Source organism: Hemibagrus wyckioides, linkage group LG29 (assembly GCF_019097595.1).
Source record: "Hemibagrus wyckioides isolate EC202008001 linkage group LG29, SWU_Hwy_1.0, whole genome shotgun sequence".
Taxonomy (NCBI): domain Eukaryota; kingdom Metazoa; phylum Chordata; class Actinopteri; order Siluriformes; family Bagridae; genus Hemibagrus; species Hemibagrus wyckioides.
The window spans coordinates 8,887,947-8,947,854 of NC_080738.1; the positions used below are offsets into that span (position 1 = coordinate 8,887,947).

General features: G+C 37.9%; 3 protein-coding genes across 4 annotated transcripts; 2 read left to right on the forward strand and 1 right to left on the reverse strand.

The window, feature by feature from the left end:
• Positions 1–348: 348 nt before the first annotated feature.
• On the reverse strand, positions 349–15,374 carry haspin (histone H3 associated protein kinase). Its single transcript, XM_058384464.1, has 18 exons — positions 15,199–15,374; positions 14,505–14,698; positions 13,805–13,939; positions 12,991–13,194; positions 12,620–12,719; positions 9,408–9,937; positions 7,413–8,217; positions 7,148–7,316; positions 6,920–7,062; positions 6,613–6,798; positions 5,021–5,106; positions 4,683–4,745; positions 4,470–4,561; positions 4,261–4,340; positions 3,359–3,447; positions 2,919–3,061; positions 1,648–1,750; positions 349–1,102 (listed from the first exon to the last, which is right to left on the reverse strand). The coding sequence occupies exons 2-18, from the start codon at positions 14,666–14,668 to the stop codon at positions 898–900; spliced, it is 3,297 nt and encodes a 1,098-aa protein (XP_058240447.1). The 5' UTR covers positions 14,669–14,698; positions 15,199–15,374; the 3' UTR covers positions 349–897.
• Positions 15,375–16,273: 899 nt separating this feature from the next.
• tarbp1 (TAR (HIV-1) RNA binding protein 1) lies at positions 16,274–52,035 on the forward strand. Of its 2 annotated transcripts, none has more exons than XM_058384462.1 (29): positions 16,274–17,681; positions 17,778–17,872; positions 25,354–25,423; positions 25,518–25,666; positions 30,071–30,123; positions 30,319–30,416; positions 30,555–30,690; positions 31,127–31,223; positions 31,487–31,576; positions 31,763–31,895; positions 32,177–32,443; positions 32,546–32,643; positions 32,744–32,902; positions 33,207–33,430; positions 36,049–36,256; positions 36,978–37,163; positions 37,315–37,508; positions 37,644–37,715; positions 37,855–37,975; positions 38,121–38,231; positions 38,366–38,518; positions 39,052–39,138; positions 40,714–40,934; positions 41,157–41,238; positions 41,385–41,556; positions 43,392–43,571; positions 44,760–44,884; positions 50,652–50,788; positions 51,730–52,035. In XM_058384462.1, the coding sequence occupies exons 1-29, from the start codon at positions 16,757–16,759 to the stop codon at positions 51,890–51,892; spliced, it is 4,806 nt and encodes a 1,601-aa protein (XP_058240445.1). In that variant the 5' UTR covers positions 16,274–16,756; the 3' UTR covers positions 51,893–52,035. The 2 variants fall into 2 exon arrangements, with proteins under 2 accessions (XP_058240445.1, XP_058240446.1); XM_058384463.1 differs by lacking the exon at positions 16,274–17,681 and adding an exon at positions 21,753–21,842.
• Positions 52,036–52,201: 166 nt separating this feature from the next.
• Positions 52,202–56,098, forward strand: LOC131349103 (G-protein coupled receptor 161). The gene is made up of 3 exons (XM_058384465.1): positions 52,202–52,770; positions 53,623–53,783; positions 54,504–56,098. Exons 1-3 carry the CDS (start codon positions 52,617–52,619, stop codon positions 55,860–55,862), a joined length of 1,674 nt encoding a protein of 557 aa, XP_058240448.1. The 5' UTR covers positions 52,202–52,616; the 3' UTR covers positions 55,863–56,098.
• Positions 56,099–59,908: the final 3,810 nt, after the last annotated feature.

Genomic DNA, 59,908 nt, shown 5'->3' on the forward strand with positions numbered 1-59,908 from the left:
GAACCCAGCGCATGAGCTGATTCATTTCAAGTTTGTCCATAAATTTTATATCTCCCCATACAGACATTTTAAAATGGGCCTTTCGGATAACCCGAATTGCGTAAAATGTAACCAAAACATTGTTGGTACTTACTTACATATCTTCTGGGATTGCCCAGATGTCTCAAATCTTTGGTCCCAAGTGGCAACGTCTCTAGAGAATATTCTGGAGATCCCAGTTACTCACTATATAGCTTTCCTAATGGTTAAATTACTGTTGGGGCATATTGATGAATCATCATTAAATAAAAACACAGTGAGTACCACTGGTAAACCTCAAGTCAAGCTTTTTCCATTTTATTGACAGTGAGAGAGATTGTTGTATCATTCTGCAAGGTTCTCTTGCTCATCCCTGTATGCTAACTCATTGATCATTGTTGCTAATGAGGCTTACTACTGTAGTGTTGCAAGCAAATCTGATGTTTTGAACAGCTAATCAAAATCTATTCTATGACATTATACAACAATCAGATGAATGTATACCTGAAAGGAAACACTTTTTACTTGTCACACTGCTTTCTTTTTTGTACACACTTGAATAAAATGATAGAGTTTACAGGTTACATTTGGGTACACTGGTTTGGTTGTCCTATTTATTTAGTGTACATTTTGCGCTCATCTTATGCTTAAATATTTACACTTTATGTAGTCCTCCATTTCTTGCTACTGCATTGAACCATATTCTTGAGGAATGACAACACACTTGACTATCCTTTTACTCTAAGGGAAAAAAAAACTTTTATTATTTGCTATGAATTCTTTTTTGCAAAGGGTTAAGCATGTTTAAGCAGTTTACATGTGCTTTGCAATTTAAACAGGCCTGATAGCACTGATTAAAAACAAATCAACAGGAGCAGATCATTGAAATAGAGTGGAATGTAAGAGGACATCTTTAGCTGAATGGTAGTTGAGTATCTCTGAGTGAAAAGACTTGAGGCTGCTCTTTAATGCCTTCTGCTGGCTGGTCTGTGATTTGTTCCTGTACTTCATCGTCAAAAGCTTATCCGCCAGATAGTGTAGCCACAGCACGTTGGAATGAGGGTTATAGTCCGTCCAGCAGTTACTACAAGATAAGACAATTCAAATCAGTACTTAAAATGAACTAAAACTTAGCAAATATCTACCCATTCATCCCTCATCAAACATTTGAACTAAAACTGACTCATAGTTAGGAATGGGCAATCTGGGAAATTTATAATTTTTTGTTTTTGCATTGTTTGTACAGCTGATGAATGGTGGTGGAACTCTTATCACAAGGATTAATTATTTTTACAAGTCATGTAAAATCCTTGTTTTCAATCATTTTGATGGTATTACATCCTTTGCCAGTTAAAATGTCATGGCATCAGTGCTTTCCAGTGCTTACTCATTTCCAATTACAGACTGCCTTTTTCAATCAGGTGTGTACTTTGTGTGTGCTTTATCCCAGTTTCTATTTACGGTCCTGCTCCATATCTGTTAAGTAAAATCCACCAGTTCCATTTAACTGATTAAAAAGTCTCTGCCATCAGCTTTCACATGCTTTGTCAATCATTTGCAATCTAAAACAGTCATTACACCCACAACTATTACTAGTGTTACTCAGTTTGCTTAAGCAGAGATGCTTACTTGTTCTCTTTCTTCATCAGGCGGTAGATTTCAAATTGATAGTCACCCTGGCCCATGAACAACTCCTCTTCATTTGCTATATCACACGACACTGTTAGGCCATCTAAGATCAAGAAAGATGGGAAGGTAAAACATTTTAAACTGATGATTGATTTACACTGAAATAACAATCTATTTATATATTTATTAATAATAATCTTTTTCTTAAAGATATTGAACCATTCTGGTGTATCTTGTCTTACACAGCTGAATCATTTTAAGGACTCCTCTTTTAAAAGGATTAGTAAAAATTCTATCCATACCCTGCCCATTGACAGACAGGACCAGTGGGTATACTTTACATCAATCAGCACCTGTTTGTGCATGGGGCACAATGCTGACTACTTATGTTTTCCTTACAGTCATGGTGCAGTGTTGGAATGCTTGGTTAAAATGCCATTTCTTGATTGTGTATTTTTAGATGATATTATTATGGCAAAATAGGAAAATTATAATCTCTGTGACTTTGTGACATGGATGTTAATAGAAGGGCTGATTTGCATATGCATTAAAGTGCTGATCTCCTGAGAATTTCACAAACAAAAACAAAATGGTGCGAAAACAAAATAACTCCTATGAGATGATCTGCAGTCTGAACCACCTTACTGATAGAGAAATTAGAGGAGAATGACAATACCTGGTCTGGGCTGCCAGAAACGCTAAAGAAATAGGCACTCCACAAAACTGGTGAGCAAAAAGCATCTCAGAATGCACAACACATTGAACCGTAAGGTAGATGGGCTACAAGAGCAAGAGCCCACTGTGGGTTCCACTCCTGTCAGACAAGAACAGGAATCTGAGGCATAGCCTCACCCAAACTGCAAAAATGAGGATTGGCTTGATATTCTCAGATTCCAGTACTTGGCTGACAGGAGTGAAGTAAAATGTGGTCTCCTGCTGTTGTAGCTAATGTGCAGGCTGAGATTTTCTTTCTCACCACAGTTGAAAAGTATCTGCATGATTTTTTGCATTGCACCCTACCACATGATTGGCTGATTAGATAAGTCCATTAACAAGCACTTGTTTTTATTAAAGTGGATAATCAATGTATGAAGTCATGTAGTTAAAACTACTAAAATAAGGGCATTATCAGGTTTTTTGTTTCCTTTTAAGTTCAGAGATATTTTTGTCCACGATAACTGCCAACATATCCATTAAATAGTGAAAAAACATCCACACGGAAAGCATAAAACGAATTATCAGTTTTGTGCCAGAGAAAGTTTTTAACTCACCAATCTCAAGACGTGAAAGTGAATAGTCTATAATGTTCACATGAACTCCTCGTGTCTCTATGGAGTGTACTGAGCCATTCAGAATAAACTGATTATGCTTCTCTTTTGTATTTTTAACCAGAATATTTCCCCAATGCAGGTCTCTATAGAAACAATAAACACACAATAAATAATGGGTATTATTTGTCAGGTTACTATAGACAGAATTAATAAATCATTTCACTTTAGTACATCTTATTTATGATCATTTGAAAACAGTTGGAGACTAAGAAAACACAAGGTATTTCTTTATACTTGCATGTTAAGAGATAATTTCAAAAGCTATAGTAATGGTCTCTTTCATAGATACTAGAACCCATTATAATTTACTCCTGCCCCAGACAAAATGTCTGCCAGGAAGTGTAATGTTGGCACATGCAATCCGGTGTGTTCAGTTCTACCTGTGTTCAAAGCAAAGTGCCTCTTCAGCAACAGCTAATGCAGCAGCAACCTGGTGCAGCAAACTTTTAGCTTGGGCCATGGATGTGAGCTACACAGAGACAAACACACACACACACAGTTTACAATGCATTTCTCCTCAGTTCTAATGGTGGAGTATTGAAATTGTTTCTGCAAGTAATATCAAAATCATTCTTATTAAAGATCAAGTTTAAGACAATTTAAAAGAATTTAAGGCCAAATCTGCAGTGATGAAACACATACAAAATAGACAATAAATAAATAATGTAAAAAAATAAAAAGATTTCCAGGTATTAAAAAATGAATGAAATATCCACTGTGACCTTGTGTATGAAGATAAATTAGGATAAATTCCTCTTAATATTAACAAGACCATAAACAAAAGGAAGTAACTGCTCCCATGTACTAAAGCTTTGTAAAAACTTATAACAAAGAATCTACTGTGACATATGCAATACTTAATGTGTAGACCCTTTCATCCTATCTTTTTACCATATCCAGCACAAGCACTGAAACACTTGCACTTACAATATAAACAAAATGTAAACAATATTTTTAAAATGTTAATCTTTTAAATATTAAAACTAGTGAAATTGTATTAAATCTTAAATACTGTAACAATTTATCATAGTACTAGAGGAGTGTGTGCATCTGTTAAAAGTAAACTCACCTGATTAACAACCATTATATAATAATATGCAGGATGGAAAACATGATAAATGTGGTGTAAATGTTTGTTATATAAGTGGTGCAGCATAAAATTTATATTCAAATTTAAGGTAAATACACTTTGAGGCCTTAAAGAGACAAAATATTTCCTAAAATAAATGAAGACTTTCTTTTTAAGGACCCAACATCCTGATGTAAATGAAGCTGCATATACCTTTCCATTCATATTCTCCAAATCACTGCCGCCAAACTCAAACTCCAGGATCAGAAAGAGCTGCTCCTTACCAAAGAAATCTGTTTACATACATAAACATAACCAATAAATTCATTAGTTCTTAAATCTGAGCATTTATTTTGAAATTGTCCCCAAGGATATGAATGTATTTATGAAGGTGAGGTTGTTTTCTAGAAATATGGTTTTACCAGGTCTGTCATTCTCAGATCCCTTTTCTTGGTCAAACTTGTCCCAAGCTTTGAGCAGAGCACTGGGATAGCATCCACGAACACAGTGAAGACTAAAATAATATTGTAAACATTGGATTAATTGGAATCATTGTATCCATTACACACAGGAACACACACTCTAAACTGGTTTCAAGGATAAAAAAAATAATCAAAGACAAACATGCATCATACTTAATGAGGCCGATGAAACCATTTGTTTTGTTGTGGTCCTTGGAGTTAAGTGCACTTAGTTCCCTATGAGAAAACACATTGGGACAAGGTAAAATTAGCAGGCCAAGATAGATAAACATTACCACCCAGATGATCACATTTTTCCCAAAAATAAAATTACAGTAACTGCAGTATAGGCCAGAACATCTAACCCATTTACACAATACTGGAAAACAATTCCTGTGATAAAGTTGGGTATAATTCCAGTTATAACTGACAATTAAGTGTTAACTTCACATACAATTTTACCCACAGAAAATGAAACAAAAGCTTGAGGGCTTACTATTATAAAAACATACTTAGAAATAATAATTTCATGAAGAATTTCTCCGAAATTTTTCTGTGGTTCACCATTGACTTTCTGATGGCCTTCCACTGGAATAATCTGGAAAAAAAAAAAGAAAATAATTACCTTTTTACTACATAAATATAATATCAAAATCAGTTTGTTAGAATTAAATATTTATCAACAACAATCCAATTTACAGTTTCAAAAACATATTTTATTAAAATATCTATTTCTATAGAACAAATTATTAAGTACTTCGGTTTTATTCAGGCTTTATAAATAAACTACTTAACTGATAACATTTTATAAATACCTGAGCAAAAACAGTCACTAACATTAATAGTATTGAAAGTACCATAGTAATGACTGGCGCTTTTTACCCCAACCAAATTTAATCAATTTTGTCTGATTTACAGGTCACCAGTTTGAAATGATGTAAAGCGGCTAAAATAAGTATTCAACACATCACCATTTCACCACCTTCACTCCGAAGGTGCTATTGACCTGATGTAGTTTCAGCAGATGTTAACAACCCATGCAATCTACACCTGCAAAGAAATCAAACCACAGATGTCCATAAATTAAATTATGTTTAATAATGTGAAATGACGGAGGGAAAAAGTACTAAACACATGAGGAAAGGGAGGAGCAAAAAGGCATGGAAAGCCAAGACACCAGCTGAAATCAATCAGTAATAGGAAATCAATCCTGCCCCTGGTCAGTGCAAATTAATATCAGCTGTTTCAGTCCCAACCGATGGCCTATAAAAAGGTGCCTCATAAGAAACATCTCATGATGGGTAAAAGCAAAGATCTCTCTCAAGACTTTCACAACAGATGGATTTCAAAACTTCTGACTGTTCCAGTGAGCAATGTTGGGGCCATAATCCGGAAGTGAAAAGAATGTCATTTCATTATAAACTGGCCACAACCAGGTGCTCCTCGCAAGATTTCTGATTGAGGAGTGAAAAGAATAAATCAGAAGAATTGTTTGAGGCAAGGACCACTTGTGGAGAGCTTCAGAAACACTTGGAATTAGCAGGTACAATTGTTTCAAAGAAAACAATAAGTAATGCACTTAACCACCATGGTCTGTAAGCACACTCACCACTCAATACTCCATTGCTGAAGAAAAACGATGTTAAAGGTTGTTTAAAGTTTGCTGCACAACATTTGGACAAGCCTGTGAAATACTGTGAGAACATAGTCTGGTCAGCTGAGACCAAAGGTGAACTCTTTGGATGCCAAAATACAACTGGAGGACAAATGGCACTGCACATCACCCCAAAAACACCAAACCAAAGATGAAGTTTGGAAATGGGAACATCATGATATGGCCAAAATCACACCTTAGCATGCATTAAACTAGTTTCTCCATACAGGAGGTGTCTTGAAGCTGTCATTACCAACAAAGGCTTTTGTACGAAGTATTAAAGAAATTTTAGTACGTGTGTTCAATAGAAAAAAGGAGGATGACGTGTTCAATACCTATTTTACCAGCTTCATAAACGAGACTCACTACTTGTTCAGTGGTAGGACATCACTCACATCAATGTCATTAGGTTACAAAATCTAATAATATATAAACAAAATGTTTGCACACTTTAAGAGCAACGGTCTGAAAGGCCTTGTTGACCATGGAGAACACTTCTCCAAACGTGCCCTCTCCAATCTTGATGCAGTGTTCCATGCTTTCTGGGGGAATGCAATCCTCAAAGCAAACAGGTCCTTCCTGATGACACTCCTGATACACCTTCTCAGCATCACTGATGTCTTCATTGAAAGAAAGCTACATCCAATAGAGGGGAAAAAAAATGGAGAAAACGTATCACTCAAAAAACAAAAAAAAGCAAAGCATTAAGATAATATACTTGTAAACATGAGATCAAATGTACTAGTAAAGACCTAACCATGGAGGTACTGGCTATGCTGGACTGACGTGGGTGAGAGGAAACATGATTAGATGCTTGTGTGCCAAACAGATCTAGACTGATGTCTGCTAGATCTGGACACTTGAGATTGGATAGTGCCAGCTTTCGGGGGGTTGGAAATGCTGCAAAACAGGTGAATATTTAAGAACACAGTTTAGGATGGCTTTTAGAGGAGGAAACATAAGTGTGCATGTGTCTCAGACAAACCTGTCTTCTTCTTGTGTATGGACAGTGCAGCTTTGAGACGTCCCCAGGTCTGTGTTGTGAGCGAGTCTGGGGTGAAGGTGGTCAGAAAGGAGGAAAGGTTCAGCAGTTCTACACGGAGGGGGGTCTTAGGCAATTCAATCACTTTGCTGCTCTGCAGCCAAGCAGATTCCTATGTTTAAAAAATAGACCAATATGAAGCATAAAATAACAAATAATCCACGTTCTGATTATCCCAACAAATTCAACAAAGGATGTAGTGCATTACCCCCATGTATGAATCAACTCCAGTGTGTAGAAGGTCATTGGATGAGCAGTCTCCTGGTTTAGTCCTAGTTTCATTCTGCCTCTGCCTTTTGTTACGCTCACTCACACCTCTCCTTGACCACCGGCTAGAATTCAGTCCGCTCACACATACTTTACGGCTGGTACAAAGACCACTATTTTCTTTTGCCAGTGGCATTTTACTGGAAGCTTTAATAGGTGCAGGTGAGGTGGCAGTTAGCATGAAGGAGGCAGACATCTGTTTAACTAGTCCTTCAGTCTGAAATTCACTGACAGATGATTGTTCTCCTGATTCAGTGTCCCTCAAGCAAGGAAAATTCAAGTTCCTGGAATTTGGGCCTTTTTTGCTTTCTGAAGAAAGTGAATGAGCAATCTGAGCCTTATGGATTTCTATTGTCTCTTGATGGATCTGGCAGATGGGGCTCAGATCCAGACGCTGGAGGCAGACAGTGAGACAAGAGGACAGGCACTCTACCTTAAGGCGATCAATTTGTGTTTGGAGTGAACTGCTGACTTCATAAATTGGAGGTGCAGACAGAGAAGAAACAGTTAAAGCAGAAGATGGGCTGACTGAGGAGGATAACCGGGGAGCTTGGGTACTAGAATCAGACATGGCATAATCTGAAGACATGTGACAAGTTTCCTTGGCATGGCAGCTTGGCATAACAATCTCTGAAGTGACAGACCCCGCCTCCAATCTGGGTGAAAATCTTTTTTCTACCTCCTGTTTCTCATTATCACTTGAATGCATGTCCAAAACATCTGGCTCCTCCAGCATGATGACACGCCTAAATAAGCACAGGATATGAAAGAATATATATATATTTAAAAAAAAAAAAATCTGGTTTTAATTTAATAGTAGGGCTCACATTTTACCATTTTCAGTAGCTGTATAATTAACATATCACTCCCTATAAATCTCTCTCTCCTTACAATGACACCTGTCAATAGGTGACATTAATTAGGCAGTAAGTCAACACTCAGTTCTTGAAGTCGATGTACTGGAAGCAGGGAAATGGGTAATGGGGTAGGGAACTAGGCCAAACTGTTATGGCTAGGCTATTAGGTCAGAACATCTCTAAAATGGCAGGTCCTGTGGGGTGTTCCCTGTATGGAAAAGTGGTCCAAGAAAGACAACTGCTGCTGACCACACAGTCATGGGAACCCAAGGCTCATTGATGCACAACGGGAGCAAAGGCTAGCCCATCTGATCCTATCTTAGAGAACTGCCTTTCCACTTTTCATCCTCGTCAAAGCCTTCCTGACTTCATCCATTCTAATATATTTTCTGCTCCACAGAGTTCACCCCTTCTACTCTTATTTCCCCTCTCATTTTCCTCATTCATCTTCAAAGTACTCCTTCCATCTCCTCTGTACATTCTCCTCACTTGTGAGCACCTTTCCATCTCCATCCTTAATAACTCTGACTTGCTGCACATCCTTCCTTTCTCGAACCCTATGCGTAGCTAACCTGTACAAGTCCTCTAACCTGTACAAGTCTGTACATAGCTAATGAAGCTATATATGTTTATTCTTTATAAAATATGTTTATCCTGGATCATAATGTGCTTCAAGTCTTTCAACACCCAAGCGACCCTGCAGGGAGAAAATCAAGTCCAACCTACTCCTCTTTCAGCCTTGCCCAAATGTGTAACACAACCAGAAGCATACATACCTACCCAGTGACTAAGGCTGTAGCAAGCACACATAAATGCACACTCAGTGCAATAGATTCTAACATGGACAGTCAACTGTCCACTAAATGAATTTGGCACAGGTGAAGAATATTTTTTATATATATATATAAAAATGTAAATATTCAGATCTGTTTTGTAGTCTGAATACTTAATCACTACTATTGTGTGATAACTGTTTTTACAATTTTAATGAATATGACTAAAAATAAGCTACACATTTTAATCTTAAACATTGTGTATTCAAATATAGATTCACAAACATGTATAATAAAACAACTTACCTCTTCTTCAACTGCTTTATGTATGGCTGAGTAGACACAAACTCAGTACTTGAGCATGTGTGATCTACGTCCAGTTTCAGCTTAGATTGTGTATTTACATACTCTGTATACTCTTCTTTCTGGTGCACTGTCTTAGCTTTTGGGGTGTGCTTTGCACGTCGTTTGCTCTCCTGCAGTGTGCCATGTTTCCTTGGTTTCCTCATTAGATCATTGGCCATGCTTTCTTTTAGTGGAGGAGGCTTGTCCAACTCATCGCAGCTAAAGGATGAGATCTCACTAATAGAAGGCTCAAGACAGTGTAGGGTTCGTTTAGAAACCAGGGATGGGGTACTGGACAGCAGTGGGCGTTTACAGGACATCATCCGCTCCTCAATATCATTTAATGAGACTTCACGTAAAACTGAGCCTGAATGTCTATGTGACTCCTGCTGAGTGGTGGGCTGTCTGCAATTCGTCACATAATGAGAAAATGGAGGAACACCACTAATAGAGTCTTTTGATGTATTCAAGATGTTGCTGGAAATCTCAAGCTGAGAAGGATGGGGGGAAAAAAAGAAACAAAAGCCATGACAAAAACAATATATCAGAAACGCAGCAGAATTGCAAAACATTTCTATTGCCAGTTCTATACAATGTGTCTTTTTTCTAAAAGTCTTCTTTATTGTGCATTCATTTTAGCAACTTGCAGCAGCATTCTCTGTTTTAAATGTAATCGAATAAAAACATGTATTATTCATGTCTGCTATTTTGATACACAAACACTGCATCACTGTGTAAAGACTGCTTTGTGAGTAAAGAATGAGAAAGAATGTTGTGTAGTGAATATACCTTTTTGATTACCAAGCCTTTGCAGTCAACGGCATCACAATATTTATGCTTATATTTATGACAGAAATGTAACTTATCCAGGATGCTTTAAACTCCCAATCAATAAATACACTGTACTTCATCAGGTCAGGAACTAAGAGTACCAAGCAGTCTAATAACACTTTGGGAAAAATACGAAATGATAAATGCACAATTTATCTACTTGGAAAATTGGCTGAGACAGCTGTTCAGAAAAGCCAGTGACCCACACCAGACATCCTGTTCAGATAAGCTGCTCAATACTTAAGTACTTTGATGTGTTATTAGTCAGACTGTTTGTCTATAATTGTGTCACAGCTGAAGATCAGCCCACCTTTTAGGCATATCCAATAGAAAAACCCCGGTACCCCTACTGCACAAGGGTTCACAAATGTTTAATACAAGGCTTTTATTGCAGCTCCATTCAGTTGTTGCTTCGTTTGGGGGTATTTCGCCCTCAATTTTACCTTCAGTTGAAACGAATTCTGAATTTTATTTAGGTCTGGTGACTGACTTGGCCACTGTAGAACATGGAATTTTTGGGTTGTTTTCAAGTCATCGTGAAGCATCATGCAAAAGAGTTTTAAAACTGAGTAAATTATCCCAGCGTGCAACATCCTACCCAATATAAGGCAGGTGTTTTGATGTTATGGCTGAATGAAATTATGGAGTCAACAAAAGTGTTGAATGTTTTACATTTTCGATACTTCAAAGTAGCCACCTTTTGCTTTAATGAAAGCTTTGCACACTCTTGACATTCTCTCAGTCAGTCTCAGAAGGCAGTCACGTGGAATGCTTTTCCAAAAATCTTGAAGGAGTTCCAGAGGTGTTGAGTACTTGTTGCCTGTTTTTTTTTCCTCTTTCAACTCATCCCAATCCATCTCATGCAGTTTTAGAGCACTCCATCGCTCCCCTTCTTGGACAAATAGATCTTCCATAACATAGCAGTATAACTGTCCTGTTGGAAAACAAATGATGACCCCACAAAGTGCAAACCAGATGGGATGGCATGTCGCTGCAAATGCTAATGGTAGACATGCTGGTTAAGTATGTAAGCCCTCAATTTTGACCACCAACAGGGTCAATAGCAAAGCACCCCCACAGCATTACACCTCCTCCTCCATGCTTTAGGCTAATCAGAATAAAGGACAGTTTACCACTAATCTAATATCCTTGTCTTGTGTTTCTTGGCCAAGCAAGTCTCTTCTACCGGTTGCTCTCCCGAAGTAATGGTTTCTTTGCCACAAATCGACACCTGACTTACACAGTCTCCTCTGAACAGTGGATTTTGAAATACGTCTGCTACTTGAACCCTGAGAAGCATTTATTACAAGGCATACCTGTGAATTGAAAACCATTCCAGGTGACTACCTTGTGAATCTGATGAGAGAATGCCATGAGTGTGCCAAGCTGTCATCAAAGCTAAATAGCATGTGTGTCTTTTAACGGAGTAGGTGTATCCTGTAACGTTGGGTGAAACTTCATACTTCAAAACACACGCCAATCATCCATAGCATTAAAAATTAAAACCCCCTGCCTGATCGTCAGAAGGTTCCACTTGTGCTATCAAACTGTCAAAACAGCTCAGACCCATCAAGGCATGGACTCCACATGAACAAGACCTCTAGAGGTGTGCTGTGGAATCTGGCATCAATTCATTAACAGCAACTTTTTGTCCAGCACATGCCAAATTTGCACGATTGGATTGAGATCTGGAGAATTTGAAGTCCATGCCTTCATTCTGAAATCTTGGTAAGGTGCCTTAAATAATCTTTGCAGTGTAGTAGGTCATAAAAAGGTCCTGCATAAAAAGCCTATTGCCATGAGCAGTGCCCAGAGCAACATACTAAAAGGCATCAGGATGCACTTTGGAAAGAAGGCAAATCTGTGGCAGTGTGGTTCTCTGGGTAATGTTCTGCTGGGGAAACCTGGGTACTGGCATTCATGTGGATGTTACTTTGACATGTACCAACTACCTAAACATTACAGCAGACCCTTTCAAGTACACCCTTTCATTGTTATGGTATTCCCTAAAGAAAGTGGCCTCTTTCTGCAGGATAATGCTATCTACCACTCTGCAAAAACTGTTCAGGGATGGTTTAAGAAACATGACAAAGCGGTGAACCTTCATTGGCCTACAAATTCCCCAGAACTCAATCAGCATCTGTGCCATGTACTGAATCAGCATCTGTGCCATGTACTGAATCAGCATCTGTGCCATGTACTGAAGGACCCACCTCACATCCTAGCTTCAATCCTACACTCCAACCTATCCAAAATAAGGCAGGTGGTTTTAAAGGTTATGGCTGATCTCTCTGGCACACAAACACACACACAAAATTTATACACAGCAGCAGTTTACTTACACTTTGCTCAAAGGTGTGCTTTTCCGACTGCACACGGAGCACTCTCTTGCGATGTGTGACGAATCTGTCCACATGGGGCAGACCAACTGATTCTCTGTGCCTAATTTGAAACAAGGAACCACAATAAGTAAATATCATTGAAACACCCCGATTAAAAATAATAAAGTATAGGAAACATCAAGTGTGATAGGAGTTAAAGCTGATGCTTCCAAATTATCTTGTCTTATTAGTCTGCCCAACAAATCCTGACCAGAAAAGGACAAATAAGAAGCTTCAGTTACATCAACTAATGTCATCAGGATATACCCCATGTTCATTTCCAGGGCCATGCTTTAGATATAAGGTTTAAAATCTGATGAAGTGTTACTTACTTTATATGTTTGCCATTAGATGGTCTCTTCCTAAAGGTATTTGAATATTTATTCTTTGTGACAAAAGAGTCACTCTCATTCTCGCTGTTGCTGAGAAGTGGCTGTTTTTTCCTCATCCTCACTGGGTGCTGACGGACATGTTCCTCATTGCTGGACCTGCTTGTGACCACAGTCTTCTTAATTAGCTTGGTGCTTGGTTTCCTCCTGTGTATGAACATTAGTTAATTACAGTACTGTGGCCAAATATTAAAAAATATAAGAATATCTAGAAAAATAACTTCAAAGCTCAGTTTTATACACAAGTTTTTATCTACCAGGACTAAAAAGCAGGAATAACGTTCAACAGCATTAGAGCATCAAAAACAATAACCATCATATATACTCATCATCCACTTTATTAGGAACATTTGTGCATTCATTCAATCATTTACTCAGCCAATCATACAACAGCAGCATACTTCCTCCTCCACTAAAAGAAAACAAAGTTTTTGCACAATTCTGGTATAGACACTGCTGTGTGTGAATACAGTTCCAAAGTTTCTGAAAAACTCAAATCAGCCCTCATGTTACGAACATCCATGCCATAATGAAATATCACTTTCAATTCTGATGTTTGCTGTGGAAATTAACTGAAGCATTTTGACTTGTACGGTATCTGCATGACTGTATATACAGTGCTGTTGCCACCCGATTGGATAATTGGATAAATGGCTGATTAGCTAATTGCATAAATGAGCAGGTGTAAAGACAAAGTCACCATAGTCTAACAACCACTTCAAACATGAGTGAGAGAAAACACAATGATGACTATTACCTGCAAGCTGTTCCTGGAATAATAATGCTTTCCTCGTCACTTTCCAGCTCTTTTAAGGCTTCCATAGCTTTCTTTTTTGCCATCCGCAAAGTCCTGGAACTGGTTGAAGCTGTGCTTTTTTTGTTGGTGGTTTTTCTTTGGAGACAGAGAGAAGAACTGAATATGCTGCAAACTGTCATCTTGTCCAAATACATCTACCTATCTACAATAAATAGTTAATCGAGTCAAAGTAGCTTTGTCAGTTCAACCATATATAGCTGATGCAGTACACAGTGAAGTGAAACAACGTTCCTCCTGGACCAGAGGTGCTACGCAGAAAACAAAGTACAGGTGATGCGGACAAACATAGAACAAACTATTCCTACATAGGTTCATTAAACTATTAAACTAAACATAACACAACATAAGTGCACAAGACAGATGACAAGACAAGACAGTGCAGGCAGACAAGACATATAACGCCGACTCTTGTGTAAAAAAACAGTGTTAACAGTGGGTGCAAAGACGGCTAGAAACTGGTCAGGACAGTGAATATATTGGGAGAAGTAACAGAAGTAATTAAGTTAAAACACATACATTTAATTAATGTGACCAAGTGAACAGTTATAAATGTTTAAAGTATTTATAAAATATTTAAAGTGTAAACAAGATCAATCAGAGATTAAACAACACAGTTTCGCACACAGATACTTCACATTACCGTTTTTTGGAAGTGAGCTCTGGGATGGACTGGTCAGATGATGGTGTACTGGAGAAGGAGAATGCTTTCTTTCTCATGTCAGGAGAGAACCACTGTTCCACCCTGCGCTTCTGTTTGCCATAGGTCTTCAGATAGGCCGGTTTACCTTGACCAAACACACTCATCTTGTGTTTTCTGTTTATTCCCCAAGTAAACTGAAACGTATCATAACAAGACAAACATGGTCTCAATTTGAAAGATAGAAAAATAGAATATTACTAAATTCGACCCCGGTCCTTAATGACTTTTGAGGACAATTCATCATATTGTCTTAAAGGGGCTGTTGTTGAATAATTGCACTGTCAGTGAAGAGGAAGAAACACGGCTGATGGTCACCATAGTCTCCCTGCTACCAAAACATTCAGCCACAGTCCAGGGGCTTCACACGGACCACAAATAATATATTGACATTACTATTAGATATCAAAGCTTGATTGCAAGATAAACGGTAAGCCATGATGATGGTCTAACGGTCTCATACTTTACCGAGTGCATTACTAACAAAGTAATTAAGATTTTCATGACTAACGTAAGTGTATTAATACCAATACATTAACAATGGCTGAAACGACAGTTAATTATATATTACTACAAACTAGATAACGTTAGCTAAAACCCAGCCTATGTAAAATAAACCAGAATATTTTAAAATTACCTTAAATTGCCGTCCACCGATCACATTCAGTATATATATGTGTTTCTCTCAGTAACTCTACCATCTGAGTGTCAGGAACCGTGTTCAGAACAACAGCTCCAGCAGGAACCATGTTACAGAGGCGCTTCACGTTCAAACTGATGGACGATTCTGATTGGCTCACGTCTCAGACCAACCACCACGGCGGCAGTAGTCTTCTTTGTTGGTGTTTCTGGAGGCTGGCGAACCAGAATTTGGGGGAATTAGCGCCACCAACTGTCTGATAGATGGTTATGTTAATATGAATGTATCTTTCATTAAATATAATAATTGAAGTCGGTGTGATTTTACTGAGGTTTTCTGATTCTAACCATAGACCTGTGTTTAATCTGAACATCATTAGCAAGCTGTCACACAGTCCTGGGTCTAGCCATCATGATGTCCTGCAGGGGCTTTACCAGGCATACATTTCTAGGGCACAGGTCATCATCACTCAGAAGTGTCTTGAATGCCTAATGTACTCTGCATTCCACAAATATAGCTAATAACAGTATAAGGACAGGCTAAAGAACATTTATTTGACTCAACAATATCACACTAAGTATATAAGTAGAAAAACACTATACAGAAAGTTAACAAAGTATTCTCCTGTAGCCTGAGTGCCTCTCAAGTCCAACACTGAGTCCTAAAGTAGCTGGAGCATTTCTGGAGCATTAAACTGTACTGTCTGTTTAATTTTTTGCAGGACAGTCAGTCACTTTACTGTGACTCAATACACACACCCTTCTCAGCTGATAAAAGAGGGACAGTGTTCCTTCAATTAACTTTAATAATTATTATTGTTAAAATTAGGAAAGGAAATCTTTTTTTCAATCCCCATGTCGAAACGAACTTTCGTATACCCATTTACAGGAGTCACTAATAAAATATGAAATAGTTCGTCTTATTATTTTAAAACTTTGTCACCTATTACAACGACTCTTGTTTACTAACACACGCCGATGGAAGCGCTCCAGTTGTGACATGCGCAGTTCATATGCTCTGTCTCTGATAATTGGACCAGAACGAGCGCGCCGCAGAGCTCACTACACCTCCATTAAACTGGACTTTGTCCTTCTTTTTGTTATCGTTTTAGTCCAAGTAGATCAAATCCACACTCCAGGTCAGTGTGTGGCGGTAATGCACCCAGAGTAGCTTAACAACCACCGAGAAACAGCAAAGATTATGACGAAGAACAGTAACAACATCAAGGAAGAAGTAGTAGAAGAAGACGAGCATAAGGCAGCGTGGACAGTGTGAGGAGTTGTCCAGCCACGTTACAGTTCATAAGGCAGCGTGGACAGTGTGAGGAGTTGTCCAGCCACGTTACAGTTCATAAGGCAGCGTGGACAGTGTGAGGAGTTGTCCAGCCACGTTACAGTTCATAAGGCAGCGTGGACAGTGTGAGGAGTTGTCCAGCCACGTTACAGTTCATAAGGCAGTGTGGACAGTGTGAGGAGTTGTCCAGCCACGTTACAGTTCATAAGGCAGTGTGGACAGTGTGAGGAGTTGTCCAGCCACGTTACAGTTCTCCTTAACAATGTCTACTTTTTTGGTAAAAGCTTTGGCGTCACAATGCCATGATGTCGAGCACACGCTGGACATTTTATGCTGGCCGAGTTTTTCGTGGCCTGAGACAGAGAGAGTTGAAGCCCTAGGATTATTTATTAGAGAGCTTGTCTTTAAATCGCACTCCAGTCCAGAGGTTTTTAATGGGTTAATGTCCAAGGAACGTTTTATTTGTAAAGTGCAGTCAGTTATTTGGAACCATTGTGTACCTCTTCTGAAAATGATTTCGAGTGAAAGTATTACATCTCGGGAGGAAAGTGTTACCAAGAGTGGTAAGAGGAAGGAGATGCTCCATGCCACTTGTGCACTTCTTGTTATATGTGTAAGGGAGTGTCAGACCGACTCCCTAGAGAAAATAGCAGGTCTTGTTTTACCTGCGTTGTCAGAAAAGGGTGACAGAAATGCTGATACACAGCTCGATATAGAGGTGGCCATAGAGGTTCTGGCAGAATTGCTCTCAGGTGTTTCTTCTGAAAATAGTGACTTAATTAAGAACTCGCTGTCTTGTACCCTTTGTAGTGTTAAGGAGCTTTCGGACACTTGGGTCTCCAAAATCATTTTCCGTATTTGGTTCACATGTCTTAAATCATCAAACCAAGAAATGCAAGCAGACATTCTCTATAAACTTTGGGGGGATTTACTGGGATGGTGTGAACAGGAGGGCACAGAAGTGGTTACTGCACGTGTTCTGCTGTGCCTTACTGCTCTTTCTGACTTCCTCTTCTCGCTGGATCAAAGGGGTCCAAGGCCAGAAATGTCGCACACTTTCTTCACAGTGGTCCAAAATGGTCTTGTACACAAGGACAGCATGTCCCGCAAGAGGGCACTTTATCTGCTAAACAGATGTGTCTCACTGGCAGAGGCAGGCAATGCAGATATTAATATGTGTGAGACAGGTAAGGTGTTTATCTCTGTGTGTGTGTGTGTGTGTGTTTTGTTCCAGATTTTTCTGTGTAAACTGTAGGTAAGTTAACCTTGATTCTTTCCAATAGATTTTTTCTTCAAATGGACGGCAGAGCACAGATTAGTGCTTCGAGAATTTTGGGAAGCATTTGCCTTGGTCTTGGAAACTCTTGAGGAGTACCAGGTATGTAGAGTCATTTGTATACTCTTTCAATATTTTAGCATGTTGTTTTTCTTTACAGTTAAAACCATGAACATTTTATTTGTAGTAACGAGCAATAATATTTACCTGCAATAATAAGTACTGTCTAGTATTAATTTGTACTAGAAGGGTGGTCACAGACATGTACAGTACAGTATAAGAATTCTTTTTTAAAAATTCACTTTCTGAGGTGTTATGATTGTTCTACATTCAGATTTGGCATTTAGTTACATTTTTGATGTAATATATAGCCTATTAATTATTTGCTATGAGAAGTCTGTAAATCTGCATTGCTGTGTTTCATGCAAACACTGATTGGTTAATAATCTTTATTTATGTATCACTTTTATTTTTAATTTAAAAAAAATCTGTATACATTTTAAAAAAGGTTAAAGTTGTATTAATGAAAAACTCGAACAAAATAACGACTGTACAAATTAATTGGGTATACATTTTTGAATGACCATAAATTAGAAAAAGAATATTAAAAACGCATAAAGTCATAAGAACATAGAATATTCTAAGCAATAGATACAGTTGAAAAATATTCTAACAATTACAAAATATATATAAAAAAAAAAATAATAATTGTTTAATTCAGTGACCTCAGCTGAAATGTATTACCTCATATCAGCATGCAGTGTTGTGCACACATTCTCCCATGTTATCTCCCACGCTGGGATCCTGAAAGAGATGCTGACTGACCATGACACATGCTTTATGCATGTGCCCCCTTCATGAAATGTGTGAAATATTTTGATTTCTACCAGTCTTTACCATCCACAGATGGATGGGTTGGTCAATGGTTAAATCAAACATTAAAAAATATGAGTTAAAATTGCAAAGTATGATTTGAAAGTTTATTCATGTTCATGCTTAAAATTTGCGTAAGTGGCTCGAACTGGTGTTTGCAGAAAAAGACATCCTGTAAGCCTCCAAGGGATTTTCCCCATTTAGCTAAAAGAAAGTCTACAGTAACTCAGATAACCACTGTATACAATTCTATTGAGCCTAAAATCAATCTCAGAATGCACATCACACACACACACACACACACACAGGTGTTTGAGTATGTATCAAAAATTTTAGAACACAATTTTTCCACTTTTTGTTGAATTTTACTCATGCTGAATTTAACATGTATTTAATTTTTAATTTTCGACTCCTTAAAGTAGCCACCTTTTGCAAATATAACAGCTGACTCCACATGTGGCATTCTGTCTACAGCAGAAATCAAATATTATTCAGAATGTTCTTCCCAGCACGGTTACAGAAGTTCCCACAAAATGTGTTATGCTTGTAGGTTGCTTTGCTTCTGTCTTCTGTCCAGTTCATCCCAAATCAGCACAATGTGGTTTAAGTCTAGAGAAGCATGGCTGTGCTTAACATTGAAAGTAAATGTATTTCCATATGCATAGTGCAAAGAAAACTCAAGGGATTGGGATTAGACAGCTGGGTAGCCTTAAGAAAACCACTCATCAGTGAGAGTGATGGGCGCTTCAGGGTAAGAGGTTAGGCTGGCTACGCACTAGACAATTTTCAATCTTCAGTTTTAAAAATGTGGAGACCACAGACATGAGGACAGGCAGAGCACACACCTGATGTTTGTAGTTTCGATTTCATGTTGGCGAGTCCACAGATATGAGATTTCACAGAAACCCGTGTGATCAAATGTGATTTCAGAAGAAAAGCAAATATGGAGGACGACGTCAGTTGTCTCTCCTGGCATGCCTTCTTAACAAGCTTGTCTTGCAATTTAACAAGCTTGTCTTGTTTTTCAGTGCTGTGTTGTGATGTGCTGCCATATTTGTGAGCAACATCTGGTTGGTGGCACTTGAAACACATTCATGAACTGAGACAGAAAGAGCTATGAAGGAGCTTAACACTGGGTGAGGAACAGCCAAACTCTGCTACTAAGTTGAAGTTGTGAAAGATGTTACAGGTCATGCACCATTGCAAGAACGAGCACAGCAACAAGGCACAAGGTAGTTATAATGTATCAGCAAGGACTCTCCCAGGCAAAGATTTCAAAGCAGACTGAGGTTTCAAGATGTGCTGTTGAAGCTATTTTGAAGAAGCACAATGAAACAGATCGTAGACGCAGTGGTCACCCAAGGAAACTTGCAGCAGGTTAAAGACGCATCATGCTTACTTCCCTATAACACTGAAAGATGTCCAGCAGTGCCATCCGCAAAGAACTGTCAGAAACCAGTAGGACCCAGGTTCAACCATCTGCTGTTTGGAGAAGTTTGGCCAGAAGTGGTCTTCATGGAAGAATTGTGGCCAAAAAGCCATACCTCTGATGTGGGGAAAAAGGCTAAGCCACTCAATTATGCACAAACACAGGAACTGTGGTAAAGAAAAATGACGGAAGGTCCTCTGGGCTGTTGTCAAAATTTTAAATATTTGGCTGTACAGGAGGCAGATTGTTTTCCAAAGAGCTGGAGAGCGGTGCGATAATGAGTGCCTGCAGGCAACAGCATAGTGGAGGTTCCTTGCATGTTTGGGGCTGCATTTAGTTAGAGATTTGGTCAGAATTTATGGTCTCCTCAGTGCTGAGAAATACGGGCAGATATTTGTGCAGTACTATCAGGGAGGCACCTGACTGACCCCAAATTTATTCTGCTGCAAGACAATGACCACAAACACCCAGCCAATCTCATTAAGAATCTCATCTTCAGTATAGAGAAGAACAAGGAGTCCTGGAAATGATGGCTTGGCCCCCACAGAGCCCTGATCTCAACATCATCTGTCTGGGATTACATGAAGAGACAGAAGGATTTGAGGCAGCTTACATCCACAGGAGGTCCTAGATGTTTGAAACAACCTACCTGCTAAGTTCCTTCAAAAACTGTGTGCAAATGTACCTTGAAGAATTGATGCTGTTTTGCCAGCAAAGGGTAGTCACACCAAATATTGATTTGATTTGGATTCCCCTTCTCTTCAGTTACTTTCCTTTTTGTTAATTGATAAAAATAAACTATTAACACTTTCGTACTATTTAATGCATTCTATACAGAATTTTTGTACACCTGCCTAAAACTTTTGCACAGAACAGTATATAGACACTAAAATGTGGAATTAAGGAACTGGCTCATCTTCAGTTTGTAGATGTAAATGGCTCTTCTGGCTCTTCCTTTTAGTGTGATGTCATAATTAGTTTTACTGGAGTCTCTTCTTGCACTCTGTAGACAGTGTAAGTCTCAAACCACTGCCATACAAGATCATACCTAATAATCTGTTGCTCTCTTCCTTGTCTCTCTCTGTCTCTGTTACACCTGAGATAGCAGTGATCTCTGAAATGGCAGTGATCCTGACTTATTATGCCCTCTGGGCCTGTCTGATCCATACTGATGCCCCCTGAAAATGTCTCAGTGCTGCTGGAGTTGGTTTTTCTAAAGATGGGTTTACTGTGGATGGAATTACAAAGATGGTCAAAAGATGGCTGTGGATAGTCTTTCTTGAATGGCCTTAAGGCAGCAATTGCATAGAATACTTTACACAATTTAATAAAACAGTTTAATACAATGGCATGAAAAATTGTGTAAAAAACCCAAGGATTCTATACAATTCTTAAAAATTGTGGAGCATGGTTATGACTTACTGCATTGCAATTATTTTTTATCATCACCATTCCTCCCCTGTACAAAGAATGAAGAGAGAATTTGTTGAAGTTACTTTTTTCTGTGAAGTTTTGTTTCCGTGTAGAGCAATATTTTCATCTTTTTGACTTTTTTAATTGCTCTGTTCTTACAAAATAGTCTTAAAGACAAACATGAAAAATAATTGTGTCCATACTTTGAATCCTGAGCCAGCAAAAATAAAGAATTGATATTATTTTTGCCTTATGATCCATCCACAGCTGTAGAAAATGAGTCATAAGGTTCATTCAGGAAGGAGCCATGGCAATAGAAGTGTTGGGTCCAGGCAGCAGGAGCACGCATATTTAGAAGTGAGTTACTGTATTATAGGCAGTGAAGTGATTAATTTGCTTCTAGTATTTTCTTGAGTAAATAATATACTGATGAGGTATTGTTCTCTGCATAGCTAGTAGTGTTATAGTTAATACTCTGTTACTAATTACAGCTCATCAGTATATTGTTTACTCTGATGTATAATATTTTCCAGTTTGTTATGAAAAATATGATGCTACTGCAGGCGGTTGGTGTTTGTGCATTGGTGGTTTCCTAGCCAAGTCTGCTGCTGTAAAATAAGAATCCATGATTTCTATTAGTCTGGAGAAATGTGATGTTCCAGTAGCAGTAAGAACTAGAGCTCTTTAAGAAAGATTCCATGCAGTTTTGCTCTCAATAATCACTACACGTTTACATAAATTGTCTAGTGTAAAGCATGACTAAGAATTTGGTTACATGATCAAGTTCTGTGAGGTCGGAGGTTGAACCAGTCCAAGTCCATAAATCCCATCAAGATCAAAGTTGCTGACTGTGCAGCAATTTTCTAATGTTACTTAGACTGTTAGAACAAATGACTATAAATTTCTGAGAATTACTACACTTTTATTTATTTTTAGCTCTGTGAACAGACACAGCCTCAATATGATCAAACCTGAAAAGCCTTCAGTACACTTTTTTTTTTACACAAATGACTATGTCTGGAAACTCATCTGTCAGGATCCTGAAAGTTGCTGATCACTCCATTTATTGACCTCATCCAGCAAGGCAACAGGTAGTTTGCATACACGCAAGTGGTGGACCGTCTCTCTCTCTGGTGCAGACACAACCTGGTGCTTTAAGTGCTGGCAAGACTGAAGAGAATACTGTGGACTCCTCTGCCTCTATTCACGATCCACGATTGCATGTTTTCACACAGCAGTGAGCACAGAAGTTGCTTGGCACCAGCATCATTAAAACACAAGAAGGATGTACAATCTCCACCAACTGAGGAAGCACAACCTGTCCAAGCAGCTGCTGTGCCAATTCTACAGGGCTACCAGCGACATCATTTTGTGCTCATCAGTTACCATCTGGACACCCAAATAGACAAATGCACATTTCAAAGGGCATTAGTCTTGCCAGAGAGCATAATCAGGACTACCCTGCCCTCCCTCCAGGAGGTCAAACAGGACGCCTAGAAAGGGGCTGGGAGAATTATAAAGTGATTTCCTCACACCCTGCACATAGCCTGTTCAGACCATCTGGCAGAGGTACAGACTAATCAGGACTAGTACGTCCAGGCACCAGGGTATTTTTTTCATTCCCATGTGCAATAACAAAATCACATACAATATTTATTTACTGTTGCCATACATGAACAATTTAACAGACTGGGCAATCTAAAACCGCACTGTATTCACTTTACTGTTTTGCACCAAAATGTTACTTGTTCTTTGTGAGTGGTTTTTAAGAATGTCTTGTTTTGGTGGTCATTAGACCATGTTTGGTTTGAACTGCCATGTGGTTGCAGTAACTAATTTTCGTTTTACCCTCTGCTTTTGTTTGTGTACATGCAACAAATTCCTTGTATGCTCAGTCATCCTGGGCCAATAAAGTTGATTCTGATTCTGAACTTGCTCCTTCATCCCTCTGGAGAATTTGTGTGATTCCTGTTTTATATACTGCAGGTCTGCTTTTAAACATGTATATCCATGAGATGCTAAATGTGAAGCGCAGCCAGTTAAATATGCCAGTCTCCAATCTGTGAATGAATCCCTGACTTTCTATCAGAAAGCAAATGTGTGGTGTGTCTTTTATTGGGATGTTCAAGTTTTATTTTTGTAGTGTTTTTAATAATAGACATTGTCTCAAAGGAGCTTTACAGATATATAAAAATTCAGAATAAAAAGTTTAAAATGAAATTTATATTTATGCCTCATGATCAAATCTGAGGCAACAGTGGCAAGGAAATTAGGAAGAAACCTTGAGAGAAGCCAGATTTAAAAGGCAAACCATCCTCATCTGGATGACACTGGAGAGTGTGATTATAAATAATGTAGTGTCTACAACTATATATAGTCAAGTCAAATAGTGTCCAGGAGTTTTTGAGCAACTTGTGTGTAATTTCAGAAATCTGATTTAACACTAATTCCTTCTTGCCGTAGCCATCAAAGTGTCAATGATGGAGACCTGAGCCCAAAACCGACCACTATAACAGCAGTTCATAGCCAAAGCCATGGTCTTCAAGTTGTTCAATCCACAGCAGTTGCAAATATCTCCAGGTAGTCCATGTGGGGCTATCCTCACTAGCAGTGAGCGCCACAAAGTGAGGAGAATCCAACCAGACATGGGGCACCAGCATGAATCAGGCAGGTCTGGAGAGAAGAAGCAGTCAGGAACACTGGGAACGCAGGAGTAGCATGTGTAGCTTGACAGAGAGAGAAAGAGAATGTTGGGTATACAGGTATAGACAATGTACATGTCAGCGTAACTTAAAGGTGACAAACATTAGGACTTTGTGCCAGCCACTCCTCCATAAGCAAACCTGAGTGAACGCAAGAGGAGGGAGACAGCATTTAAAACATCCCAGTTAACCAACATTATGCCCATGAACCTACTAGATCTGCTCTTATGTAATAAAAACAATTCATAAAAAGCTGGACTAGACAAATGTGTTTTCAGCCTGCACTTAAACCCTGCAACTGTGTCCCAAACACTGGAAGGCTGTTCCATAACTTAACTATTAACATAATTTTATCATAAAATAACTTTACAAAAGATAATAAATGAAAGATTGGAGTCAAGGTCTTTTACTGCTGCACATGATGAAACAGAAAGACCTTCCAGAGTTACTCTAATCACAAAGCTTATAAAAGTACAAGGACTTGTCAGAATTAAGCTTTCTAATACACTGTCTATAAACTGTCTAATGTCTTTTACACATTCTTCAATCTTTTTAAATTGCTGCCTGTCATCTGGCTTTGCTAAAACAAATAACTGTGTGTCATCAACATCATTCCATGTTTAAGAATAATTGTACCAAAAAAGTAGCATATATAAGAAGAAAAGCAGCGGACCTAAAATAGAACCTTGTGGAACACTGAACATGGCCTTAGAATGCGTAGAGAGGTCACCATTTACAATAAGACCTGGGCCAGGAGAGGGCTGTTTTCTTAACATCAACATTTTCTAACCTATCGTTCACTCCTGTTACAGAAAAAGTCTCAGCAGACTTTATTGTGGCCGACCATTTTTTAGAGACTACCTGTTTGCAAATTCTTTCGAACTACTAAAGTAAAAACTGCATTCTGTATCATTTGTACTACCTTATCAGTTCTAATTGGACTGTCTTGCACTTGTGAGGCACATTTGTTTTGTTTTTCATGTACTTTATGTATTCTTTTAAATCACACTTTATTAACGTGTTGCACTTTTATGAAGCTTTTAATTATGTTTCTAATGAATATAATATAAAAACGAGTATAAACATTGTAATCGGAATGAATTGTAAGTGGATTTAATTATACTATATGAATCTTTTTTTGTTTTAATTTTACCTTTTGTTTTTAGATCCATGTGATTCGACCTGTACTAAGCCGAATTGACATACTTGTCAAAACAACTTCAACAGATGCTCAAGGTGAGTCACAATTATTATTATTATTGAGATCAGTCTGCTGATTCTTAGCAGTTTACTTCCTGGTAAACTTGGTTCCTTGGTACTCTCTGTGCAGGTGGTGGACTGATCCATCCATCCTGGTTACTGTGTGTCTATCAACGCATGTTCCACAGTGAGAACAAGACTGTAATAAAGGAGGGTGTCACTCATCTGTTGGGGCTAAAAATGCATCAGCATCCTGCTTTTGCGCTTGCTTTTTCCTCGGTAAGTCCTACTTTCTTAATGACTTATTAGTGGATGTCAAACTGATGCAGATTAATTGAAGGTTTTGGTAATGGTACATTTTATGTGACAAGTAGTTGAGAATGAGATTAACAAGAGATAAATTGTTATCAACTGGTTCAGGAACAAGGCTGTTTGGTTGGCATTATGAGCAAGTTTCATTGTCAGGAAGCTGTGGTGAAGCTAAATGGGGGTTCAGGCATTTTGGTTGGGTTCAATTAGACACACCAGGCTTGATTACTGCCAGTGGTTTTTAATCTAAACATTACAGAATTAGAACCTTTTCAGCAGTATGAAGAGGCTAAAAGGTTACAACAAGCTGGACACTATGCTGCGATCAAAATAAGTTCTGGAAATACCAAAAGTTATTGATATACAAAGCCATTTCTAAGGCTCCGTGACTCCAACAATGTAAAAACGCTAAGAAAACTTGGAATAATGGTGAATCTTCTCAGAAGTGGTCAGGCCACTAAAATATTTTGGTGGTCGACTGTCGTTCACATCAAGAAACCTAGAGCTTTTGACTCCATTTTTGTTCACTTTATGTACATTGGTGAGTGTCCTACTCAGGTCCTCCAGTTGACTTCTGTTTAGCCTTGTCAACATTAACAGATAAATTGTTGTCCACAACTGTAATATCTTTAGCAGACCTGATGTGATTTGAACTGTAATTTGCAGCACAGTCATGAGTCAGCAGAGTAAACAGCAGTGGACTGAGCATGTACAGTGAGGGAAAAAATTATTTGATCCCCTGCTGATTTTGTACGTTTGCCCACTGACAGAAATGATCAGTCTGTAATTTTAATGGTAGGTGTATTTGAACAGTGAGAGACAGAATAACATCAAAAAAATCCAGAAAAACGCATTTCAGAAAAGTTCTACATTGATTTGCATTTTAATGAGTGAAATAAGTATTTGATCCCCTATCAATCAGAAAGATTTCTGGCTCCCAGGTGTCTTTTATACAGGTAAGGAGCTGAGATTACAGTAGGAGCACTCTCGGGGACTGCTCTTAATCTCAGCTCATTACCTGTATGAAAGACACCTGTCCACAGAAGGAAGCAATCAATCAGATTCCAAACTTTCCATCATGGCCAAGACCAAAGAGCTGTCCATGGATGTCAGGGACAAGATTGTAGACCTACACAAGGCTGGAATGAGCTACAAGACCATCGCCAAGCAGCTTGGTGAGAAGGTGACAACAGTTGGTGCGATTATTCCCAAATGGAAGAAACACAAAAGGACTGTCAATCTTCCTCGGTCTGGGGCTCCATGCAAGATCTCACCTCATGGAGTTTCAATCATCATGAGAATGGCGAGGAATCAGCCCAGAATTACACTGGAGGATTTTGTCAATGATCTCAAGGCAGCTGGGACCACAGTCACCAAGAAAACAACTGGTAACACACTACGCCGTGAAAGACTGAAATCCAGTAGCGCCCGCAAGGTCCCCCTGCTAAAGAAAGCACATGTACAGGCTCATCTGAAGTTTGCCAGTGAACATCTGAATGATTCAGAGGAGAACTGGGTGAAAGTGTTGTGGTCAAATGAGACCAAAATCCAGCTCTTTGGCATCAACTGAACTCGCCGTGTTTGGAGGAGGAGGAATGCTGCCTATGACCCCAAGTACACCATCCCCAGGTGACAGGACAACTGCACCACATCAAAGGGACGATGGACAGGGCCATGTACCATTAAATCTTGGATGAGAACCCCCTTCCCTCAGCCAGGGCATTGAAAATGGGTCGTGGATGGATATTCCAGCCTGACAATGACCCAAAACACACAGCCAAGGCAACAAAAGAGTGGTTCAAAAAGAAGCACATTAAGGTCCTGTAGTGGCCTAGCCAGTCTCCAGACCTTAATCCCATAGAAAATCTGTGGAGGGAGCTGAAGGGTCAGCCACAAAACCTTAATGACTTGGAGAGGATCCTCAAAGAGGAGTGGGCCCAAATTCCTTGAGATGTGAGATGTGTGCAAACCTGGTGGCCAACTACAAGAAATGTCTGACGTCTGTGATTGCCAACAAGGGTTTGCCACCAAGTACTAAGTCATGTTTTGCAAAGGGGTCAAATACTTATTTCACTCAATAAAATGCAAATCAATGTATAACTTTTTTGAATTGTGTTTTTCTGGATTTTTTTGTGGTTATTCTGTCTCTCACTGTTCAGATAAACCGACCATTAAAATTACACACTGATCATTTCTTTGTGAGTGGGCAAACGTACAAAATCAGCAGGGGATCAAATATTTTTTTCCCTCACTGTAGCCCTGGTTTAGTGTTGCAGTGGTGCTGGAGGTGGTATTACCGATCCTGACTGGCTCCTGGTGAAAAAGTTTAGGATCCAGTTGGAGAGAGGGTGATCAGACGCATCAGGCTTAGCTTTCTTATTAGTTGTTGTGGGATGATTGTGTTGTTTGTTGAACTGATGTCCACAAACAGCATCCTTACAAATCTTTTTGGTCAAGTGAGTCAGAGTAAGGGGGTGGTAGTAGATGTGGCAACCTCTGTTGAGTGGTTGGGTGGGTAGGTGTACTGAAATGGGTCCAGTGTGGTGGGAAAACTTCTCTTTGTTTTTCATTACTAGTCACTGAAAGCACTTCATGATGATAGGTGTGAGAACAATGGGCTGGTAGTCATTTAGGCAGGTCACAGACAAGTTTTTTGGAGTTTTTTGATGGTGGTCCTTTTGAAGCACACAGGGATTGTCTACTTGGTTTAGGGAAATGTCTATCATTTCTTTTGGTCTTTGTTCTCCAATGTTCAGCAAAAATTTGTGATGATGGGCATGTTCTCATTGTTTTCGGCGGTTTCTGTGTTCCCAGGGTTTGAGCTTATATTTGTGTTTTGGGATAATTTTCTATTGACTGAAGAGTTGGAAGTGGAAGTTTTGGAAAGATATCTGGTATAAAGCTGGTACATCTGTTATAAAACTAAGAGGGCATTCCATAATATGAATATTATGCTATTGTGGTGGTGTGATGGTGTGGGGATGCTTAGCTGCTTCAGGGCCTCAGCAAATAGCCATAATTGATAGAATCTTGATCCCCATGGTCCATTATCAGTCCATGATCTTAAGCTCAAACAAATATAGGTTATGCTCAGAATTTTTATTTGGGAACTCAGGATGAATTAAATATTTATAAGAATATTTTTGATATGGGTGTCAATGATTTTGGAGCCAAGTGTATAGGTTTATTCAAATATTTCAAACTCAAAAAGGTTGGGTGCGTAGTTGTTGACCACTTAGCAGATGTTTTTGTGTGTACATGAAATGACATTCTCTTTCCCTGTAGTTCTTCAGTTCTAGTGTGTACAATAAATAATTAAATACATATGTGCTTGAACAAACTGAAACTTGCAGAAAAGACGAGCGGAAGAACTAAAAAGTGACAGATATTTTGTTAGAAGTGTAGAAAAACCTATTATAGGTAAGACATAACATCTTTTGAGACATGAACTGCTGTAATAGCACAGTGGCATCCTGGATTCTCCTAGACAGGATTTATGGAGAATTGAATAAAGCTAAGTCTTAACGCAGATGTCTCAAGTCAGCATTGGTTTTGCATCTAAGTACTAATTTTGGTCATTTGTGTTAGAATAATTTTTTTTCCCTGTCAGATAATTTAAACATCTCTTTTCCATAATTATTAATACATAACGTTTTATTCATATTTATAGTTAAAATGTATACACATCTCTGGAAAAAAAATAAGAGACCACTGCATGTTTTTTTCTTACAGGTTCATGTATTGGTGAGATGAACAGTTTTGTTTAATTTTTTTGTGAACTGCTGACAGTATTTCTCCTAAATTCAAAATATAACTATTGTTATTTAGAGTGTATATTTAGGAAATGACAACACATCAAAATAACCCAAGATCATGCAGTATTTGCAGAGCTTTAATAACTCAAATAAAACAAAATGCAAATAATTTCTAAACAAATTGTGTTAATGCTTTGGCTAAATAACATTAAGAAATCAGTATTTGGTGGAATAACCCCGATTTGCATGTGTTTTGGCTCCATGCTCTTCACCAGTTTTTCACATTGCTGTTGGGGAACTTTATACCACTCTTTTTGCAAAAAAGCAAACAGCTCAGCTTTGCTTGATGGTTTGTGACCATCCATCTTCCTCTTGATGACATTCCAGAGGTTTTCAATAAGGTTCAGATCTGGAGATTGGGCAGTGGTCTCTTTTTTTTTTTTTTTCCATAGCTATGTATATATATATATATATATATATATATATATATATATATATATATATATATATATATATATATATATCATATTTATAGTTAGGATTTGGAGTGGATATAGGCACTAGATGTATATTCAATAACAAAAGCTACAAATAAAATATCAACAGTTTTTATTTCCAGTTTGTTGTAGGTCCCTTCATGGATGTCCTCGCTGAGACCTCACTATACCACAGGTGCGTATTATTATATCTGGACTGGGTTTTTGGTTTTAATGATCTCCAAGAGGAATTATATTTCATTGTCTAGCCAGTGCTGTTGGCATTCTTTTAAACCATTTTCTACAATTAAAATTTCATAATAAAATGGTAGGAAGACTCATGAGGAAGAGACAATGTCTGTAACTAAGATTACATCTTATGTTTATAAAGGTCTCCTAAACAATCCATTGGAGAATGTCCAGAAATAGGTCTAAAACTGCAGAATTTCATGGTGACGTTCTTTAGCAGTTTGCCTGAGGACAGACAAGGTACTGGTTTAAGAGCATCCCTTCTATTGAATGTTCCACGTTAACATACAACCTCCATGTGTGTGAGCAGCTCCTGCATTTGTTGAATGTTTCCCAGTTTCATGTAGATTTTGATGTTCTTTAATGATCTCAATTCAGGATCAGTATTACTGCAGATGCTGAAGCATTTGAGCTCTCGACGGTGGTTTTCTGTCCCACTGCTATTCCTTTCTCAAGCCTTGTCCTGCTTGTCACCCTGCCCTCTTCTGAAATCAGAAGGTCTACAAGTACTCAGGTATATTTAGATTAGGTATTTACCTTCTATGTTTACCCTATGGTCCCACTAGAGAGACTTGGGCCATCTGAACAAATCTGAACTGTGTACATAAGCAAAACTATATAGAATTTTGAATGTGTAAAAGTAAAAAGTTAAAAATAAATCATCCAGAAATTAAAATGTGAAAACATTCATGTTGCAGGTGCAATTGTATATTTTAGGGCAAAAGTTTGCGTATGTTTAGGCAAAAGATATTTGATTTTATTTTTTCACAACTCCACATTATCATACATTACTTGTATAAAGTGAATTTGGGCATCTGCTTTGTTCACTCCAATAGTAATTTAATTCAAACCAGTCGATTAAAGATTATTCAGCTTTAATTCACTACATCAGATTTCCAGGAGGTCAAATGTTTATGTGGCCAGTGAAATTAATGTGTTCTGAATTTCAGAGAGGTGCTTGGCTGCACTATGGCCACCCACCACATTCTGCTAAGAGGGGCCATCCAGTGCTTTCTGCTCCACACTGTTCTCCACCTGTCTGATGTGGTAAGAACTCATAAATGGTCTTGAGTGCAGGGTCTTCTGACTTCAGCCAAATTACCTATTTTGTTTACAGATTTTCTTATAGAAAGCCTTTAATTAATTGAATATTGGTTTAGATTGGATATTTAATTGGATAATTTGGTTTGCTATATAATGTTTGTTTATATAATGTACTTAATTTTTTTTTTTTTCATATGATGAATTGTTAATTAATATTTTATTGAAAGTGTAGGTATTGGAATTGTTTGTTTTTCTTTTCTTGTTAGTCAGCAGTGTCCTTGGATGAAGTATTTGTTTTTCTAGCACATTTCCGAGCTGAGGAGTCCCTGTGCCCAGGCACAACAATTTGGGAAAAGGTAGGATGCCTGGCTGAACAAAGAGGAGATTTATTTGCTTTATGTTGCATATGTATGTACATATAGTAACTATATGCACAATCAAAAGAGCACAGTATAAATCTATATTCCAGTTCTTCTTAACCATCCCAGCAATTGTTCATAAACTATTCCCGTCAGATTAATTACATGTATGTCCTTTTTCAGCTCTGTGATTGGTTGCTGGCTAACGAGTGCAATTTTCGGCCTGCTGCAGCTTCCACCAATCTTTCCCCACAGAAAGTCTCAGAGCACAGCTACCACTCTTTAAAAACTTACCTGACCATACCTTCCAGCTCAGGTGACTCATTTCATCAGCTCTACAAATGTACTGCTATAAAGCCTAATCTATCTATCTATCTATCTATCTATCTATCTATCTATCTATCTATCTATCTATCTATCTATCTATCTATCTATCTATCTATCTATCTATCTATCTATCAAATTATTGTTCATTTTACAGTGATATATTTACTGTGTATATACACCTTTGTGCTTGCATGCCTTTATTTTATTCATACACTTGTTTAGTTTTTATTCATTTAATAACTAGGTGGCACTTATCATTGTTTTTAATAGATCAGACAGACAGGGTACCTGTAGTAGGTGAGGCTGAATTGCTAGCTCGCACCCTCCTGCTCTCTGCAAACCTGGACTGGAGGAGAAGAGAGAAGAAGGGTCCCGAGGAAATGAGACTGGAACAGCTTTTCTGCCCTCTGCTAGATGTCCTGCATCGACTAAACACCAGCGTTTACTTGCCACTGTGCAAGACGGATAAGAGCCTCGAGCTCATGTTAAGACTTTTGCAGCTTCTTGGCAAAAATGTAGAGACTGGGAGGAAGAATGGTGTGTGTTCTATGTGCTGATAAGAGAGAATGCAACCAAGATAAGACAGTGGCTGGATTTTTAAAACACTGGTTGTTAATATTTATTTCTGGTTTTTTTTAGAAGATAAGATGGCTGTTGCCCTGACACAGCTACTGTTGGGTGTGGCAGAACCAGTTCAAGAGTTTATACTAAGAAGGCTGAGTGGAGAACTACAGGAGGTGGATGCTACATACAAACACACACACACACACACTCAAGCACATTAGAAAAGCAGATAGATAGGTGCGTGTTGAACTGTATTTTTTTTTTTTTTTTTAGTTCTCTGATATAGGAAGGGCAAATCTGTATCTGTCTCTTCTACGGGAGCTGATAAGAACATACAGCAAAGTCCCATGCTACAGCTCTAACTTGCAAAAAAACTATGTATCCAGACTCACTGTAAACTGTGTGCGACTCCTCAATGAGCCATCTGAACAGGTACAATGGTTTTTGTACAATGGTTTGTCATAAGAAGTTTTACTTTTGAATAAAACAAAATAGGTAGTGACCTGATAAAGAAAATGTGATTTGCTAGTTTTGTATGTTACCATTGTCATTAAACAAGCTAATTTATTAAACTGCTTCTTGTAAATTCACCCTTTCTCAGCTTTGGCTAAACTAATAATATAGCATACTTGTATAATATTATTTAGCAAACGTAAGCTATATAAACATTTGTAATAGTTTCATTTAACATTAATTATGTTTCTTGTTTGTGTGTCTTTTGTGTACTGTTTTCCAGAATCCATCTATTGTTGCGGAGGTGCAAAAAGCAGTTAGCATGGCAACATTAGCCTTGCTATGTGAGCTAGCTGATCAATGTCTTTTTGACTCACAGACTGAGGCCATGAAATCTCTCTGTTCCCTCACCACCTATTTCTTTCCATCTTCATCGTCTTTATCCACCCCTCAGTTCTTTAACCGGACATTACTGAAGCCCTTCTCTACAGTGGACATCTCCAGCTGGTCTGTTTCAGATAAGAAATTAAATTTTTAGATTCTTTCTAACTAACCATTATTTAAATTGATTATAAATCTGGTGAACAGAAAAATACTTTCTACTGAAGAATATCACAGAAATCTGTTTTCTTTCTCTCATTTTTATTATTATTTTCTGCATTTTTCTTTGCATTTTTTCAGTTCATTCTGTCTGTCATATTTGTGTCAAAATGTGGTTGCTGCTGTCTCATAAACTTACCAGTCTATTTTCTATCTGTATCAAGGATTTGGAGAAGTATGGATTTATGAACATAAAGTTTTATACAGGATTGTACATTTGTCTAGACATACTGTGTTGGTATGCAGATTCTACCACCTGTAATTGTGTATGGATGTGGTTCTGTAGTTACTTAATAGACTAGCACTTAGATTATTGTGAATAGACATGGTTGCATAGTTAACGAGGAAGGTATGTAGGTACATTTTAGACCAAAATGTTTGATAGTTTGAAGAAACTGATGTCTGGTGTAACAAAAGCAAGACAGGAATAAGGCAGGAATCAAGGATATTTGTCAATATTTTTAATTTTGATTCAGTTTAATATGTATAACGCTTTTAACAATGGCCAATGTTGGGAAGCTTTACAGCAGTAGAAAAATTCATGATAAAATTTTTAAAGTTTAAAATTGATATTTATCCTTAATGAGCAGGCAGAAGTAAGTAAAAATGCTTTTTGTTAAGTGCCTTTTTGTTAGCACAGGTTAAATGTTAGGAAAACATAAAGCAGTATAAAATGTTGGTCAGTACACTTTAAACCTAACCTCATATGTGCAAGGTGTTAGCACCTTGATGAGTCTACTCAGTCTTAGAAAGATATGTACTGAGCAACAAGCACCGAACAGGTCGGCTAATGAAAACAGCAGCAGCTGACAGAAACTGTTAGTAAATAATGAGTAAAAATCAGTTATTGTGGAACTAATAAGAACCAAAATCACTCATTGATATCACCAACAACTGCCACAGGGCAGGTGTGGATTGGATTAAAAAAAGAAATGTATGTGTAGAATGTTTTATATTGATTAGCCACAAAACGTCTAGAACAAGGTTTACCCTCTACCAAAGTGAGGAGGAAGCAAAGATCTGTTCATGATCCAAAATATATAAGCTTATGTGATGGTAGAGTCATGACTTGGACTTGCATGGCTTCTTCTGGAACAAGCTCACTAAGCTTTATAAATGATAACTCATGACAGTAGCAGCAGAATGAATTCAAAAGTTTGCAGGAACAATTTAAAAAGAAATGCCTCCAAATTATTTTGGAATATTGGGAGAATTTATTATGCAGCAAGACAGCAAGATCCAAATCACTGCTAAAGCAACAATGAAATGTATTAGTGGGGAAAATTATACAGATGTAGGCTGGCAAAGTCAATTATCTCAACCCTATTGAGCATGCAGTTCACCTTCTTAAAAAATCAACTTACATTAAACGTGACATGAATGGCATGTTTAGTCAGTGAGATGGTCCTTGGGGATCCCCACAAGGCTGAACAGGAGCATGAGTTCTTTGGTGGTATTTCAGTAGATGGCATTCTAGGGTATCTTGTGGCATAGTTGACAATGACCAGGATATATCTGTGGTCCTGGGTGGACTTTGTAAGGGGTCCTACAGAGTCCATGTCTACTATTTCTAAGGGAAAGGGGATATGGAGAGACAGAAGAGACTGATTTCCAGTCCAGTGCCAGCTTTTGGGTCACTTCTTGCTTCTGGAGGCTGGTTTCCAGAAGGTGCTTGAGTATCTGTGTTCATGTCTGTGTTCTCTACCACTGTATCAACTTGAGGAGGACAATAAGCCAAACCCACAGAGGTGATGTGAGATTGTGGCACCCTGACTCGCATCCATGTGCTCTTTTGCTATCTGTAACAATGGGGTGCTGAAGTGGCGCTGGCTTTTCAGCATCGGTGTGGCAGTTGAGTGTGGAGCGTGCAATGTTTCTGAATGGCTGCAGTTGTTGAATAACTCAAAAATATAGGGGTGTTACTCGCCTGCTAATGCATGTATAAGAAAATGTACAAACATCTGTGGACAATGTAATTATCTTCTTACCCATCTGAATTCTTATTGTCACTGAGTAAGAATGTGTCAATATACAGCAACCACTGAGGGAATATTTCTGATACAAGCATGACTTTGCCAGACATAGACAAAATCTTTTTTAAAACTGTTTAATCATAAAGCAGCAATTAATTTAATATGTTTAAAAAACAACAATTATAGTAACAGAGCAAAATTCTGCTGTTGACAGAACAGGCCACTGGTTGCTATTAATATTTCTACAGTGTATGGAGCATCAAATGTTCTCCCGGTGTTTGTGTGGATTATTCTAATAGGTCGATGCTGAATTGTCTCTAGGTTTGAGTGAATGTGAATATCTGTCTGCATGCCACACTGACGGACTGAACCAAATCTTCTGGGGATATGAATATGAGCAACCCACAGTTCACAATGCTAATATGTATTAATCTTAGCAAAATACTTGTATGGTCAAATGAACTAATCAGCTTCAGGTAGTTTTCAGTCACTCTATGTTATAAAATGCAAATGTGAGTGATTTGTTCTATTATTGTGTTTGTATTTTGTTAGTTCATATGGTGACCCACTTCTGCGAGACTGGAGCAGGGTGGTGGCTTACTTCATCAGAGACCAGTGGACATGCCTCAATTTTCTTCAGAAATTTGCTGAGACCCCCAAAGCTACAGAGGCCTTTCATGCTGCTATTGAGGCACTTTCCTTGCTGCCAAGTGATTTGGTGCTGCCTGTACTGGACTTTATGTGTGCAGCTTTACCACAGGTCACAGCTTATCACTCACTGTTTTCTATTCTGTTGCGATTGAAGGCTGGAGATCCATTATATGTGAATAGTAACATTTGTTATTAGAAAGATGACGTTTGTTTTTATGTACAGTTGCTAAGGTTTACCTTCATATAATAATGCATCGTGGTTACAATGAAATGGGCCCCTTCTCCTTTGGGTTTGATAGTCCACAGAGATTTAGTTTAGAAATTTTAAACATTGTTATATATTATCTCTCAGTGAGAGATATATTATCTCTCACAAAATAGATGATAGAAACTTGAAACACTGCTCAAACACAAGCTGAGTTTGCTGATCAGACCTATCTAAGAGTGGGAGTCTGATTAACTCCCTGTCTTCCATTAGTATCATATACAATGGTAAAAGCTATTGTTCAGCCCTACATGTAAAAAGCTGCTAATGCCAATTTTAGTAATTAGACACAATGGCTGCCACCATTTAACCCTTAATAGTTGGGGAAAGACTGTGAGGTTCAGTGGGAGTGCATGCTAAGTTCAAGTGATGATTTTAACTAGCCAATTTATATAGAAAAGGGAGAAATTCTAGTGAATTACATGCAGACTTTTAAAAGTTACCCGTTATTTATATACACATTTGGGTGAAAATGCAGTGTGTGCACCCATAAGACTAAAAATAACCTGTGTACATATAGAATTCAATTATTTATTTATTACTGGTCCTTTGTCTATCCGACTAGGTCCTACATAAGGAGACCTTATGTGTGGAAGCAGTCTTAGTGTCCTGGAAGCTGGTACATTCCTTGAGTACAAATGCTCATGACTTCTGGCCTGCCCTTCGTGCCTTTATATTCTTGGCCTTCCACCGCAGCTTCCTCAAGTTGCAGGATGTTCAAAGCCACAAGATAACTGCCTGCATCCAACAGGTGAGCTGAGTGGTACTGGAGTAGAGTGTCAAGAATTTTTCAAATGACATTATTTTTTGTCATATTTATTTTTTATTCTGCTATGTAAATTCTGTATTGTCAAAAACATTTGGGTATTTTAACAGGTATGGTATGAAATGTTTTTTGAAAGGTTACATGTCAGCTGATTGAGCTCTCACAGGCTAAGTTGGGAGTTTTTAATGTGCTTATTCAGCACTGCTGCAATACCTGGCTTCCCTCTGACCCTAACAACGACACAGACACTGTTTTCCAAAGTGCCTTAAATCACATGGACATACTGACTGAGGCTTGCATCTATGGACCAGCCTACAGAAAAGATCAAAGGTATTGCTATAGCCATTGAATTAACCAGTGATTTGTTTGTAAGTCTATTGCTGTGACTAGCTTGAACTCTATGTAGCTAACAGAGATCTACTTAATATACTAACAATATATTTATTGCAATTGTTGTTCTTCTAGACTCCTACAGGAGGTTCAAACATATGTAGAGCAGCTTGGGGAGGAGCTTGCAGCCAATGTGGTGATTAACAGGTTGGGCCACATACTTTTGTGCTAAAATTGAGAATTTTTAGATCAGTTTTATTCCCAACAAAACCCTCCACCCATTTTAATATTTTTTATTAAAATATAAATTAAACATAGACAATATTCTTTTGCTTTCACTTTTAAGTTGGAATAGGGATGATCACTTCCCACGCTTGCGTGTTTTGGCCTTTCTGAGTCATCTTGAACAATCCAACAGTCTACATCAGAGGGTGATGGAAAAGCTAGTGCAGTACTTGCTGAAAAAGGTGTGTGTATTTGAGTGACTGTGTATGTGTGTATGAATAGGTGTGTATACGTGTTTGCATTTCCTGAGCTGAAAAGTCTCATATGTATACTCTCTTCTTTCTCGTCCGCAATCCTTACAGTATGTCTTTATTCCTGATTTCATAGGATAAGGACATATCAAAGTCAAAAGTGCGTTATTATAATAACTCTATGCAGCACAGAGTAAAGAATAGGGTGTGGCAAACACTGCTGCTCCTCCTGCCTATGCTGAGGCCGGTAAGGAACTCATTTACATTTTCACTCGTACATTTTTTTACATTTTCATGCCATTTCTTTTTAAGAATGCAAAAAAAACTCTAAAATTTTCATTTGTTTTAAAAATGAAACAAAACAAGATCATGCAATTTCAGGAGTTTGTTGTGGAGTCTGTGTTTGGCCTGGTCTGTGAGGCAGGCTTTAGCAACAACCAGCCATCTGTCAAGTACCTGATTGAGTGGGCCCTGATTCTGATCCTCCACCAGAATCCCTCTCATATTCAGCATCTGTGGGTTTGCTTTAATATGGTGAGCTCTATTTTCTAAAATCCAGTAAAGGAAATTACAATAAATTCAGCAGAAATTAGCAAAGTTTACGCATAAGGTGTGGTATAGTGTAAAGTTAATGCATAAAGTAGAGCAGAACAAAAATGGTTTATTTGGCACTTTTATGAAGAACTAAATAAAATTATACATTTAATAAATAAACTACTGTAATTGAGTACTCCTTCTCTTGTCCCAATTAAATTATGCCAATTAAACACTGGAATAAAATTTAAATTTTCTTTGTCATCTGTCTGCACCTTGATGTCAACACCTTAATCAATAATTACCTTTTTACACCTTATTTTCTTTATTTACATAAATACTCTATTACACTTTTTACCACTAGGGGCATCTGCAAACACAAGGTCAGGAGTGTGTGAAAATATACCCACATCATTATGCACAGATAAATCTTGATAAATCGCTTTCAATGCATAGAAACATGTGTTTGCATGGATTGCACACAAAACTATATGCAAGTCTGGTTCATAAATTTTATGTATCTGGTTTGGCAGGATCAGGAGAAAACTAAGACAAGCATCTGCACGTTCCTTTCTGTATTGGTGCACCTGGGTATCCTGCTCCCTAAACTGGAGGATAAGGTATGATACTGTCTCTATCATTAAACACAAACTACATAATGTGCTACTCTTGTGTTTAACACACAGGGCAGGCCATTGAGGAAAAGTAAATATTCAAAAACATCATGCTTCAAATTTTCTACTTAAACAATTGTCATTTTCAGACGATGGTAGCATTTTGAGGTCGCCAGTTCTCGAAATAAACTGCTAGATGGCACTGCCATATCAACAGATTATTTATTTTCTTTCATCTAACCACAAACATATGACTTTCCGAATATGTGAACAGTGCCCCTGTGCACAAAGTGAGGTTATAAAAAAAAAAGGTTTGCCAAGGTAGGTCTCAAAGAAGTTATGTGGCTTTCACAGAGCCCTGACATGGTTGATCATTTTTGGGATGAATTTGAATGCTTGACTGCTCAACAGGCCTTTTTGCTCAACATCTTCATCATGTTGCTGAATGGGCAAACCCCAATAGCCACCTTTTAAAATCCCAGAAGCATGTCAGCTATTATAACTGCAAAGGGGGAAGTAAATCTGCATTGGAATGTTGAAATAATTATGGTTGTGATGTTCAGGTGTCAACATAATTTGCCAATTCAGTCTGTGTCCAGTGATCATTTGGAAAAGCAAGAGTGTATGTGTCATAGGAAGCCTGATTTCGGCACACAACACACAAGAGATTGCACAGCTGCATGAATCAATGCTCAGATACTCAATTATTTTAATATCTAATTTAAAGCAACCAGTGGATTACTGAAAGTTGTTTGCAGAACAGTACTATTGATGATTAAATTAAAGAAACTAGGACATCCTTCTTCAGAAATTAGCTTTGTGAATAAAGTATCAACCTATATAAACTAACTATTTATAATAATTAATTAATATTTTGAAATAAATCTTTAAACATTAATAATTTAAGTGATTATTAAACCAATAAAAACAAAATGTACCAGTCAGAGTTGAGTAAGGGTAATGGTTTGTATTTTGTGTGAGCAAGCATGAAATATTATTTCAGAAAAGCATAGCTGAATATAGCTTCCTTCCTGATGTTGACGTATAATTGATTTAATCTCTGTGGTATTATCAGCACTACAAACTTTTGGTCCTGTTGTTTGCTGTCAGACATTTGAATGACATTTCTCCACTGCATTTTTTTTTTCCTAGTTTTATTTATTTATTTTCATCATGCCATAAACTCAAGGCCAGACTAGATAATAACAGAGTATATCCTGTCTTCCATTAGCAGTCTTTATTTTGAAGTATATGTAATGCTTTGAAGGTTGTGGGTTTGATGGTAAAAGTTGTCTGAGGTGTTATTTCCTTCTTATGTTGTGCAAATATTTAGTGAATGCCTTAATGAATTTTTAAAATTCAGAAGCATGAGTTCCTGTGTTTGCACAGCTGTGAATTAGCAGTTTTCATCTAAAATGTATTATAGATTATTGGCACATTTTCAGTGTCACTGCTGTTAATGTATTAGACACATAAAAGATGGGCAAATGATTATATTCTCCAATTTTAGGATCTGTCTGTAAATCTGTGTCTATTGGACTGATTTGTTAAGTCATATTTCTCCACATCTTTCTCTTTCAGGCAAGCCAATGGCAGAAGGCTATAGAAGTGATTTTGATGTGGTGTTTCAGTCATAATTTCACTGTCCGTCTGTATGCATTGTTGGCTCTGAAGAGAGTGTGGGGTTTAGAGTGGGCACGACTCCTGGCTAAAAATGAGCAGTGCAGTTCAGCCTCTCTTCCAGGACTAGCAACAGTTGTTGAAGCCTGCTTACATCAAGCTGAGGTCATGCAGAATACTGGGTGAGCCTTATTCATAGGAATTGTCCATTTTACATAAACCATTCACCCAGGTAACATTTTCACTTATTCCTGCAGACGGCTGACCTTCTCATTTTAGGCTTTTATTTTTAGGCTCATGTGGCTTTTAACACATGACCAAGTAATTATAGGACTGCTATGTTAAAGATATTAATATTGATTAAAAAAAAAAAGATGACATCCTCCCCAAATTATTTTTTACAGCAACGCTGCAAAGAACTGGTCCAGAATACAGGAGCATTTTTTCTTCAGTGTCTTTCATCCTCTTAATGATTACAGTATAGAGGTGAGTATAATGAGCTCTCATTCATTGCCTTTTTTTTGTTTGCAAAATAGCTCTTACTGGAGTTTTTATAATTTTCTTTTGTCTGAAATTTTGATTTCTATTTCATAAAATGGTACACAATTAAAACATTTGTTCCTCTTGTCTAGACAATTTTCCACACATTTCCTGTTCTGTCAGAATTGGCAGAGGATGAATGCATTCCAGTGTGGAAGTTTGAGAAGCTGGTGGACTTTCAGCACAGTTCCTCTGTACCATTGAAAAACCCAGGCAGGGAGCTGAGAGAGCTACAGCCCAATGACTGGGTTCAGCAGGATACAGGTAGTACCATCAGCATGCACCACTAATTAAATGTAATGTACATCATGTAGCTTTTTAAACAGAGCCAGGGGATTGCCACTATCGCATTACTGCTAATATCTGTGCTTCAGGAGAGTTGGGGGAATGGCAGAGCTACAGACTAACAGGAATGTACTGATTGGCATAACCTGAAAGGCAAATTACATACTGCAGTAGAATATAGTTTTTTTTCTCCTCTGATTTCAGTAAATTCTCTTAGCTATCAGCAACAAATCAGCTAGCCTCTAATTTATGTTTGTTAGACCAAAATACACTATCTACTAGCCGACTAACCTAATTACCAAACAAACAATTGTAGATGCAGTGAGGAATTAAATTAAGTAAGATAATCATATACACTATATGGCCAAAAGTTTGTTGACACCTGACCATCACATGCATATGTGAGCCATCCCCAAACTGTTGCCAAAAATGTGCAATCACACAATTATATAGGATGTCCATGTATGATAAATCATGACAAATTTCCTTTCACTGGTATTAAGAGGCCTAGCAAAATACTGTTCCAGTATGACAATTTCTCTGTGCACAAAGCAAAGTTTTTGAAGTCATTGATTGCCAAGGTTCGAGTGGAAAAAAAAAGTCTGTTTCAATGATTATGGGCACTTAACTCAGGAGCACAGTTAAAATCTTGATTCAAATAGTTTTTGAGTGTTTAGTTTTCTGTCTCCTGGTAGGTACATTACATGCCTAATGATCCCGTAAAAATCTTAGTTGTCAGTCAAAAGAGATAATGCTTGTTTAATCTTCGTCAGAATGGAATAAATGAAGCCAATTCAAATGAATTGAAACACAATCAGCGTGTACATTATATGCATGTGTTTGGATCACGTACTTTTGCTGCCATAAAGCTGTTCCTTCTACTCTTTGTGTATTTAATAATCACATGACATTTTACAGAGCGTGAATTCATTTACAAGTTGCAGTGGCACTAAAAAGCTGAGCATGCTAGTACTTTGGAACTAAACATTGCTGCCCTCATGTGCATAATTATGAACTTTAAATTTTGATCATATAGTATGCATATAAATGGTCTACACATTGTTAATTTTAGAAAACATATAAAATCTACAGTCGGAATTAATGCATGTTAACATAGCCACTGTTCATGCATCCTATATCAGATAACAAGGTGGACAAATAACAATGTGTCCATCATCAACAGTTGTTAAAAATGTAGTGTCAGAGTGACCAAGACCAAGATGACACTCCAAAACAAAAGGGCAAGACAAAAACTGACCACAGAGGCTGCCAAGGCACCTAAAGCAACATTAAAGGAGCTGCAGGAATATCTGGCTTCTCTTCAGCTGGGACTGGGGCTCTAAACCTACTTTAGCATAAAACCTGCAGTTCTTTGTTAGACATCTATTAATAAATAAAAAATTCAGTTTCCAGCACAACAAGAGCCCAAAGGACAAATCTGCAAAGCACATGTGAACGCAGTATTGGCTTCAGAGGAAGAAGATCAGTATTTAAGGTTGAGATTGACTGTGTACAGGAAAGCCTTTCGCAAAAGAGACTAGATGCTGTATTACAATCAAAAGCTGCTTTAACATAGGACTAATTAAGGGGTGTGCACATTTCTTACAGCCAGGTTATTGTAATAGTTTACTTTTTTCCCCCTAAAATCTTTTATCTGTTTTTCAATTTATATTTTTGTTGCCATCTCACATTAAAGGTTGGTTTAATTTTTTACATCACAAAATCTTGCAACTAAAAAGAGGTGTTTAGACGATTTATATTCATTGTAAATGCTTGTCCTAAACATTCATCATATATATTTGTGCGTCTTAAAGTTGAGTTGGAACAAGAAGAACGCTGGGCAGATGTACAGAAAAAGATTGCCCCTTGGAGTCTGAATGTGCAGGAGGTGGAGCCACACATTTTCGTCCAGCAAAGAGTAGCACGTCTGGGCAAACTTACTACTTCCCTCTTTGTTGTCGCCTCACTTATTGACAAGCCTACAAACCTGGGTGGTATGAGCCATTTTTCCTCTCACACATACACAAGCAATCTTAAAAAGTTTGAAATGATTCAAAATGGTTGTGTAAATTGGAAATGTAAAATTTGTTATGCACGACTTTAAAATCTAGTTCAATTGTATGCCTTAGAAAATCTTTTTGGAAGATTTAACGGAGTTAAAGAGTTTTCGGAGTTTAGGTTTATGCTCATAGTGAAAACATTTCTGTCTATGTACATTAATCATATACAGCCAAGGATGTGTGAGAGATCTCACCTTCTAGATCTAGACCTAAATAACAGGCTGTTTTCATTGCCAAGCAGTGCAGCCAATCCATCAATACCATCACTTCATATCAAAATACATTTTTGTATTTGGCAGGCTTTTCACTGTATTAGTGACTCAGCCGTCTTTCTATGTTTTTTTTATTTTGTTTCTTCTGACTAATGTACAATATTCATTTTCATGTTTAATTTAATTTTCATAGTGAAAATTATTTCAGTGAATAAATATTTACTAATAATGATGAGACTTTGTGCTTGCATACTGTTAGAGCAATCAAAATAGTGCAGTCAGGTAGTAAATCCATGGGTAACTGATGGTCAGTCAGTATTTACACAGTGGATTGTATTGTGAATGTACAAGATGTGGTTTCCAAGTTACCCGAATGCATCATTGAATGTTGAGAGACATTTGTAGTATTATTGACTTTGGAATTCAGTTACATTTCTTAATTATTAACAGTCCAGCAGCACTAGAAATGAACAGTTCTGTGCTTGGCAAAGGTAAATGACTACTGAAATGATCACTGCTTAATGTTAACACTGCCTTACAAATATCAACACAGCACTGATTGATATGCTGTATGTTTGGGAAAACTACAATTTGTATGCTTATAAAATATACTGTTATGTAATGTAATTGTAATAATATAAATGTAATACAGACTGTGACTCTCTCTATATCAGGTTTTCAAATTTTGTACAAATATGACAATTTGGAAATCATTTTAAAAGACTTTTTAATTGCAAAATTATTTCCTAGTGGTTTATTTACCCTTTTCCATGCAGAGGAAACTGTCACAATAGCATTTGTTTCCTTTTGTGATTCTGAATTATTATTCCTTACTTACTGTATCTAATTTTGCAAGTATGCAATCAGTCAGTTCTTTTCATGTTCATATATGTGCTTGTGTTTGTCACAGGTCTTTGTCGAACTTGTGAAATCTTTGGAGCCAGTGCTCTTGTGTTGGGTAGCCTGCATCATGTCGGTGACAAACAATTCCAAGCCCTGAGTGTTTCTTCTGAGCTGTGGCTTCCTCTGATGGAGGTGTGTTTCTGTTTAAGTCCATTTACCATAAGCGGTGTTCAGCACACAGTGGTGCCAATTCAGATACTCTCTCATGTTAGTCAGTGTGGAATTTCACGATGGATAAATGGGCTTTGTGCAGAATCATGGTGGATGTGCATCCTAACCACATTTTATTTAACAGGATGTAGTTTCTGCGGTGGCCGAGAAGACAGAAAACAAAATAATAAACCAGAAAACAAAATAAAAAAAATAACAAATCTGAAAAAAACAAAAACACAACAACAATTCAGACAAACTGGAAAAGGTTGGTATAGTTTGAAAATGGAATTCTTTCTGCTGATTGGATCAGACATCTGTCCATATTTATGTTGTTTCCAGATTTGTTATTGTGTTTTTGTATTTGTTAGTTTGTTTCTGGATTTGTTATTTTGTTTTGCACTTCTTGGCCGCCGTAAGTTTCCACCTGAAAAGCAGTATGGAAAACTTTGTTCTTGCCGTATAAATAAATGTATGCCCATAACTTAAACAGCATTTACTAGTGGACTAAAAAAGTGACACACTGTAGTATACGATTGAGAATATAATTGAATTAACCACCTTTAGGCAGATTTATATTGATCTGATTGGCAGCACAGATATTTGCATGGCAGCCGATCCAGAGAGTGTTTGTATCTTAACATGAGTACATCAAGACGCATATCATAAAAGGTTTTTTATTGATTTAATGGCTCCACCATCTTCCCATATATTCTCTTATTTGATTTCTTTTGATTGATGCATAATATTCATGCTGGTGTTTTATCAATTGAAAATCCATTTCATGAATAAATATTTACCCAAAATGATAAGATTTAAAAAGTGTATTATGCTTGCATATTGTGTGAGCTTTTTATTGCAGTCATAGCCCAGTTGCCCATCAAGGTTGCAAAACCATCTGTCACTGACTGTTAGTCAATATGTGCCTGGAAGACTGCATTGTGAATGTATAAGATGTGGTTTATTGCAGTTAAATTGTTAAATCATTAACAGGAGTAGCACTGGACAGTTTTTACTATGCTTGGTAAAAGATTACTTAACAGTTAACGCTGTTATTACTATTTCACATAGATTAGATTGATTATGGTCATGATGTGGTTAATATGCATAATTCCTGGTATTCAAAAACTTTTTTAACTTGGATTTATATAGTGGTAATATTCAAACAGAATTTCCTTTCAGACTTAATATTAATTTTCTTCTCAGTTACATGTCTCTAAATTATGACACCCTGCCAGCAAAATGCCCTCCTAACAAACCACCAGTTTTCCTTTAATTTATTACCCATCTGTATCAGTAATTCTTCACTAGCCTCTTTACCCTAAAACATCTTACACATTTCTAGAGCAAACCCAAGTGTTTGGTGTGTGAGATAACTTGAGGGTTATGAATTTATAATGAGCCAGTCTTGTGTTTTCATGCTGTCACTTTCTATTTAAAATCATCAAATGAATTGAAATGTAATTTTTCTTGCAGATGAACTACACCGAAATTCAGTGCTATTTTCAAAAGTGTCATAAATTGCAGTCTGCCCTGAACTTGCCTCGATATTCTGATCATTATTACATTGTTACTGTATCAACTTTGCAGATTGCTGTGAGCATAGACAGATAGCTCGCAACTTGGTTTGCATAAAATTGGCGATTGTTAAGCACAGAATAAACATTGTTATATTGTTATACTATTGCTGTTATTTTATACTGTATGCAAAGCTGAGACATTTTCATCTTGATTTTTTAGGTGTGTAATGTAGTCTAGATCTTCAACCTAGTGTCATAACACACTTTCAGTTCTTCTTTGAGATTGAAGTAAATAACAGATAGAGAATGTCAACTGATCAGTTCCACTGGGAAAAATCACATTGTGACTAAAGTTATTTGTGTCCAAGTATTAAAGGATAGGTTAAGGGTTTAATTTTTATTTTTTTTATTTTAAGGTTAATGGTAAGGGCATTTAAGTAATGGTGGCCTGATTTGGGGTAGTTTGAGGAAAAAGTGATGAACAACTAATTTCCAGATTTCTTGTTTTGAATGCTGTCATGTGGCAAGCCCTTTTTTTATATTTATTGGAATTTATTTTATACACTGCTAAAAAATATACACTATATTGCCAAAAGTATTTGCTCACCTGCCTTGACTCGCATATGAACTTAAGTGACATCCCATTCCTAATCCATAGGGTTCAATATGACGTCGGTCCACCCTTTGCAGCTATAACAGCTTCAACTCTTCTGGGAAGGCTGTCCACAAGGTTTAGGAGTGTGTTTATGGGAATTTTTGACCATTCTTCCAGAAGCACATTTGTGAGGTCACACACTGATGTTGGACGAGAAGGCTTGGCTCTCAGTCTCCGCTCTAATTCATCCCAAAGGTGTTCTATCGGGTTGAGGTCAGGACTCTGTGCAGGCCAGTCAAGTTCATCCACACCAGACTCTGTCATCCATGTCTTTATGGACCTTGCTTTGTGCACTGGTGCACAGTCATGTTGGAAGAGGAAGGGGCCAGCTCCAAACTGTTCCCACAAAGTTGGGAGCATGGAATTGTCCAAAATGTCTTGGTATGCTGAAGCATTCAGAGTTCCTTTCACCGGAACTAAGGGGCCAAGCCCAGCTCCTGAAAAACAACACCACACCATAATCCCTCCTCCACCAAACTTTACACTTGGCACAATGCAGTCAGACAAGTACCGTTCTCCTGGCAACCGCCAAACCCAGACTCGTCCATCAGATTGCCAGATGGAGAAGCGCGATTCGTCACTCCAGAGAACGTGTCTCCACTGCTCTAGAGTCCAGTGGCGGCGTGCTTTACACCACTGCATCCGACGCTTTGCATTGCACTTGGTGATGTATGGCTTGGATGCAGCTGCTCGGCCATGGAAACCCATTCCATGAAGCTCTCTGCGCACTGTTCTTGAGCTAATCTGAAGGCCACATGAAGTTTGGAGGTCTGTAGCGATTGACTCTGCAGAAAGTTGGCGACCTCTTCGCACTATGCGCCTCAGCATCCGCTGACCCCGCTCCGTCAGTTTACGTGGCCTACCACTTCGTGGCTGAGTTGCTGTCGTTCCCAAACACTTCCACGTTCTTATAATACAGCTGACAGTTGACTGTGGAATATTTAGGAGCGAGGAAATTTCACGACTGGATTTGTTGCACAGGTGGCATCCTATCACAGTTCCACGCTGGAATTCACTGAGCTCCTGAGAGCGACCCATTCTTTCACAAATGTTTGTAAAAACAGTCTGCATGCCTAGGTGCTTGATTTTATACACCTGTGGCCATGGAAGTGATTGGAACACCTGATTCTGATTATTTGGATGGGTGAGTGAATACTTTTGGCAATATAGTGTATATATAAAGAAACGCTTAATTATTATACTATATATACATGTGCATGTGTATATATACCAAATCAATTAAGCTTCAGGGATATTAATCTGTCCAGTTAGGAAGAATAAGTGAATCTGTTTCACTTACTGTTACTTTGGTTCTGGTAAAATCCTCAGAGCCATTGTCATTCCTTACGCTGTTGCAGTGGGTCCTGGGTTTCTCCTGGTGCATGACGATGCCTGGCTTCATGCGACCAGAGTTTGTAGCTTTCTGGATGACAAAAACATTGAAGTCATTGACTGGCCCTCACATTCCCCAGACCTGAATGCAATTAATAACCTCTGTGATGTTATGTATCAGAGCATCCAAAGACGCCAAGTACAATACAGTCTGTTCAGGAGCTCACTGATTCCCTGATTCAGGTCTTGGAGGTCTGATGTTGGGAGTGCAATGCAGGCACGTGGGAGCCATACACACTACTTGCATTACGACTTACAATATGAGTTGATGTAACACAATCCATGTAAGTTGGTCAGCCCTTGATTGGTTTTCAGGGTGATTTTAAATCCAGCCCTTAGTGGGTTGATGATATTGGTTTCCATTAACCATTCTTTCATCATTTTGTTCTCAACAAATTATACAATGTACATAAGTAAAGATTTTCAACTTGAATATTATATTCATTGAGGTGCAATGTGTGAGTTCAGTGTTCTCTTAATTTTTGGAGCTGTATATTTACTTTTTATATTTACTGGAATAATGAGCAGAAAAGCATCTAACCATGCACAAAATATTGCACCTAGGGTTTCACTCTGGTCAACCAGGAACAGGAATCTGAAGCTCTCGTGGCTACAGACTCACCCTACTGTGTGTGGAGGGTCTAATAGCTGAACCACCTTATTGATTAGAGAGCTCCACTCTTGTCAGCCATGAAAAGAATCTTGAGGCTATTATGGGCCCATATTCACTGAAACTGTATAGACTAGAATACTAGAAAAAGTGAAAATTTCATATATTTCTTCCCTGTTCCTGGCTGACCTTGAGTAGAACTTAATGTGGTCTTCTGCTGTTGTACCCCACCCACATTAAGGTGCAAAGTTTTGGGCATGCTCTTCTGCTCACCATAGTTGTAAAGAATTACTATTATTTGAGTTATTAAATTCTTCCTGGCAACTCAAACCAATCTGGGCATTTTCCTCTGTCCTCTGTCATCAACAAGGCATTTTCAATTGTACAACTCAGTTGTATATACATTCATTGGTGTTTGTTTAGTCTGAGCTTTTTTTCTTTCTTCTTTTTGTATTTATTTTCTTCACTGTTCATGCATTAAGAGAGCAATGTCTTTATGGCTTTATCTGTTTCACAGTATGGACAAGGGAAGCTACATCAGAGAAAGATTTTGTTGCTCTCATCCAAATTGAGACAGCAGGTTATTAAAATTCATATAGAATGCAAAACAAGCACACGCTTTACTTTGGTTCATCTTAAAGCTACAGACACTGCATCTTCCCACAGACATTTATATCATCTAACTTGATAGTCATCATGATGGATGAAATAAGAAGTGACCTTTGACTGTTGCCAACTGTCCCAAGCTTTAATGGTGTGATGCCTAGAACCCGACAGAGCAAATTGAGCTTGAATATAGTAATATACTGTATAAGTCATTTAAGTCATATCTTACTAAATTGTCAAGTTTCAATGAATATGCCTTTTCCATACATAGTTGTGATCAGTTGTACTCAGATAACTCAATCTTGTGAATTTCCTTTTCGGATCTGCCAGTTCATCCTCAATTTTTGTTTAAAGGATGGAATTTACACAATTAATAACCCATCTATCTTAGCATGGATATTTTAAATGGTGTACAAGGAATGAACTACCTCAATCCGCTGCTACTGTATTTTTGCACAATACATGTTGTCAGGTCGCTATATATATATATATATGTATGTTACAATCATATATGTTATTAGTTATATGTTTTTTTCTACAGTTTCTTTCTAAAGTTGTACATTTCATGTCATTTCATTTATATTTCACTGCACGTTTTTTTTTCTTTCATTTTTTTTTTGTTGTTTTTTTGTTGTCTTTTTTGTACTTATTGTTTTTGCACTGTTGCTCTGTTTGCACCTAGTTGCACACTTTGCACTTTATGTGTCTTGGACAAACTTCTATCCTCGCTCTGTGGTGTTTTTTTGTGTTTGAACTTTATTTTGTATGTTTACGTAGCACCAAGTCCTGAAGAAACGTTGTTTCATTTCACTATGTACTGCATCAGCTATATGTGGTTGAAATGACAGTAAAGCTTCTTGAATCTTGAGATCATGCTCTGGTCTCTTGGGTCAACAGGCTTGTAAAATCAGTCTTTTAGAAAGTCATTTCTGATAATGGTTAACAATATCTGTACTTTTTTCCCAGGTAAAGCCTGTGGACCTGGCAGATTTTCTGCAGCTGAAGCAAAGAGAGGGCTACAGTATCATCGGAGTGGAACAGACAGCCAACAGCCAGAGTCTGCAAAACTATATGTTTCCAGAGAAAACTCTACTACTGTTAGGGTAATAACATCATGTTTGTCGAGAGGTTATGAGATCACTAAACTCTAATGTTTACTGGAAGGCCCTGTACATATTGTGTGCATCTCTGTGGGAGCTGACACTGCAGTTGAATGTTATCAGACTAATTGACATTGTTCTCAAGGGGTAATCTCTTGACAGCTACATGTTGGAGACAGAACAGACTTGTCCCTGCATGCAGGATGCTCGTCAGCAAAACTAGAATATGAATTAAAAAAAATATATAACCCAAAATATCCACAAAACATATAGCATAAAACCTACTAAAACCACACAACACAACTCATAATACAACTGCAATGCTAATTTATTTAAGTATTATAAACATGTTAAATAGCTAAATATATTTTAAGTCTGCCATAAGTAACCTGACATGTTCCATTAATGGAGGTTTAAAATGAACACTGCATAAAACATACATGTTAGCCCACAGAATGAAGATGAATAGTGTTTAACAACACTCAATCACAACAAACAATTTGGCCTTTTCATTAAATGTTTTACTGCTATTATATTCCCAGCAGTGACTATACAGTACATATGCATGGAATATGTGGCAGGTTAAAAAAACAGACCTCATCTGTAATATTTGTTGGTAGAGAATCCCTGCAGGGGTTAGGATAAATGATTTTAATATTAATTAATCCTTAAATTTCAAATGGAAAAATGCGGATTTTCATCAATCTTAATATGAGCTAACTAGAAAATGCTGATTTCTATAACAAAATATTAAACCTCAAGGCAAAAATTGTATTTTAGGCTAAAATATTCATGCATTGCTTCTAACTCATAGTACTCTCTCACACAAATACCTGTTCTTTTATCACTGATATTCACACCTTTTGTTGGCTGTTGATGTTTAATGGGCAATAGTACAGATGTGATATTCAATATCAATCATTTTCCACATCTTTCAATATTAGGAATGAACGAGAAGGTATTCCTGCTGACCTCTTGCAGTTGTTGGATGTGTGTGTGGAGATTCCTCAGCAAGGAGTGACCCGGTCTCTCAACGTGCATGTGAGCGCCGCCCTGCTGGTGTGGGAATACACTAGACAACATTTGGGTCCTGACCAATCGTCTTAACAACTTTGTTTTAAAACTGGCATTTTATGATGAAGGATCTGAGATTACTGGACAGTGTAAATTACACCAAAGTACTGTTAAACATGTCTCATAAAAAGTGTACATTTCCTCCAAGATTAATAAAGTTATCTATCTTTCATCCATCAGAGATTTGTTCTTACATTATCGACATGCCCTGACGACAGCTACAGTGGACATGCCTGTATGTGAGGTTGGGCTCTCCAAGTTTGATCACGTGAAGTCTTAAGCAAAATATGAAAACTGTACATATAAATATGCAAATACTTTTAAAATATATTTTAATGGGATGCTTAAAACGCCGACCTAACTGTGGGAAATTAAGCATCTGAGTCAATAGCCTGTTTAAAGACACCGACAGGCATTATTTACTTATCTTTGCTAATTTGTTTTGTTAAGTGTTTGATGTTCCACCTTTGTCAGCCGAAGAAAATGCAGGTCTATTTATGCAGATGTTTTGTCTCTCCCGCCCCTGTCTACACTCTACACCCTCCTGCCATCAACACAGGGTTCAAAAAGGAAGGAAGGGAGCTTGCCACACAGGTCTCCATTCGAGTTAATGTTAAATCCATAGTTTGCCTGTGCCTAAATGGCCAACTTCCTTCCAGCATTAAAGCGGAGAGATTCGGAATACCGCTTTTTCTCTTTTTTTCTTTATTAATTTATTTGTTTAATAACCTGTATTGGAATCACTGAGTCAATTTAAATGGACAACATCTGGTTGGATGCCGGTGATCCTTTCCTGCGTGAGATGCAGACCTCGTGGAGAAACTCCTCGGGTTCTGTGCTGTCTTTTTCTCCGCGTGGGAAGCTGCTGATGGAGGTGCTGATGGTGCTCATGTGTGTCGGCGCAGTGACGGGTGCGGTCGTGTATTTTCTTTTTTCCAGAATTATTTCAATATGGTCGTAATCTTTAAGTATCTTAATTGATTGTTAATAGAATAATTAGTCATGCAGGCAAAAGCGTGAAGGAAAGAGTTGGGTCTATGGGAGCTTTTCTTTTTTAAGGACAGTTAACCCTGTCCCTGTGGTTTTGAATACTGGTGTTTATATAAAGATTTCTCTTTAAGGTTTAAAGTCAATTGGGCCATAAATATAAACGGTTACAGAAATAAGTCATAGAAATACTATTGTACCAGTGACTATATATATCATGGTATTATTCTTTTCATGTATTCATCTATTTATTTATTTGCCAAATGTGTTTGGAAACATTTAAATGATTTTCAATGATTGTCATTATTATTACTATTAACTCCCATGTTCAGTTTGATTCACTTTTGTGAAGTTTATTCCTCTTTTATATTTAGATTACAAAGTTTTATGCATTTTATTCCTCTATTATATTAACATTTCCCAATGTAATTTTGGCCTGAGAGAAAAATAACAAAAGCAAGAGCTGAAATATCGATCAACAGCAATCACTGTTTTGTTTTTGCACACATAGCTACTGGTAGGAGCATCTCCTCATGAGAAGTGGCTTTGTGTGTCTTTAATGTTCACCTAAAACATAGATGCATTCACGGCAGGTCATGTTAGATATAATTATCTGTCACAGTACACAAATTCAATATGAGTTAAACACAATAGCTTTTTGTAAATATACTTCCCTTTTCTATTTGGTATTTCCAATTATCTTCAGATAAATAACAAGAGAATATTTTCCTCTGATCTGATTCTATTTAAAACTCATTTAAATTTCTGTTTGTTAGGAAATATCCTGGTCATCATGATTGTGGTGGCAACAAAGACATTCCACTGTGTGACGTCTGTGCTCATTATTAATTTGGCAATCAGTGACTTCCTGGTTGGCATTGGTGTCATGCCATTTGTGGCCGTTTCTATCATGAATAATGGATGGGTGAACTGCACTGTTAGTAAGGCCAGCTACTCATACATCTCCATTATAAATGTGTTAAAGCCTACAAAATCACACTCCACACACATCCTTCATACTTTCTAATGAAAAAGAAAGATGTTAGCCTAGATGTTATTAATCATCCACACACACACACATACTCAGTTTATTCAGTTATCCAATCACAGCAACACAATGTAAAAATCATACATACATCAAACATGAGAATGGGGAATAATTGTGGCATGCATGTTGGTAAGAGAAGTCAGAGGAAAATGGCTAGTTTGGATTGAGATGCCATGAAGGATATAGTCACTCTGTGAGAAACTCATATAATCATGCTTTACAACCATAGTGAGCATAACAGCCTCTTTACATGCATACAACATCTGAAGACCACATCAAGATCCATGCCTGTCAGCCAAGAATAAACTGGATAGTTTAAGACTGAGTTAAAGACCATGTGAGTTCTTAAATCAGTGTTTTGAGATGTTTTTCTGCTCACCCCATTTGTAAATAGTAATTATGAGTTACTATATCCTTCTTAGCAGCTCAAACCAAATCTGGCCATTTTCTCCTTTTGACCTTTTATCAACAAGTCATTTCCACCCCCAGAACTGTCACAGAGATCACATTTTTCCACATTCTTAATGTGAAGTTTAACTGAAGATTCTTACTTGTAATCTCCATGATATACAGGGTATTTACTGATTTTCCTGTTTATATCTCCTGCAGGATTTATGTCTTTACGTGGGTTACACCTCCTCAGTCTACTGCAGTGCGTCAGTCCTAACGCTTGCAGCTATTGCTTTGGATCGCTATTACTCCATTGTGGACTGTCTGCGCTATAATTCACGCTGTACTGCATGGCGAACTGGTGCAGCTGTACTATGGATCTGGTTGCAGGCCATGCTCACCAGTTGTCCACCTCTCCTAGGGTGGAGCAACATCAGCTTTGTGAACCCTATGTATAGCTGTGCTGTCAACTGGGCTAGCAGTCCTAGCTATACAGTTTTCATGGCAGCCCTCTGCTTTCTTCTTCCTGCCATAGTCATACTCTTTTGCTATGTGAAGATTGTACGAGTGGCCCAGCACCATGCTCAAAGAATCCACAGCCTTCAGCAGCACTTTCAGCACAGCAGGGGCCACCATATATCTTCATCATTTGAATCATCCCACCAGTGTTCAGCCGTGGACCTGGAACTGCATGACCCATCCAGGCTTGTGTACTATGTAAGTGGAAGGTTTGTATCAGAATCTCAATTCAACGTTCCTCATCCCAGTGGAGATATTACTGGCGAACCAACTTCACAACTTGAAGGGAAAAGCAGCTCTATACTTTCTGGTCGACGTCTGCATACTTTCCTTGCTCATCTCCAGAGTGGTAACACACTGCAGAACAGTCATTCCCAGCAACATGGCGTTGTGAGACTTTTCATGGTTATTGCTGCCTTCTTCCTTTGCTGGACACCATACATTGGAGTTGCTCTGGTACAGGCCACTGAGACTGCCCTCTCCCGATCAGTGAGCCAGGTGCCACCTGCTGCTGTCACTTTCTCATACTGGCTTGTGCTGTTCAACTCCGACATCAACCCATTACTGTATGCTCTACTCAGCAAGCGATTCCAGGGTGCATTGCAGAACCTCAGGAAGAAGATCCAGGCCAGGTTGGGTATGGTTCAAAGGGCTGAAGAGGGAAGAACAGATGGAGAAAGGGGAAGGTTCTCTACTCCCAACAATGTAATAACCGGTGTCACCAATCACCATCACCAAGAAAATGGACTGCATCAAAATGAGTCTGTGTACTCCTCTGTTTTCACAATGAATACAACTTTTCCCAAAAGCTATAAGCAAGAGGCAAATGAAGTCCTTCTGCCAGGAAGTATGTTATCATCTTCCTTTTCTACTTCTTCCTCTTCTGTTTCCCTTTGTCACAAGTGCAGCAGAAATACCCCAGGAAAGTCAGACTGCCTGCAGGTTCCCTCCAAGCCACAAGGGTGGGACAAACTACACAGTAGCTCTGTAATCAAGGAGAGACATGCAACATTTTTTTATAGCCAGATAGCAGTACAAGTGGAACAAGAAATTTGCTGAGCCTTCATTTGACAGGTTTGACAACAAAAAAGCTGGAAATGAACTTGCATGATACTAACTATTATATTTTAGGGCTTACAAGTGAATGCATTGCATTAGTGCTTCTGTTTTCATTAAATGATATTTGACTGTAAATGATTAATTATTTTAATAGGTTTGTGAAAATGAAACTGAAAAAGAAAAAAGATTATTCATGTTATTAGAGAATAATGAGAGAAAACAGAAAGTACATTATGTTTGGGTGTGTGGTCATGTGAAATATATCTCTAAATAAAGCATTGAACAAATGTTTTTCTAAACAGTACAAGCTATTTTTGTTTCACACTGGCAAACTAGCACAAGAACAAGCAAATGCCATAGATAAACCTATTGAACCTGGAGACCCTGGACTAATTTAGCACTGCTATTTAAGATTTAGATTACTAACTAAAATTACACAGAATAAAATGCTACAGCCATATTACCTCAACACGCAACCCAAGTCCCCACCTCACCCTCCACACATTAATGGTCTTGCTGTAGAGCTCTAAATGATCCCACCCAAAGAAGAAGGCTCTTATCTAGCGAAACGATCTGTCATTTTCTTAGAAAAATTAAAAATTGTATACTTTTTAACCACAAAAGCTCGTCTAGAACTAGCTCTGGGATGCGCATCCAGGACACTAAGTACTACTTAATCATGTCGAAACTGTCACGCGTGACTTACGCAGAACTAGAGACACAGTGTTTATGTAGTGAACATGCGAAGACCAAGGAAGTGCAAATAAGTCAAACACTCTTTACTAACAAAAAGGTAGAAGGAGAATGTCTGGGTGTGTTGATATCCAGGTGCAGAACGAGTGACCACAGCTTCAATCACTCAGGATTTTTTTAAGGAAAATTTTGAGCAGTCACGTTATTTCCAAGAGGATGTAATATTTTACGTTTAAAACGATTTCCACATACATATATGGCAAGTACATATACGCCACCCATTTGTCCAAACTTCCCTAATGGGAGCAAGCTTGTCATTCACACAGTGAGCAGCTCTTGTCTCTCGATTTTCAAAGCAGATAACTCTTGATGACACAAGTGACATGTTAGCTTGAAAAATACTCCATCCTGACTCACCATCACATAAGCTGGCTGTAGCCTCATTACAGGATCTGTTCACCCCAGCAAGAAGCAACAGCACTTTAAAAGCATCCAGGTGTGTTTTGTCGATCTCCGCCCAGCTGTTGTCAAACGCCCTTCTCCCTTCTGTGTTTGTCATATCAAGCAGAATCTTCTGAACAGATGGTAGTATGAACAACCCATATGCCTTCTTGATGTCTTGAACATGTGACACATGTGTTTTGTGTTGGTGTTCTGCCTTGGTTGTCATAAGGGATTGATGACCATTAAATGTCACCTTTTTTTAATTTGAAGATTTCTCTTTGAGCATCTGTGTCATTTGGGCTGTTCTTGTTAGGATCATACTCCACATCATCCTTATCCTCAGACACATCGATGTCACTTGTTCTCTGTCCTCAATATCACTTTTATGATCAAAGATATGGTCAATAGACATAGACACTGAATCTCTTACTCGTGTTGAAACAGACTGATGTTGCTGCAGAATGAAACTGATCACACACATGAGCCTTATTTATAGATAGCAATGTTCAGAGAATTCTGTGCACATTGTTCACACCACAACCCCAAAAATGATACAAATCAGCATTATTCTGCGGAAAAAATTGTGGTCCCATGGGGTTAGGTGGAAGACAGGGTGGGTGGGAGAGGGGGTAAGATGTGTCTAAGGTGTGAGTAATTCAGCCAAATTTGATTCACAGAGCAACCCATAACATAAATATGATGCATGGATGCATATAACAGACAATATTTTTTCGGCAGGTCGTATTTGACCCATGGCACCACATATGTCACTTTTTTAAGACCTGCAGAATTTACTAAAATGGTGACAGCTTCTTTTGATGTGAACTGCTTCAGGGTGGACCAAGGGCAAAATTAACAAAAATGTCCTGTTTTATGAAAATGTAATTATCTATATAAAAATAGATATTAAACAAAAGAAGATACTCTTACCTCAACTCCCTTACAAAAAGAGACTATAAACTCCCACCTAACAGAAATGGGAGTCACACCCCTACCCCTATTCATGCAGTTACATAATCAGCAGTGCAATGCTATAATCATGCAGACATAGGTCAAAAGCTTTAGAAAATGTACAAATATCAGATTAAAGAAAAAGTATGATCTCAATGACATTGATTGTCATCACTCCATCTCTGAATCCACTCATTTGAAAACTAGCACTAATGAATATATAGCTCATTATAAATCAATAACAGGTAATAAAAATGAAATCCACATGATATGGAAACCTTCTTGTTTAAATTTGCCTCTATTTGATTTGCCCTTTTGCATGTGTACACTACTGTTTGAAAGGTTGGGATCATTTCAAAACATAAAATTATTCACACCTGAAAACTCTTGTACTGATTAAGTGAGCAATAAAAGTGGACTTCTTTAGGTTAGTTTAGTATCTGGAGCATCAGGAGTTGTGGGTTTGTTTACATGCTTAAAATTGCCAGAAAGAAAGATATTTTTTTCATTTCATGGCAAAAACTTGCCCATGTTGTTACCATGTTGTGAAATACTCCCTTTATAGAACAGATCAAACTGATTCTAACCATAGCAGAAAAAGGAGAGGGCAAAAGCACCATTGTGTCCATTACCGTGAATCGAGGTCCCCTTTAAAAGAATTGGAATAGACCTTGTTGGGAGATTAGAGTGATCGGCACCAGGACATTGGTTTTTTTTATTAGTTCTGGTGGACTATGCAACACAGTATCCAGAAGCAGCAACTCATCTCAGCATGATCTCAGCATGTAGTATGGCAGATTACTCTTCCTTGTAAACCTGAAAGATATTCTGACTGACCAAAGCACAACATGATGATGACAACATTATGAATTATTGGGCATTAAATAGATTCAGACTGCAAACTATCATCTGCAAACTGATTTACTTGTCAAAATAAAACACTTAAAAATATGATTTGTAAGTTTGTTCACAATGATGCATGAAATTGGAATAAGTGTCTGGAACCCCTTTTATTTGCAGTAAGAGAGGTCCCGCAAGCCTCCACAGGGTTTTACCCATTCAGGTTACTCTCTGGTTGTAGACCTTGCACGGTGCTGGATGACTTGAAGGAAAATTGGGAGGAGGGACCTTCAGAAAGTATAAATTGGATTTCCAACTTCCTGACAGACAGACCACAAGCCGTACGAATGGGCAAACACACCTCATCCTCCATCACCCTCAGCACTGGAGCTCCTCAAGATTGTGTTCTGAGCCCCCTGCTGTACTCACTGTACACTTATGACTGTGTGGTCACTTCCAACTCCACCACCATCATTAAGTTTGCTGATGACACTGTTGTATTGGGCCTGATCTCCAACAACGACGAGATGGCCTAAAAACCTGGAGAACTGGTGCCAGGTGAACAGCCTACTCCTGAACATGAGCAAGACTAATCAAATTCAAATTCAAATTCACATTCAAATTTTTTTTGTCACATACGAAATCATACACAGTACGACACGTAGTGAAATGCTTTTTACGACTGTCTTACATAAAAGAGGAAAGAGTAAAAAAAAAGACAATGTGTAACAGAAAAATGTGTAAAGAAAATGTGTAACAAATATAAAAGTATAAAAGCAAAAACAAAATATATATATATATATAGTACAATATAGTATATGTATAGTATATGTGAAAAAATAAAACAATATAAAAAAATATGTGTAGACTCTATAATGTACAGAAGATACAGTATATGAATATATGTAGATAAAAAGGTCTGCTAAAGTCAACATTGAAATGGTGTTGCAAAAGAGTATAGTATGTACAGTGTGCATATGTAAGATAAATATATAAATATATTGTAGAAGTGTATATGAGGCAAAATATAATGTCCAGTTTAACAGGAGTTAATAGTGGACTTCAGTACGAAGCAGGAGCAGTCATACCAACCGACCATGATCAGCGGAACCCCAGTG

Excerpts from the sequence above, each read along its gene's own strand:
- haspin (XM_058384464.1), bottom strand. The coding sequence starts at position 14,668 with ATGAGTGTGTTTGGTCAAGGTAAACCGGCCTATCTGAAGACCTATGGC. Across the intron at positions 13,195-13,804 it reads ATTCCAGGAACAGCTTGCAG|GAGGAAACCAAGCACCAAGC; the intron begins GTAATAGTCATC and ends GTTCATACACAG. Across the intron at positions 12,720-12,990 it reads TCTAATGGCAAACATATAAA|GCACAGAGAATCAGTTGGTC; the intron begins GTAAGTAACACT and ends GTTTCAAATTAG.
- tarbp1 (XM_058384462.1), top strand. The coding sequence starts at position 16,757 with ATGTCTACTTTTTTGGTAAAAGCTTTGGCGTCACAATGCCATGATGTC. Across the intron at positions 32,644-32,743 it reads TGAGTGGAGAACTACAGGAG|TTCTCTGATATAGGAAGGGC; the intron begins GTGGATGCTACA and ends TTTTTTTTTTAG. Across the intron at positions 50,789-51,729 it reads AAAACTCTACTACTGTTAGG|GAATGAACGAGAAGGTATTC; the intron begins GTAATAACATCA and ends TTTCAATATTAG.
- LOC131349103 (XM_058384465.1), top strand. The coding sequence starts at position 52,617 with ATGGACAACATCTGGTTGGATGCCGGTGATCCTTTCCTGCGTGAGATG. Across the intron at positions 52,771-53,622 it reads GTGTGTCGGCGCAGTGACGG|GAAATATCCTGGTCATCATG; the intron begins GTGCGGTCGTGT and ends TCTGTTTGTTAG. Across the intron at positions 53,784-54,503 it reads ATGGATGGGTGAACTGCACT|GATTTATGTCTTTACGTGGG; the intron begins GTTAGTAAGGCC and ends TATCTCCTGCAG.